General features: G+C 39.1%; 1 protein-coding gene across 6 annotated transcripts; it reads right to left on the bottom strand.

Moving 5' to 3' along the window:
- Positions 1–46,257: 46,257 nt before the first annotated feature.
- On the bottom strand, positions 46,258–66,644 carry LOC123963065 (core histone macro-H2A.1). 6 transcript variants are annotated; one of them, XM_046039588.1, is made up of 9 exons: positions 66,479–66,644; positions 64,655–64,855; positions 64,085–64,191; positions 63,643–63,834; positions 62,735–62,842; positions 59,087–59,186; positions 54,868–54,957; positions 49,576–49,750; positions 46,258–47,832 (listed from the first exon to the last, which is right to left on the bottom strand). In XM_046039588.1, exons 2-9 carry the CDS (start codon positions 64,824–64,826, stop codon positions 47,667–47,669), a joined length of 1,110 nt encoding a protein of 369 aa, XP_045895544.1. In that variant the 5' UTR covers positions 64,827–64,855; positions 66,479–66,644; the 3' UTR covers positions 46,258–47,666. The 6 variants fall into 6 exon arrangements, with proteins under 6 accessions (XP_045895544.1, XP_045895545.1, XP_045895546.1 ...); XM_046039589.1 differs by lacking the exon at positions 59,087–59,186 and adding an exon at positions 57,343–57,433; XM_046039590.1 differs by lacking the exons at positions 46,258–47,832; positions 49,576–49,750 and adding an exon at positions 57,343–57,433 and having other exon boundaries at positions 54,897–54,957.
- Positions 66,645–72,089: the final 5,445 nt, after the last annotated feature.

The raw sequence follows: 72,089 nt of genomic DNA, 5'->3' as shown, positions 1-72,089 counted from the left end.
GATATGACTGCTGAGATCCCTCTCATCCAGTCCTCAATGGCCTGTGCAAGTGCTTTTCATCAGGTCTCAAGTGCTCTTCATACTGAGTATCGTTGATAACATGAAGCCTGCACACAAACACACGGGAATATCAGCGTGTGAATGTGTTGTTTCCTTCAGGGTTTGGCATATTTGTATTTACTAAATATCAGCGATTCACCTGCCACAGTGATGGATTATGTTCAGTTTGTAAAAGTCTCCCATTATATTTTATTTTCCTTGCATGTTTTATTTTTTCTTTTAGGCGCTAAATTAGGTTTGAGAACATTTATTTGATGTCTCCCAGAGTGTCTTCTACCATTGAATAGGTGTGAGTCAGCCTGCCTTTAAGACAATTCAATTATTCTAGGTTTATGTATATTTGTTTTTTAATGTACATGATGGTCTACATGCTGTTTGTGAGTCACAAAAAAAACTTTTAACTTTGTGGCTTTTGAATTCAGTTCCCCCCATGTTAGTACACTGAACTTTAATACACTGCATGATAAATAACATGTTTATTAACTTATACAGTACATGTGCTTATAGTCTTCATGTTGGACCCACAGGTTGAAGTAACACTAAAATGTGCACAGAATAAGTGATTTTTAACAAATATTGTTTAATATTTCTCACTTTTTTTCTATCCTATCAAATGTTTCTAGTCAGTTTCCTCACACTTCTAAGAGCATTTTCCCCTTTCTTCCACCTTTATGGATTTTTGTCTCAGAGGTTAAAAGGCAGCTGAAATATCTTTACACAGATTCTAGACTGGAAGAAGACTATGGGAAGCCTTGTGCTTTGAAGTCTTTTTGAAGTTTGAAGTTTTTTTGTTGCGTGTAAGCTTACATAGATTTTTTTCACCCTTTAATAACATCAACTGGCTACATTTTGTTTTATCATCTGCAGGGCAAAAGGGCAAAACATTATTATCTGAATATCATATTGCCCCCCTCCAAATAAATATTTTATACTTTAAAATAATTTAAAAGCAGCATGTTTGCACATCATGAAGCAAAATCAAAACTATTTTTGAACTATTATTTTTTCACATTTTTCCTTTTCCATACACTTAATGAAATCAAGAGTTGCTTCACCACACCAAATTCAAAAGATAAACAGAAACAAAACATACTACACACACACACACACACACACATTTTACATGTCTATTACATGTGAAACAACATTTGCACATACATGCATATGCGGTTTTTGGACAGTTCACATGTGAAATACATCACACAGAGCATGTTTGTTCTATAAGATAAACAACATTTAACAGTTAACAGCTAAATCTACTGTAAATCTACACTATAAATGTTTTTGATGTAGTTAGAGGTTTTTAACAGCTGTAATGTTTGTGAATACAGCAGTAGGCCTATATTTTATTAATTATGACAACATTTCAACCATTTAAAATATGCAGAGAATACACAAATATACCTGTAACTTACATGGTCATAAAAGACAGACATACAGATTGGGCCTCTAAGGGTGATTTTTTTGCTGTGGGCATGAAAAAAAACTTGAATCAGTGAAGAAGTTGATGTCTACTCTGTACCTCTGTTAGTCATGCAGAGGCCTCCTGTCCTGCCTCCAGCTCTGGTAGACACAGAGGCACTTTCTCAGGGCTGCAGCTCAGCTCTGCTGTTCCGTGATAATGATAAGGCCTTAAATCCCTGTGTAGATTTGACCTTTGTCCCCCACCTCTATTTTTAAACTGTCTTGTGCGTTCAAGAGTTGCGATCTGGCCGATGCTGGGAGGATTAGGTGTATGTTTGGGCAGAGGTGACTTCAGGAGCCCCCCTCTGTTTGGTTTGGCAACCCCGCAACCACCACACAGCTGCCGGCAAAACCCTGCTTGATCTACCAGATACCCAAAATCATTATGTGGTGTTTGTTATGGAGGGGGTGAAAAGTGAGGAGAAAAGAAAAGAAAAGAAAAAAGAAAGGTTTACTTTTGTTTGAGGAGGACTTTGAGGGTTTGAAGTTCGGTCAATCGGACATGCTACAGACGTCCTTTCAAACTTGACTGAGATGTTTACCTTCATCTTCCCCTTTTAAACGGCTATCAGCAGCCTATTGACTGAGATCATGCTAAACTGCATCACATATTTAAACAATATTAGTGTTAAAGAATTATCAGAGCTATGCAGCATGCAAAATGGTATGAAAATTCCTTTACACTTTTATCATAGGACACCTAGAGAGTAACTGCCACCCTATGGAAATATTTGGGAAAACCAGTTTGCATACTGCCCCTGGTCAGAAAAGTGTTTTGTATTTAAATACGTTCATGTGCATTTTATTCAAATAGGCAGCAGTAGAAGACGTTTTCAGATGCTTCGCTTATTAAGTAACATTCACAAACGTGTACCACATTGTCCAAATACTCCTTTGGAAATAAAAATCCTACATTGAAAATTGTACACAAGTAAACCAAAATAATGTACTTAAATTTCAAAAGTAAACTCTTTCTGTAAAATGGCCTATTTCGAAGTACTTTATTATTTATTTATTAGATTATCATTACTGATGCATTATAGTGTAAGGAGCATTTCTATGTTGTGGCTGGAGACGGAGCTAATTCATCCTACTTTATAAAAGGTAGTTTAATAATCTGTATCAATACATGTAGACAACTAGTATCTATGGCTGTCAAATAAATGTAGTGGAGTAAAAAATACCTCTAAACTGGACTTAAATACATTTAGTTACTTTCCATCACTGAGATTTGGGCTCAAAGGAGATGGAGGTGGTGTTCAATCAAATCAGAGCTGGTTTTGTTCAAACTTCAAAATATTTGAACATGAAAGGTTTCCAACATCTTATCTGTGAAGAAACTACAAAGAATAAAGACTCTGTAAAAGAGTGAATACAGGCTTAGTTTTTAATTCTAAACTCACAAATGTGCAGAGCCCAGCTCTGATTCAAACGCCCTTTTTCTCAGCTACCCCAAGCTGTCTGCTGCATTTGAACAGTTGAGCAGTCCGTCATTCTTACGAAGACAAAGTCGTCCCTCGTCTGACAGTTAATGGGTTTGGCTCACTGATTAATTGTGATAAATGGGAGCTCATTCATAACCCATTGTGCAGTTAGCCCTGTGTGCTGTCAGTGGTGCTGGATGCAAAAGCAGCAGAGACAGAGTCTAGTCAGTGCTTTTAAAGCAGACAGAGGCAAACTACTGCCCCCTATTGGCCTGAGGCTCTCACTGAGATAACAGCACGGAATGAAAGATGTATTTTTGCAGCAGGTTTCCAAAGACTAAAATTTAGTACTTGATGGTGACATGTTCAGGACAGATAAACAGGAAGACACACACCGAAAACACAAACGCACACAAAGCCGTGAATTACAAATTATATTTATTATATATTATAAGATATTTATCTCCTGTGTCAATTCTTGTGGTAATATGAAAAACACATGAAAAATGTAGCTGCGAGCAGCGATCAGGGGGTTTAAGCCCATATGGGAATGTTAATAATTTAAGGCTGTCAGGGGTCAAGAGCTACATGGGAATGTTGGGAATGTTGAGAGCAGAGTCTTTGGCAATCACAGACATAATGATATGGAAACCATCCACACAGGAGAGGTTGTTTTTATTATTAATATGTTTATCCAGTTTTATATCAATGTTGTTGTTGTGATGGGTTCACCGCTACTCTCCTGTTTTAGGAGTAAATCCGGTATGTGATGTATGTTTCAGCAGGAGGGCTTTGTGTGCACGACATGTTTGTCCAGGAGTGTATAAATCTACTGTGAGTTATTGTAAGACACACCCAAGCATACAGACCAGTAGTACACCAAGATACTCAAGTCTGTAGATTCAAACATGCCATGTTTTATTATGTCATTATTAATGCCAAAGTATTTACTGTAAAACATTTTAAAAGAACACCATTTCAAAGTCCTTGAAACTTTTTCATGATTCTTACTTCTAGTACTTTCCTTTTCTTACAAAACACTGGTCTATTTGAGGATAAAACCATCTGTTTCCGCTGCTAAATTTCAGATAGCAGTTTTTTTCTATCAGGAGAAGATGGCCAATTTCTCTGGGCTCTATGTGTTAATGTGGCTGCACGGTACATTTGTGAATATGTTTGGTGTTGATTGGTTAAACAGTGAAAACAAAAGAAATTTGCTGTTTCGCCAAATTAAAAGTCCATCACAGAGTTGGACAGACACAGATGTCAGATTTGGACAGAAATGAACTGCTACCTCATACTGACCAGGAACCTGCCGTTGTTTTCTGTTCTGTCAAAAAGTGTGTAGAATTTAAACTCAGCAAATTAACTCCACTGCTACTAGTCAAAAAGTGATAACCAGCATTAACTGTCAGCATGAAACGCGTTTCTTCACTTGCCAGACAATGACATCATGTGTCAATCAAACGGCATGAGCTCTTCTTCCTTTTATCTCACAGGCTGATGAAGTTTGAAAGTAGTGGCAAGCCCACAGAGAAATTATCATCAGACTTTGATGTTCCCCTCAGCTATAGAGGTCATTTAAGCGTCTTTCAGCTCATTCAGTTTTGGTTTTCTGACCCACAGCTTCACTGTTTGGTTCACTCTCACCGCTCTCATTGTGTTGTTTGTGGCCCTCAGCTCTAAAATGACAACTGCAAGCTAGCTGGTTGACATAGTTGAGGATTTAACAACTAAAGAGACAGACATTTCCCTCAGGAATTGGTGGAGACCAAAAACAGAGCTAAAAGGAGAGTGATCATCATACTTAAACATTCGCCAGGTGTTATTGCAGGTTTAATATGCCACGCCATCACCCATTAACTTCATCTGAAACATGTTGGGGTGATGAATTCAGTAATGCATTTCCTGTTTCAGTGCAAAAGACTCACAAGTCCTAGTTTGCTTTTGTTCAAGTTAGACCTTTGGCAAATACACGCAGTCGGCCAATAGAAACACTGACACGTTGACACACCCCCAAAGGAATACAAGTATTTTTTTAATACACTAGTCCATATTTATTAAAGACCTAATTTTAAAGTGCTTGTATTTTCTTTTTTCTTATCCATAGACAAGGGCACATTTTTTCCTAAATCCTCCAATGCCCTTCAAGAGCACAAGTGGGTGGTAGGGGACACCAAAGACGCTCATGTTCTTCTTTTTAAACAGAAGATGCTACCAGTCTACAAACAGCAGCATCTTTCTCATAAACTTTTTACCCTCTGTGATCTGAATGCTCAAGTTTGTATTGTTACGCACACTGGAACTGTGACATCACATCCTTTGTTCAGGGCTGAGTGTGGGGAAATGAAGTTGGATGAAAGGCTACTGTGTTCCTATAAACAGGAAACATAATAGACATCACTTTCTTTGTGTTGGGGAGTTTTCCCAGGAAGAACCAGCTGGACTCTGATAGTTTACAAAAGCAAATGTACAAATTCTCTCAAAATCATAACACTAGTTTATTTGTAATTGATTGAGCAAAAAAAGAGCATTTTATTTATATGAACAGATTGTGATACCATACTTCCTCTCCTGTTTTTCTTTTATACTTTGATTCTTTCTGTGTCATGTCTTTCACTCTCTCAGGCCCACATTGTTTCTACCATGCTCTGTCAGTCTCTCTCTCTCTCTCTCTCTCTCTCACACACACACACACACACACACACACACACACACACAGACACACATACACACACACACTGCACTGTGCAGCTCAACAAGATCTGAGGCCAGATACTTGATTTACACCGGCGGGGTCAAAGAGAATGCATTAGGGCCTTTTGCAGGAGAGGTGCAGGGAACGGCCAAGAGTTATAAAGTGGTCGGATGGATGCTGACACATGGCCCTTCATAACAATCAGTAGAAGAGTTAGATGCACTGGCCCTGACCCCCTCCTCACTAACACCATGATCTATACACTCCAGCCCCCGGCTCCTATTCACCACAAAAACACCAACTCCCATGTCCCATGTCTGCAGAAAATCTGTCTAAAAGCTCCTCTTTTTATTCTCCCCTTTTTCTTCATGTTGAGTTTTTTTTTCACACTTTTGCAAGCTGACAGTATTTTATCTTCTGTTTAATTCTTAAATTGTTATGAATAAGTGTCACCTTACGCCATGATGTACTGTACATATCCAAAAACTTGTCTCTTTTGTACATACCATAACCCAGTTGTTAAGAAATGGAGCAGAGGCCATGTTACTCCCATTTTAATGTGTTATCTTTTGGGGTTTTATGTCTCCCATAACAGCTCTTTATCTTTGTTTGAGCTGATTGCAGTGAAAGCCTCCCCTGTTGTATTTAACACACTCGATCTGCAACAGCACTTGGTTTAAGCATTAAGAAGTCCAGTTGTTAAATATTTAGAATTGAATGCTTGTTTTATCATATTTTTTATACGTGAGTGCCTTTCTGCTGTTATAAAAAAGTGTCCAGAATTCAACTTTTTTTGGTTTTGTCTTTTTTTTCAGTTTTTTTAAAACATCATGTGTGAAAGTATTTTTATTTTATTTTAAGCTTATTAAAACATACCTATATATATAGTATAAGTATTGCCTGCTGAATGAAAATGTTTTCATTATAGAAGCTAATGGAAACTTATACATTTGGACAAGACCTTACATTCTAAGAAAACCTAATATTTTTAATCTATACATTTTTTGTAGATAGATACATCAAGCCAAACCTCAGCTAACAGTTTTTCATTACAAAATGGATTTATGATAGTTTGCAGTGAAATCCTACAAAGTGTTTTAAATCAAAACATGGATTTAAGGTGAGAAAAATGTACTACTCAGGTATGCTGCTCTGCTAGGCAGAGTATGAAGAAAGGAGTAACACAGTGGTACAGAGATGTAAAGATATAAACACTCAGAACTTAAAGTTCCCCTCTCTTGTTATCTCCCGCTATTTATCTCCATCTTTGTCTCCCCCTTCCTTTAAAACCACGGTCCAATTAAAGTCAACTCATTTCAGTTAAGCTTGTTAGGTAGGGTATTTTGATCAAAATCATTTTGCCGGGGCTTCTCATGATGGCATGACGTTAATAAATGAATACAATATGTTATTAAACCACTTAAATGATATTTCTGTCCTACTTTTATAATTTTGGTTATCATTTTACCATCAATTATGATAAAATTGTTCTCACCAAGTGAATGAATGTGGGAACAAGGTGTCCAGTCCAGTGGGGAAAGAAACACAAGCAGTCAGACAGGTTGTGAACAGACCGACGCAGATTGTCCAGATTATCTAAACACTTTATTTGGAGGTAAAACTGAAAGTGAGCGCACCCAGAATGTTGTTGATAATTCATTGTCGTCCTTCACTGTACAGAAAAAAACTCTGTGTGCATAAGTACAGTAAATGTAATAAGTCAAAGTATGACAAGGAAGTCACTCTGTAAACTGTGCTGGATGTTTACAATGTAACATTTTATTGTTTGTTTTTGGTTCGGAATAAGTTACCTGGAGGGTTTGTTAACAACCTGTCTGTTGAAAGAGAAATACACGAAAGGGTCCATTTTCAGTTTCCACATAAAACAGTAGAAATGACTGAAAGTTTGCCAAGAAAAAAAGTCTAAAAAGATTTTAAACTTGACTGAAGACTGAAGGAAACGTTTGTGTATCGAGAAAGGCAAAATGCGACAAAGTGCAATGGAAATGGACAGATCATGTTTTCTACATTGTTTCTGTTTATTCTGTTTGACTGCTGTTCTTTTAATAAGGTCATTTTGTTGCACCATCTTCTTCTGCAATGGTTTAATGGCACCCAATTGAAGAATTCGCACCATCAGCTGTTTATCTTGATGGGCCCAACTCCTAATAATTAGTGTAGTGGAAAGGAAATCACTTTAATAAGAATTTTCTTTTGCAGATTTACTGGAAAGTCGGTTCAAATCTGCAGTAAATTTGGGTGAGTTGGGTGAGTAACTTGATTATTAATTCAATAAAGGAAAGACGGCAAATTATGGATATTGCTATATATAAAAGTTTAAATAATATAAACAATAACAGAAAATGAGAAGTTGGTCTACATGAATATTGTCCTGCTCTATGATAGCCACATATTGTCCTGCCAGACCTCTCTTCCTCCCTCTCAGGCCTCTCTCAATGTTTACATCACTTTTTATAACTCCAGGATGACAGACACAGACCTACTACAGCCAAAGCACTGCACTACACACAAAGACACACACACACTTGTGTCTGGACAGTTTCAGGCAACACTTCAAAGTGCAGGATCCCCTTTTTTACAAGCCATATTAGGCTCACATCAAAGCTCATTCTGCACTTCAGACCAGAGTTTTCTGGTCAAATGAACATCTCTACCTCACAGTGTGGTGATGAAGCACCACAACACAGTGAGTCACGTCGGACCTGAAACCAGAATAGCTGCATAGACATATTACAACATGGACTCAGATCAGGGCACCAAGGCTTTGTACCTTTGTACCTTTGTACTCTTTAGTACCGGCTGCATGTAATGTCAGTGATACAGATAATTTAGTCCTACTTTTGTGTTTGTTCTGGATGCGACATCTGAAACTGAGTTTTTCTGAAGAGGTTTAATTAGTTCCGTATTAGCTTGAATGTAATTTCCAGCTTCACAGAGTAAAACTGAATATACTTTGGCAGTTTTTGACTTGCAACTAGGATTTGGCAGCAGTGGTGGTTTTTAATATCAGAAAGAATCTGAACTACATCACATTTGTTTGTTTTAATAATAACTATACTAAACAATCTAACTCTATCAAATCTATCTCAACTCAGTCTTAAATAAACTCGCATGTCGAGACCAGCCTGTGCATAAGCACAATTTATATTTTTACATTTAAACTAACCTTTTCAAGATGCAGAAAACAGTAATGCTCTGTCTTCTTGTTAATTTCAAATCTCTGTGTTACTGGACTTATTTTCTCTGTTTACTCAGGGTGTCAAAAAACAGTGAGGTAAATTTTGAGGCAATCATTATTTTCTCATCCTCCCGTCGATAATCTCTTGATGAAAAGCACTTCAAAGCGTCACGCAGAGCCCTGCTTAGCCATTGTTGCCTTAGTGTGTTTCAAGCCTGGATTCTCATGCAGCGCAGAGTCCTGGTGAAACACTGGATGTGTCATTAGAGAGAATGGCGTTGTCAGAGCGTTGAGAAACCCCATACATCAAGCCTCTGCAACTGTAGTCATGGCAGCAACCAAATAAATAATGAGGGTCATTACGCAGAATCATGTTGACAAAGAGCAACTATCTGTCTTTTTGACAACAGCCAAGTCCTTCGATAAACACAGCAGCACCCACGGCTGCTCACAGAGACTGTAGCCTTTGTTGGAAAACCAATTTTCCCCTCCTCAGCATTAGTTCCATTACAGGAACGTGTACACAAGACAGTCGATCATGACTTTAAGTGTTGTAAATGGCTGCATGGTAAAGCCACTGTGCACAAGTTGATTATGTTTTATGTACCAGCATTTTCTCCCAACTCTGTTGTTGCAAGTGGAAATACATACAACTTACTGTAAAGGTACAATGTGTAAGATTTGGCCAGAAGGCTGATTCACTGTTTTTTTTATGTACTAACCATATCATCATACTAACCAGCTAGCCCCAGCCCATACTGCCTCGTAATACCACTTTGTTCCCTGAGAGGCGATAGTCCGATAGAATAACTCAGGCCTCTCTTTGAAGATTCAGCTGGGAGATGTGTGCAAAGGGCAAGTTTGCTACGTTTCACAAGCTGTCTTAGCTTTTTTTAGTCCAATAAATAAACAAAATAAACTCTCAAAATGTCAAGAAAGGAAATACTCTTACGCATATGTTCCTTATCAAACTGAAAATAATTAACCGTACACCTTCTGAATTCAAGTTTCTCTCTTTCACTGAACCAACTGTCTTGTTTCCTCATCATAAAACACTTCATTCAAACTTGACAGAAATTCTCTAAAACTCACTAAAACCGATGTGATTAGTCTTTCTACTGTTCCAGCAACTTTGGTATAAACCCTTAATTCACAGCGTGAGATCTGAGACCTTTCCCCACAGCTAGATGAACTAACTAGCTAAAGGCAGTTAGTAGCAATTATGATCTGATATGTGCAGCCCATTTAATGACGGACTACATATGTAATATGTTGCCACCTATTTTTTGGGAGTAAGAATTCGACAGGTGGAGTGTAGTCTCAATTCTTTTCACCCCTTAACTTGGTATATAACCTTTTATTTCTGCCTTTTCTCTTTAAGCCGGTTGAAAATGGCTGTAATCATCACTATACCTGCTGAATCATGGATCAATCTGAAACAGGGTTTTTTTTGGACAAAGGTGTGACTAATTTCACCACCACTTGGCATGAATTGACAGTAAACTTTGACCACAGTAGAAAATGTCTGACAACATTTTTTTCGTGCGTTTCACTCACCACTCCTCATCCTGCCAAACAGACATGTAGGCCACCTATTCATCTGCATTTGTAACTCTTTGTTTCAGACCCAGCTTGTTTTTCCAATGAGCCGCATTTTAAACGGAAACTCCCTTCTGAGAAGTTGACTTTGTGCAACTGTACCACCCGTCTTGATGAAAAACTGCCATAATTTACTCGTTCCTCTCCATCACAGGGCTGTTGTCATCAGTTGCCAGCACCCCTCACCTACTGTACCTCACACCTCTCTATATGTGTTGTTGCTCTCTCAGGTCACAAAGTTGAAATCAGGCTACATTGCGTCTACAAAAGATACAACTCTGTATACTGCTTGTTTCATAATACAGATAATGCTCCCATGCAACATAACTCACATCATCTGCTCAGACTGTGATCTAATTAAAAACTCTGCCCTGAATATCTAAGGTTATCAGGAGTGTAAAGTAGTGCATTTATTCAAATTCTGTACTTAAGTTACTTTGCAAATTAGGATTTTATTTGCAAAACATATGATCAGCCTATAAAATATGGTGCATTGATTAAACTATCCAATAACAACAACAACAACAACACAATAATATTAAAAATGAGCTCTACCTCAACTGGTGTAAAAGGAAAATGCTGCTAATGCATCAGTAATTATATTGAAATAATATAATGATAAAGCATCTTAAAGGACCATTTTTTTTACTTTTAAAACTACATATCCTGCTTTAATATGGGCTCTTACTTGTAGCTGAGTAGATTTGCTGCTTTTACTTGTCATGTATGTGTACCTTTTATTATTGAGGGAAAATTGACCATTTTCTGAAATGCAGAGACTCTATGCCATGTTTAAAAAGCAGAAAGCCTCATTTACTATATTATTCTACATGATATGGTGGCAGTTTCCCTTTAAAATTGCTTTGCTGTTGCAGCAGAATCTGGGCAATGCCCCTTTAAAGAAAGGTCATATGTTAGTCGATCACATAAACTTGTAAAAACCCAGTAAGCTTTAGCAGCAAGAAAGCGGTCTTCGGTGATTTGGTTTGGTTTAACATAATGTGTTGAATTAATTAAAAGTTTATAGCTCTCAATTTGGCCCCAAACTGTATCGTTACTGTAGGGAGCAATTAAACAAACAGCACTTATCCAGAGGTGTACTGTTAGCTGTCAAAGTTATGACCAAGGAGGAGCAGAGTCGCTGGCTAAGAGTGAAAAAACCAACACAAAAGCCTCACACCTCGGTATCCTTCAGGGCAAAAACACATCAAGTGAAGTTGATGAATACAACACAAAAGTATTTCTCTGCTAACAATGCTGGTTTGTATTAAAATAGATCCATGGAGACATTTTTACAGGCGAAATTAAATAAATATCCAGATGACGACAGCTTGGCCTTTAAGAGCTGTGCGCATTGAACAGACAACTAACATTTCTGATGTATTTCGGGCAGGGAACACAAACTATCCCCATTTCCACGTTTAAATGCTTGGCTGTGTTTTTAGTTATTCATTCTTTTTTTTTGTATGCAGAATGAGTCACTTCAAGGCGTTTTCACTGCAGAGTAAACCGGGCAGAAACTCCCATTCATCAAACAGTGTGTTGTCTTTGCTCACAAGTAGGGATGCAGAGGGGGGAAAAAAGGCTGGTGAGTTATTTTAGCAGTGTTTGGGCTTCCCTCCAAGCTTTCATACCATCCCTGGGCCGTCCTATCTCCCACACAGAGGCCCAGGGCGGCAAGGGACGGCAGAATCCCTGCAGGATTAACACAAAGTCCTCTAATGGAGCCTGAGGTGGAGAGACCCTGCACACAGCAACAAAATTTAAAGATCACCACTTGAGCTTTAGGTACTTAGGCTATATACTCATCTAGTCTGGCTCCTGGTGTTCAGCAGCGTGGTCAGTGTTTGTGTATTTTGATGGTTAAATGGTGATTGTCAAAAATGGAAATTGGCATTGTGAGTTGACATTCTTTGTAATTATATAATTCAGTGTTTTCTAAAGTATGTGGCTGCTTATAATATAAATCAGGAGTCTGTTTCTGCTAATTTCTAATTAGCCTTAATCCCAGTTTAATCCTGAATTAACCACTTCTGCGCCTGGTTTCTAAACTGTTTATGGACTGCTGCTACAATTTATTTTCAAGTCAAGCACAGAATCAGCACCTCTTTCTGCTTGTGGACTTTTCGTTTCAAAATTCTTGCATGTCATAAATATCAAAGTGCTCATTAACCAACTTTCTAAAACCACATCACTCCTGGCAAACTATGAGGAAATGGTCATCTGCTGCTGTTTGAACAGGGATTCATATCTCCTCCAAAGAGAGAGGGGACAAAGAGGTAAAGAGAGATGGGCCACCGAGGCCAAATCCTCCAAGATTCATTCACCCAAACTACCTCTAAGTCATTGGGCATTAACAAGGATCTAATGGGCTAATTGCCATTAGTAATGGTTGTTATCAGTGAGGTTTAGGCAGGCTATCGCCCAGTGTGAAGTTTGTGTATGTGTGTTTGTGTGAGGGTCCTCGCCCTAAGGAGAGGCTCTTGGGTAATCCTGTGTTGACCAGAGGGCTTCGTGGTCCATTACAGGTCACGCTCTAGACGGAGGGTAAACAAATTCCTAACTAACGAGGGATGAGGAGGGAGGAGGTCAACCTTCACACCCTCCTCCTCCTCCAGAAGACACGACCACGCTTGTGTCGTGGAGGCAAATCCAGATGTAACAAAGTATTACTGTTTTTACATTGGTTGTTGAATTTTGGGTCAACTTGAGTCTAGTCTTTTCAAATTTTATATTGCATCTGGTTACAGCTGATACACTTACATAAGCATTGGATAATAAACCTATGAGGACCTGATGTGGCATCAAATATTCAGAATTGTGTAGAAAATGTTAACAGAATGAAACATATGCTAAATATATGATTGTAGATCAGCCAAAAGTTATCAATTCAGGTTGCCTGGTCATGGTTGGTGTAAGTTTACCATCCTAACTCAAATGTGTATGTCATTTTATAATTATAATATAATTATATTATTTGTTTTTTGAAACATGATGTAGGTGTTTGTTGTGTTTGTTTTGTTGGAAGTCGTCACCAGGAATCTTCCATCTTTTCCAATTCTACGTTAATGACCACAATGGAAACAGGTCTTAGAATGTATTGTGTTATCTGTGTGTGATTTAATTAATAAACAAACATAACACTACCTACTTGCTCAGTTATAGCAGATGAATACTGAAACAATTTACACTTATATTACAGACTAAATAATTATGCAAATGTCAGAATATTATATTGATAACAACACTCGAGTATGGGGCCTTTACGCAGCTGCTCTTCCAGCCTCTTCGTTGTATGACACTCACCAATCACATATGGTAGCTGGCGCTAAGCAGAAATATAAAGACCACTTTCTCAAACAGCTCTGGAGTCGTGCACAGACCTGTGAGAGCTGACTGTGCTGTTTTAGGCCACATTTACACAGGATCAGAGAGTACATTTAACTATTTGTAGAGCAGATGCACATGAAGGATCTCAAAAGTGGGATGAAGCCGAATCAGTGTGTTTTTTTGGATCTGTGTCGCTAAAGAGTTAAAACTCTGATCGTTTGTTTCTACAAGCTGAGCAATCACTTTAACTTGTTTAGAGATGTTCAGTTAAGTTAAAGACACACATTTACACTAAACTGTCATTTTTAGGTACTTCCCGGCTGAACACTGAGATTGTCCTGTGATGCAATCACCACCTGAAGCAAAGAATAAAAAGGATTTGTAAAATACACAGACAACTCAGTTTAGCAAGATGTTAAAAAGTCATTATTTACCAAGAAATCTATAATCAGGCTTAGACATAATGGTCTTACTTTTACTGTAGTAGTCAGCAAATATCAGCTCCTTCTTTTGATGTTCAGTCCTGGCCTGCAACTAATGATTATTTTCATTACCCATTGTTTTCTCAATCATTTGATCTTCCAGAGCTTCCAGAGCCTAGCATGACATCTTAAACGGTTTCATTGTGTCCAACCAACTTCCAAACCCCAAAATATTCAGTTTATTATTATTATAGAATACTAAGAAAACCAGAACATTTTCTTATTATTATTATTACTTTCACCTCCACGTGAGTCATACTTTAATTACCTTCATGTCTGTATAGTAATTTTGTCATTGTCTTCACTTCTATATGTGCAGATTCTACATCAACAACTATCAAATGCATTTAAGGCTTTTCACACTGAAAATAACCGAAAGGTATTTTTTAATATCAGAAATGGAGTTAAAGTCAAATTTTTTGTTTTAACATCACAAATTGGAGACGTCTGTCCCCTCAGTCGCAACCAAAGGCATCCGTGGGTGACTTTATTGAAACCTTTTAGCGTGAATTCCAAATGCTTTTAAGCCAGCTCTGTACACGAGTTGACACTTCCTCTCATCCTACACTCCACCCCTGGTTTACACAAGCAGCCGCTGGCAGTGGATTGTTTCCTCCATGTTAACATGCAGATCAGATAAGGACAACATTCCCACCCTCACTAAGACTCTGGAAAACACAAATCTATCCACTCAGACTGTCACAGTAGTGGGAAGCCACAGCGTTACACAACATCAGCTTGTCTTCATCTTATGATGTGTCATTGTGACATGGCAGTCAACAATGCTTCTGTAAGCAGACATGATGCTTTTTTGTGAATGTCGGTTTCAAATAAGCAAATAAGCTTGTTAATGATCACATTATCTTCAAAATTATACTCAACTGACATTCTATGTTAGTATATTTCCATCCATCCATCTTCATCCACATATCTGGGGTCGGGTCGCGGGATGTTAGTATATTTTTTCATTTCAAATACTTATTTTGTTTTCTGGTCACTTCTTCATCCACCGAAAGTGACAAATTGACCCTGATTTTCAGTGACCATAAGATTTCAATTCAGATTGAATGAGCATTTTCCGCTCTACTTTAATATGTTCAGTTCTCTGACATCACATTAAAGGATTTTTGGGTACTGTTCAAGTCTTTCAGTTACTTTGCGCTGCTGTTTGGAACTGCCTGTTTTGCCTCCTGCAGCTTTTATTAGTTTGAGTTTAGATGTTGTTCTCCTTGCAAATCAGGGCTCAATAAATTGGATGACCTGGGTTGTCAGATCGTATTTACCCCACTTGTATTTTAAATGTAAGTAAATAATGAATGAATGAATTAAAATGACCTAATTGCATTGGAAGTATAAACAAATTTGTTCTAAGGCAAATAAGTGTTTGGATGTAAGAAAAAAAATCCTCTTTTTCAACAGCAAGACCTGAAGAAAAATTTGCTCAGGCTCAAGTGTTAACAAAAATCTGATGTACAACTGAAAATAATTATCTGCCAGGTAATTAGCTGCTCAGCTAGCTCACTCTCATCACAGAGAATCACAGTTCTGTATTACCCTCTCCAAGTATTCAACTGTGTAATGCTGATTGAACATGTCAACAACAATCACATGGATTGATCTGAAATTTGGCACAGAAATCCACGGCTTCCTCGGGATGATTTGTATTAACTTTGGGGATCCCTTCACTTTCCATCATGTTCATTTTTTAATTTTTAGTTTGTGACCAAATACCTGCAGCACTAATGACTGTCAGCCACAGTTTTACTTTGTGTTTAGTGCTAATTTGCAGCTCTCTGCTAACATGCTAAACTAAGATGGTAACTATGGTAAACATTATTCCTATTAAACAACAGCAGATTAGCACAGTCATTGTGAGCATGTTAGTATGCTGATGTTAGCATTTAGCTCAGTGTAGCAGTGTGCCTAAGTCTGGACTACAGTACAGATCTGCTAGCATAGACTTCTTCACTTAATGGCTATAATGTATCCCATTAAATAAGTGTGCTTTGTCATTATATTAACACAAAAATATTTTAAGTTGTTAAAGTGTTCATGCTGATAAACTACAAACAAGAAAAAGCTTGTGGAAAGCTTACCTGAAATTTTGGCATTAAACTGTAAAATGTTAGGAAATTATTCATCAGTGAAACATATCTGAGGGTAACCCTAAAACGTCAACATTGATAAACTCATTATAAATGTTTATGTTTATGTGTATTTTGAGCCACTAGCTTGAAAAGACATGAGAAAACATAACTCACAGTGACATTATCTCTTGGACAGTGAAAGGAGTAACTCACGGACTATTAAACACACAGATCACAGATCAAATCAAAAGTCTGACAAAGTGGCCTCTGGCTTATCTGACTCATTAAAAAATCCTATTTTATTTACACATTTGCACAATGTAGACACACACATTCTCACACACACATTACAACATCCCCTTTGTCATTTCAGAACAATGACACATAACTTCAGCTCCTGTGTTCAAGTTTGCAGACAGTGCAGCAGCCGGACGCCCTGGAGCAGTGTCTCCCCCTGACGCCACACATGTCATACTAACATCACCCACGTCAGCTTCATTTTAACACCTTGGGGAGGAAATGGGCGGAAAAGCAGCAGTCCAGTTGACAGACAGGCTCCTCTGACCTGACTTTCACCGCTAACCTTCCTGTAGAGGCTGTGATACACCAGCAAAATATTGAGACAATGTAAACGCTGCCCACGGGGATTTGTTAACATGACGTATGTACTCTCGCTGTAGGCAATGATATAGGCTACTGGTATTACAAAACACCATGTCAACAGATTGACCTCTTAATTTAAGGACAAACCGCTATCAATGTTTTTGAGAAATGTATATAAACATTTGTTCAGCTGGGCAAGACAAGAGTTTTTAAATTGATAATGTGTGACATGTTGCATTGTATTGTTAAGGTTTGTCAATGTAAATTTTATGTAATTTGTCAGTCAAAATGACATTTGTTTAGCTGGTTTGAGCTTTTCAAATTTGAGGATTTGTTGCTGTGTTTTCATGAAATGAATTGAATATATTTTGGTTTGCACTTTTGGTTGGACAAAAACAGCAAATTGAGAATGTTTGATAGGCTATACAATTAGTCAATGAATTGAAACATGGCAGGCAAATATATTTTCTTATAAACTTTTACAGTAATTGACAATACATAAATATGTAACAGCGTATGATTCTGATTTTATGTATAAAAAGGCCAGCATACAATCTAGCCTCTTAGAAATAAATTTATGTAATTACTGACTAAATTATGTTCACTGTCAACATATTTTTGTGTGCACAAAATGCTACCTTAATGCACACTAGTCATATGGAGGTGATGAGATGTTAGGCATTGAAAATGTTTCCATTTTTAGCAGGTTGCAGAGAGCACTTGAGCCAAGCCTCTGTGCTCTCTGCAGGAAGAGTGTGGGATTGTTGGTTTAGAAAATGCAGGGTTTGTTGTATCTTACATGACAAGCAAACACACTGAACTTCATCACTGCCCAAACACGAGAGCAGGTTGCACGCTGCTCTGTGACGAAAGAATACATCATCTGCCAACAGGGAGCCACACACACTCACACACATGCTAATTTTTGCCCTTAATCTGTACATGAACTCCTTACTACTCCCTATATGAACAAATATCTCCAAATAGACACTTTTTTAAAATGTGATTAATTATTAAATACCTCCTTCCTTGACATGTAGGTCATTAAATTGATCAATAACCAGTGCATGTAACCTCTCCGCTGACACAAACACAGCTAGTCAGTAATGATCACCACGAATTTCCCCCTGATTTGACAGCCCAGGTGTTTGTTGTGATGGTTTTCACTCTGATAAGCACACAGCCTTGGGATCCGGCCGCTGCAGTTCCTGTCGCAACACAACGCCTGGAGGTAACCATTCACCAAGAGTCAACAACACCAAAGACCCCTCGACAAACACAACGCACACAGGTATGCATATAAAACTACACGCTGGAATGTCCTCAGAGAGCAAATGAATGCAGGTCGATCCTGAGTGAGAGATGGATGAAGTAAAAGAGGAAATTTAAAATGTTTAAGCTAAAACAGCAGCGTTTAATAAATAATGTTTAAACTGACCTTGTTAGGACTGTTGGCAGAACCCTTTCTAAATTGCATTTTAGGTTATTGCTTAAGGCATATGTTTAAAAAGGTTTATATGTTGTCATTGATGGAATATTTTTAATTCATTAAAATGTATGAAGATTTATTGCAGACTTGTGGACTTATTACACATTACTTATTACTTTTTACAGTATTTGGGTTTTGAGGGGTTCAAATTAGTGAAATTAAACTGGAAGAGATGTGTTTTTTGCCCAGCTGTGGCATCAAGTGGTTTCAATCTTTAAATCTATATTTTTCCACTATTTCCATTTGAAATGTTTTATTTCCTGCTTTTTACTTTCAAGAATCTGCATTTTTTTTTGCACGGTGAGTCTTGTTATCCAGGGATGTTACAAATGTGTATTTGTCAAATCTGTTAGAATTAGCATTATCATTGATAATTGTTTTTAGTGTTTTGAGTACATTTTGGGGTTTTTTTGCAGCAAATGAGGAAGGTATCATTATTTGCGGTTCATTGTGTCATCAAAAGAGATACAAGAGCCTATAAAGGAAAATCTTTTCTAGTTTGTCATATCAGCCAACCCAAATAATGCTGTTAGTTGGTGTGTACATGATATTTGTGACAATTAAACTACATGCATGCGGTTGTTTAACCGTATGCAGAGGAAGTGGATGTACAATTCTGTAAAATGAGCACACTCTCTCCGACAGACAAGTCAGTGGTGTCATGCCATCTGTTTACCCACCTAATGCCACAGCAAACAGTGTGAAAGTGAGGACAAAGCCTTCGTCTCCTCCAAACAGCACATTCAGCCCTGTTAGATTTCAGTAAGGCCCTTGTTAACCAAATATCACACACACACATAACTGTACATAGACACTCAAACACAGCACTGTGCGTCACAGCACAGATTCCATCACTGCATTTCAAATTTGCAAAAAATTTGACATGTGTTGTAGACAACGCCATGTGTTGTTAATAAGAAGTTAATACACACTCAGATAGATTCCCTGGATTCTTTCCTCCTGTGTGTGTGTGTGCTAACCAAGTGTCAGTGATTAGCCCAGTGTAATCAAATGGTGAAGTTACCACAGTTTGTCTTTAAAGCATCCATCTCCTCTCTCTCGCTTTCTCTGTGGGTCCATCAGCGGCCGAGTGGGATGAAACAAATCTCATAAATACTATCATTGAGGAAGGGAATGTACCTTAACAAGGTAACTCTAGAGGCTGCCTCAGCACAGCCAATGTGGACCAGCTGTGCAGACTAATCTGTTACCTTACAGGGGATTTGGGGCGACCATGTCAAGTTTAATTCAGCATTAATTACAAATGAGTGCAATTTCCCAACAAGATGGGTCTGGTGTGTGATTAGGGGGACCCTGATTTGGATTCACTGACTCAAAGGCTCCTCTAGTTCTCCTTCTCTCTATGGCCCTCACACTCTCTCTTTCTGTTGGTCTTTTGTCGATCTCTGGTTACGTTGGGTATGCTTAGGTCTCATTATTTAGATTTTTTATTTTTGAAAGCTAAAATCTGGAAATCTATTAGTGTTTAGATAATTGAAAACAAAATGGACTTTAAATATTATTAAAAATACTACTTGAAAAGGTTTAAGTTTAACAATTTACTATACTTTTAGCCATGGTAGAAGATGGAAATCTTTGGTCCAGACTGAAATACACAGATCAGGCACAACATTATGACCACTGACTGGTGAAGTGAATAACACTAATTATCTCCTTACCATGGCACCTGTCAGTGGGTGGGATATTTTAGGCACCAAGTGGACATTTTGTCCTCAAAGTTGATGTGATAGAATCACGAAAAATGGGCAAGCGTAAGGATTTGGGCGACAAGGGCCAAATTGTGATGGCTATACGACTGGGTCAGAGCAAAACAGCCTGCAGTGGTTAGAACCCATCAAAAGTGGTCCAAGGAAGGAAGAGCTGTGGACCAGCGACAGGTTCATGGACGCCCAAGGCTCACTGATGCATCTGGGGAGCAAAGGCTGGACCGTGTGGTCCGATACAACAGACGAGTTACTGTAGGTCAAATTTTTGGCAACCGTTGATGCTGGTTGAAGATGCCAGAACACACTTCCATGCTTGAACAAGTGTATCTCAACAATTATGAATTGGATCGGCACTAAATGTTTGACATACACACAAGGTCCCCAAATGATGAATCCTACTGATTTTGGTGGTCCCTTAATGCAACCGGCAGGTTGACATTTGTGGTTTTGAGTGAAATATCTCAACAACTATTGAACAGGTTGACATGATATTGGTACACACATTCATGTTCCCTAAGGATGAATTCTATTAACTGTGGTGATCCACTGACTTTCATCCATCTACTGCCATCATCAGGTTGAAATTGTTAAATGAATCATCTAAACACTTGCTAACAAACAAATGTTAAATAAACGCAAACTAAGGTGAACATTATACCTACTTAAATCAGCATGTTAGCAGTCATGTTAGCACTTAGGTCAAAGCACTGATGTGGGAAGGGGGAATGCCCTTAGCATCATTGTTCAATGCTAAAGGTATGCCTATTATAAATAACAAAAAGGTCAGTGTAAGGGGGTGGGTCAGAAACTGAACTTTCACCCAGGAGACTGGTGTTCTTGCCCTGTATGTAAAACAAGAAGACAACATTATTTTATGTAACTATAAGCTCTATAGTAGCTCTAAATAACTTTGTTTACAATGAGCACCATCATGCTGCAGCTTTTACATCATTGCTGGATTCATGGCTAAAATAAATACTGAAAAAGACAAGCCTTAATTAAGGTTGTTATTTTACCTTACTGCTCACAGCAATTTTATAAAATTAAAACAGTAATTTCCTTCAAGCTAATTTGCTAAAACATATCAAATTTTGGACTACTTTGTGACTTCACCTCAAAGGTAATCTCTGTTTACACATTGACCAATAGCAAAGTTCACCATGTTTGAACTGGAGGTATACTGTGCAGATTTACTTCATTGCCTTGATCGATGATTTTAGTCAGGTTGAAGCTGATGTGGTACAATAGTTAAAAGGGGATAGTTAATGCTGCTTCTTGGGATGATAGAATAAAAAATATAATTCTTGTTTATTTTGTGTAACTTCATTTATAACAAGTTGTTGCTTTTGATATTTAGATATTCCATTTATTGCTAAATTGCTAAATACTTTTTTTTCTTATCTTTAAAATGTCTTCAAAAATCCTAAAAGTTATGTTGCAAAAAGAGGGGGAGAGGTTACCTAGTAATCAGCGTTGTCTTATATTGAATCCACTATTCGTCACTGTGGTCTGGGCTGTGTTATGATAGCGCTGTGCCACAGAGATATCAGGTATCCACTCAATAATACATACACCAACATGCAGAGCACCACACACATGCACACACAGCAGATATTGTCTGATAGTCTGAGCTTCATTGAGCTCTTATCAGCATGTTCTTCTCAGCTGAAGTGTTTGTTTCAAAAACAGCACTTGACCCAGACCTCTGCTGTATATTGTATGTGTCTTTTTCCATATGTGTGTCTTAAGTAGAGAAGTGTGTGTATTGTATGTGTTTGTATATAGTTGTGTGTGTCTGTGTGCATACTGTAAACATTTCCAACTGATTTCATGTATACATATAAGTGTGTGTGGTCAGGGCCAGAGCCACTTGACAGAATCTGTTTGAACTACAGTAAGTTGTGGACAGAGGAAGCATTATGTGTGTGCGTGTGTGTGTGTGTGTGTGTGTGTGTGTGTGTGTGTGTGTCTGTGTGCCTTGTAGAGAGATTTATGAGCTTTCATAGTTATGTGAAAGAAAGATTGTGGTACCGTTTTCACTAAATCCTTTACACTGTGTTTCTGCAGAAGCTGTGAGACGATCTCTGTCAGGATTTTCCTCGGCAGTAGCTGCTGTTCTGTCCACTGTGGAGACCTGCTGATGATCTGGAACACCTTCAGCGATTAGCAGCTGATTTCTGACACCTGTTGGAAACACTTAATAACCCTCTCTGGTCACACACACTCGCTGCAAATTGACCACCTCATCACTCCATAAGAACAGAAAGACGTGGTAATACCATACAAGATTTTGAGTAGTTACTAAGGAGCAAGTGAGGAACGAATAAGAATCGACCTCATAATTAATGAATCAATAAGTATTTAGTGCATAACTCAAATGGAGGACTATGTAGTAGATTACTACAGAACTGACTGGGAGATACTATACTAATGAATCATCAGGTAATAGTTACTTCACAAATACCAGCGATCACTATCTTCATAGGTTGTTCATGATTAACTCTGAATCAGCTGCTGAGCGGAACAATGTTTGCATTTGTAATCTATCTTTTGCTGCTTTTTCATGAGCAGACAATAAGCCTTACCCCGCAAAAACAACAAGAACAACAATTTTCTCACAGTATGCATATATATCCACTTTTAAGCAGCCCTAAAGCTGCAACATGTATTGAATAAAAGACAGAATATGTGACTTTAAACCCTAAAAAGAATTTGCTAATTGTTTGCAGTTAGCTAGTTAAATGAAATGATTGCTCTGGTATATCCATAAACCATATTCTATTAAGATGAACTGACCTGACATGAGATGTAGAGGGAGGACAGGAGGGAAACAAGAAGAGGATAGATGCATAGATGGAGGGCTAGAGGAAGGAGAGTATGGAGGCTAGGCAGAGGGAGGAAGGCAATGTTGTTTTATCTTGACTGGCTCTGAGTGGTTGCCCCCTCAGTCAAATATACACATCTGACCCTGACACTTTCATCTCCGCTCAGAGAAATAGATGGAGCCACGCTGCTGGCGGAGGATATACAGTGAAAAACAAGCTGTCTCACCTAAAACAGGCAGAGATGGCCGGCTGACACGAGAGGGGGGAAATGGGAGGGTGTCATAGTGTAAACATAACTCAATCCTCTGAGGCCATGATGTGTTTCTTTGTGTGGAGGGAAGTCAAGTTGGGTATGGCGTGTTGAGTGGGAGCTGCAAAGAGAGTTTAACGTGGTTGTCTTTGAATCACTGGACAGAAAACGGCACTAAAATTAGCAGCGGTTACATTTTTATTGCCGAGATGAAAAATGTACCCGGTGGAGTTTTCCTGTAAACAAACAAAAGTTATGTATACATTCAGTGTTACTCACCAAAACGCATTGTGTGTATCCTTGAGGTCTAAAAAATGTGTTGAATACATTTCCTTCTTCATAAAAAAATTGAAAAGCCAATTTTAAATCTTGTATTATTTCCATAATGTATACTAGCTGCTTGTTCCCTTTCTTCGGGAATTGCTGCATTTCTTGGCACATTACGGTGACCTGTAGGCCCCACATACACTACTCCATTTTAGTTTAAAAAGGGAGAATTAAAACGAATACACTCTCCGTCCACACCAGCGTTTTAGTTGCGTATCATAGTTGATCTCCGTCTATACTAAAACGACTGAAAACACACATCTAGTGGCCTTTCATGTACACTGGGCATGCATGTGCTGGTGTAAACATGAAGCAGATGGTCTTTTCCGTAGTTACAGAAGATTTGGTGAAGGAATAAAGTAATGCAGATGAAGAACCACACCAGATTTAATTTTGCATGGACCAATAACGAGCTGGGACTGTTACTGAATGAAACAATGGAGTTAAAAGTGGCTGTTGCGGCGGACTGAGATTCGTCGCAAAGTAAATACGGTGAAGTGTAGGCTATAAGTGTTATTTACACAGTACAAAATATTTTAATAAAAATAGACTCTCAAAAACTCTGTCACTCTATCTTCACTAAAATGCTATCCGGAGTTTCAAAATGATAAACAGGGTAGGCAGCGTTTTCAAACTTCTCCGTTTTAGGTCTTCTTTTCGCCGTTTTAGCCCGGACGGGAGATGCAAACGTAGCAAACGTTCTCAGTTTTAAAACCAAAATGCAGTAGTGTGAATGGGGCCTGTAGTCAGTTTAATAGTGTGAAACCATCAGCAGGAATGTGTATCTCGTCACCTACACATGCATGAGACAAACCAAACGGGAACCTGCTCATAAATAAACTTCTCCATAGTGCTACTAGAGGTCAAAAACTCCACAGGATACCTTGGTACCTTGTTGCTGCACTACCAACTTCCACTAGTGGGTTAGATTTCGTGCATAGTGAGGAGTTGAACTGGAAGGGACTGGCCAAACACTGCTACTACGGTTGAAATCCCAGTTTCCCAAGATATCTCGCCAGAATCGGGTGCAATTTTCTGGGTAAGATGCCTGCGGCTTCCCAGGAGTTTAGCATGTTTAAGCTTGTTTGTCTGGGTACGTCTGTGTTCTCACATGGTAAAGAAAATTATATGCCCTAAAAGAAGGAGGCCTTCTCCAACAATACCAACTTTTGTAGATTATTCAACCCTGTCTCCTAGTAATTCCATTTGATTTCCCAATTATGTTGTGGTGGAAAACATAATTGCTAGATAGATTATGTTCAGAAGCAACGTTTTTTTAAATTAACGAACCACTATAGTTACCGCACTGGATTTGCAGGGAGGGTGGATGTGGACCAGCATAAGAAGAAGCAATATTAAAATATTTACTGTTGCAAATTAGTTATATATCAATGTCATTTATACAAGACAGGGTTTCGTTGTTACAATAATATCACTGGATTAACTTTTCACCCTCATTGTTTATTCCAATTACATTTCATGCTCAGTGACAGTTTACAGTTCAGCTGTATCGCAAAATACTGTTTAGATTAAGTGAACAAAGTGAGAGCGGACTCTGTTAACATAAAGTATGCAAGCAGGGTTGAACAAATGGCTTATTCAGATATGCAGACCTCAATCCCAGATCAGAGCAGAAAGGCTGAATGCAGAGAGGTGTGCAACAGGTGGAGCATAACGTGCATAGATAGTCTGTTGCAACTGTGCGTTGAAGAACAATGCTCCCATTACTCAAACCACCAAAATAACAGGCCTAAATGACTACGTGCGATGGAATAATAACCTCAGGACATCACTATGAAGATGGTTATAGTCCCCCTATAACCACTCAAACACGTAATAAAGATTATCAAAATATTAAATCATAACATTTGAGAGTTAGAATAAACACAATACATTTATTATTAATTTTCCACAGTTCTGTGATTAAAATCAAACTTAATTTATGACAAGAAATCCCAGCAAAAGAGTGATTTTGTTTGTATGTATGCTGAAATAATGTTGAAAACCTGCAAACCCTGAAACCTGCCAACCTGGAATTGTCTTCCAAGAGGTAGGATATGTCTGTCTGCAGCCCTCCAAAGGTCAACAGAAGGCCCAAATTTGAAGAAAATAGGAAGATATTTCTATAAATAGATTTAAAAACATTTCAAGAATCTGCAGAGATGTGTTGCAGCTCTACAACAGCAGCTACCAGACTACAGCTGACATACTGTATGAAGTTAGTGGCAAAACAGCCACCAGGAGCGAAAAAATAGCTTCATGTCATCCTGTTAAAAATTGGAACAGGTGGACATGTGAATCATCACTTGAAGACATGTTAATTAGCGTGTAACAGTGGTTCTCAGAGTGGGGTCCGGGCACCCCCAGGGGTCCTTGAGAGGGTTCCAGGGGGTCCCCATCTAAAAGGGGAATCATTTATTTTCACTATAATTTCATCCATTAGTAACAATGAGAGAATGTATGACTATGTATAAACCCAATATCCTATCAGATGGTCGATCTTCGGACAAAATCTTTTCAAATTGGGGTCCGTGGTCTAATTTCTGTCAGTTAAGGGGCTCTTGATGTGAAAAAGTTTGAGAACCACTTGCGTATAATACTGGTAGTGACAAGACTGTAATAAACACAAACACTTCATTGCTGACAGTGAAACAACAGTCAAAGCTAATAAACCGGTTTTAAAGTAACACTGGCTGTCTATTCATCAAATGTTTAAAAAATTAAAACTTAAAGTTAAAAAGTTAAAATATAAATTCTCCGTATAGTGTTTCAGAGCCTTTCTCTGCTATGTCTATGATTTGGCTTTGATTTGATCTTTGATTTGGTCTCCAGGCAGGCCTGTTTTGTGACAACACAATAACATCCCCAGTCTTGTTTAGATTACACTTGGCAACAAATAAACAAATCATGAACGCGCAGTTAGTGTCTGGATCTTATCATTGATGCAGGTGAACCATTAGGCCTTGTTACTGATCCTGATCAAGCTGTTTTCTGGCTGATCCAGGAGATTACAGTCCCTGCTGTATACTGATTTACTGGGTTCATTGTCTGCCTCTGTCTTCATAAGCACAGACAGGTGGCTGCGTAAAAACTGCAAATTGACTAAATGGTTGCAAGGCAAATCTGAGGGGGTCATGAAAGAATTAATATGATAAGAATAAAGATAAACAACATTTTTACTTCAAAAATGTTATAACTTTTCTGACTTTTCTCTTTTCTCTCTGCTTTTTTTGAGGACTCAATGAAACAATCTAAGAAGGGAACATCACTATCACAATTTACAGACATGCAACTTGGTGAGAGTGACACACTGATCGCCATCTACTGCAGGTAATACACTGACTATGGATACCTAATACAGCCACTTCAAAAATCCAGAACTATCCCTTTAATTGCATGTTTTATCAAGGAAAACACTGCACCACTTAAGCCCCCATTCCTAAGCGAAATGTGGATTTTTATCCATTTTCTTTTTCTGATTGTACAGTAGGCTGTGGCTCAGAGCTTTTGGTTACAGACTAATGATCTTCCTCAGCAACATCTTTAGACAGAGTCTCAGAAACACAGCCTGGAAGAGAGAGACCCCCCCAGACAAATGACACACATGTTACATGGCTAAGATGGAAAGTTATTTCACCATGTCAGACTGTCATACCATCCGTTCCATTCCTGCCCTCCTCCCATCATCCCTCAGTATCATGTTGTGGAATGAGCCAGTACGTGGACCGTGAAGATGATCTGAGGTCTGTCAGGCTTGTTGGGGAAAAAATGCTCCACGAGGTCTAGACATCGCTGACATTCTCTTCTCACCACATGTTTCTGCTCATCAACATTGTTAGTCTTCGATCAATTTGATTTTCTTTTTTCTCTTGACGACACATTCCACTGCACTGATTGCTTTTCAAGAGCGTGTGCAAAGTGGTTGCTGCTTTGAAGTGGCAAAATCAATTGTATTAACTTCCTGGCAGGGTACATCTGCTCGACATGGCACCACTCATTCCTCCACCACTAGAACATACTTTTCCCAGTGACACATTCCTCCGCCCTGGTTATGTTTTAGATGCTTTTCATGTAGACACTGGCAGCAACTTTGCAGCTTTGTAAAAAACAAAGACATGATCAGTAACAGGGCGCTCACATTATTTTTTATAAATTACAAACCAGCTGTGAAAGCTTGTGATTTAATGGTTTCTAACACACTGAAATTGTTGGAGTTGTAATATTCTGTGTAACCACCCCACTGTGTATACATCTATTACAGAGCTTGCATAATATGAACGTAGGCTATTGTATACTGAAGAAGCTTGGATCAATGCCTAAAGCCAAAAAGGCTCCTCTGGTAGTGTAGTAGCCGTGTGGTTCTCAGCCTGTCAGTGGGTCGGTTCACCACTTTGGTTCAGACTCAAATATCTCAACTATTGAGGATTGCCATCACATCAGGGACAGACATTCATTGTTCCCAGATTTATGAAGGCTAGCAGCATTGGTACCTCCTGACATTTCCTCTAGCGTGAGGTTCCCATTTGTTGTTTTAAATGAATTGTTTTAACAACTCTCAGATGGATTGCCGTGAAATGTGATACAAATGTTCATGTTTCCCTCAAAATGAATTGTAAAACTCTTCATAATGCGCCATCATCAGGTCACAATCTTAATTTGTCCAGTATTTTGGTTTGTGCCTAAACATATTCCCATCAGCCTCAGTTGTACTTTATATTTAGTGCTAATTAACAAATGTTAGTATCCCAACACCCTAAACTATCATCATGTTAGCATTGTCAATGTGAGCCTTTGCAGCTCAAAGCACAGCTGTGCCAAAGCACAGCCTCATAGAGCACTCATGTTTCCCTTGTTTCACAGTGGTCAGCCGCCCTCTCCCAGCATCCTGTCAAACCAGTGTTTTCATAATCGAATTACAACTCTCCCTAAACCTAATCCACAGTGTATGCATTTAGTTAGTGTGAAACTCTTAAAACATCTTTTCAGAAAGTTAAGTTAAGAAACACTTAATGTTCAACCTCAGTGGGCAGAGATGGACACTAGTACTGCTATGGCCACTAATGTGGTATCATAATAAGCCACATTCATGTTAATTTACAATGATATGAATCATTCGAAATGCTGGAGCCACTCAATGTTTGGAACTCAATAAATGATTGATGAATGATGTAAACGATGAATCAATGATCACAATACTTGTTTGTCAAAAAAAAACTGAGTAATCATTTTAGCACAATATAAAACCTTTGATTATGAAGCTATTGTTGTGATGTGTGCAATAGTTGCAGTTAGAAGTTCTGGTTCAACGACAACTGCACCTCCGCTACAATCAATTATTTCTTCTGCTGCAGTAATAACGTTATTAACTACCACAACTGCAACTATTACTGCTTCCACCTCCAACGCCAATAATACATCAGGCTAGTATTGGAGTCACAACATGAGCTCCTGTCTGATGGTAGATGTCTGTTATTTGTATGTTTGTTCTAATGAATGAGTGTTTGTGTTGTCCGGCTGCTAACAGGGGCGACGGCCAGCAGCTCTCTGGTTTCAGATTGATTCAGCTGCATGTTTCTGAGGATTAGAGCCAGTAGCCAGCCAGTCTAGACTGGTCTCCAGTTACACTGGATGCACACAATGACTGGGACGCAGACAGAGGGGACACCATGGACAATATGCTTAATGGGTGGGGGTGGTAGAGATCAATATGTGTGCTTCTTTAGTTGTGTTTGAGTGTACAGTATATGTTGTCTTTCTGTGTATGTATTAAATGGTTCATCAGTTAGCTAATTGAAGGTTGATGATGGATTAACAAGCACAAAATTAACTTGTTCCAGCTTCTTGCATAGGATTTGTTGTTTTTCTCAGTTTTTTTAGCTGTAAATTTAATGTTTTGTGTTTTTGAACTGTTCGTAGGAAACCTTACCTAGTACCTGGCTCAGATGTAGCGCTTTTATCCAAGATGGTTTACAATTTGCCTCTCATTCAAACCAATCTGCCATGGATACCATGCTGACCGGTAGCTGTTCATTATTTTTCTGTTCTTTCTTATAATTGGGCCATATTAATATATATTAAAATTTCTGATATTATTTTGGATTTTATATGATAATTGATTAAATTTGTGCTAAACAGATAATCTCAGCATGTTACCTAGTTACCTAGTCTGTGGGAACATGTTTTGGGCATTTTTAAATTTTGTTATGACATTTTACAGACTAAAGCTCAGCTGTGAGTACTACCCTAATTCTTAATTCTTTCTTTCTCTTCTGGTCTCTCTTGAAAAAGAGATCTCAACACAACTGCCTGATTAAATAACGTTTTTCAAGGTCTTTTCATTGTTTTGCTCCACATTTTATACATCCTTCAACAAATATACTGAATGTATTGTATTTTTTATATTTACACTTTCAATCATCAAATGAACTAATTTCCTCCTGGACCACCAAGTTTTCCTAAAAGTAATCATCTTAATGGGAATCAGTGAGGGGGCCTCCTGATCCCTAGCTGCCACTCCACAGAATTACAACGCTTCCATTAACTCTAATGAAGTCTTCTCTAATAGTCATTATTTTCTTTTTAAAACGCTGTTCTTTGGTAGAGAATAGAAAGCAAGAGCAGAAAGAGGCAGATACATGCAGACAGAGGAGAGACAGACTCAAAGAAAGACCAGAGGCAGGCATTTATAGAAAGACAGAACTACACAGTAAGATTTTGCAAGTGCACCCCCTTCAGTATCTGTTAACCCGGCAGCAAAAGGCTCAGATCCCCTCTGTAAGCTCCTAATTGTGTGTCATTGTTCTGCTGGACTTTGAACTCAGAGGAGTAATAGATGACACCCAGGCCTGCTGTCTGAGCTCTGCACACATTCTGTGGACTGTGTGCATGTGTGTGTGTTGGACGGGTTGAAGCCTCGAGTTCTGTCTTCCTGAAGGTATAAAGGGAAAAGGCTTAAAGCGTCAAGACCCTGACACCCCAAACACACAAAGACGTACATGTGTGGCTTGAGCAAGCACAAAAAAAGATGATGCGACGCAGACACACAGACTGAACCTTGTGTTAAAATACACACACACTTATACACACAGGCATATGTTTACATATGCATCTAGAAACACAATTTCCACCCACAAGACCAATGTCTGTCTGATTCACCCTCTCTCAGCTTCCATCCCAGCCTGAAGACCACCGGGCTGGCTCCTCCTGTCCATCTTCTTAGACATAATCTGTCTTCGGTGGTGTGTTCTTACCTCAGTCTGCTGTGTGTCTGTCTGACTGGGCTGAGATATCTGTGTGACACATGTATGCATCAAGAACCAGGGATGTTGAGGAAGTGTTGATCATTTTTTGAGGTGCTGACGGTTGAGAACACTAATTTCATTGAGTCTGATAAATGTAGGCATTTACCAGACATGGAGGAACCTCTGACAGACACTATCAAGTTACATCATGGGAATCGTAGGATCCACTAGAGACTAAAAGTCAGGATAGCTCAGCCTCTGCTAAGTGGCTGGAGTAGAACAATGCTTCATATTTTATATGGACTTTCCTAAAGCAATGTATAGAGTCATACAAAATAATTAAAATTATGGCCAAACCATGGAACTGCAACTTCCGGGTCCATCATGTGATGCACATTAGCCCCAAGAGATGTTTTCTAATAGAGTTTAATTGTGAAAGAAGCAGCTGTAAAATGGTCGATATATTTTTTACAGCATTACAATCCCCGCAAAATGACTCATTTCACTCTCAGAATGTGTGATTAGTCTGAAAACATTTGTAGAGTCTAGAGAAGCCACACAATGAAATCATTTTACCCCATTCAAGTTAGCAGAGGGCTAAAACGAAAGTTAATTTGGTTTCATGTGCCACTGAGCAGCTGAGCCCCACCTCCAAAGCTGTGTTCTCTTTACACATGCATGTATGTTGCCCCCAATGCGCAGGATTTGAAGTCAGAAAAATGTGGGTTACATCAGTGTCTCCATCCTCTCTCCTCTGCTCCCTGTCTGTGTTATCGATGTATGAAGAGCTGCAGGTCTGTGTGTCAGTTTTACGAGCGCGGGGTTGAGCTACCATGCAGCTACAATATTTAGCTCTTAAAGTGTTTAGAAATATTAAGTTGCGCAAAATTAAAACACTCTTGTACATTTTGAGGTACTTGCACTAGTACTTAGAGGTGTTCTAATCAATATTTTTATTTTAAAAACGAATGAAAGACTGTGTAATGTGAAAGGGTTGCTGCTTGTGGTGACATCTAGCTGCTGGAATAGCAGATCTTTTTAAAGGAGGGCATAACAGAGCTAAAAAGAGAGTAAACATTGGTGGCCAAAAGACGACTCCAATTGAATTCTAATGTTGCTCCGTATCTTCTGCGTGTGCAAATAAGCCACTGCTAACAAATTTGCCATAACAGTTTAACAAGGTGTTAATATGTGAGCATTGTCAACTGCCTCCAAGATGCCAAGTCAGTTAACACAGGTTTAATAAATGTACTTTATTAACTTTGACTTCTATAAAAAACTCATGCACTGTTGTTACCAAACATTGTACAATATATGACAGCTTGTATAACAATGGATGAAGAATTTTTAATATTTTGCAATAGAATACAAACATGTTTATTGACATAAATACAACATTAGATATTTCTTTAGCATGGGTTATTTCTCTCCATCCCACCATCCTCTCTGCTGGTGTGTGTCATTGTGGCAGTTTGTGTGAGGCCTGACACATCTCAGGATGTCTGAGGATCAATGAGCTGACAGGTCACAACTTATGTGGCATCAGGGCAAAGGCGGGCTGAGATGTCATGTTTCCAGGAGACCAGTGACGCAACATGTAAAAGTCTTCTTTACTCAGAGAGTTGGTATTATTTTTACACACGGGAGTGTAAATCCAGAAGAAGCATAGTTTGGCCCCCATTAGGCTTTTTTTCTTTGTGTCAACATCATCCGTCTGCATTATAGTCAAGTGATATGTGGAGAAAATCCTCTGAGATGTCTTGGTAACCGTTTGTTGTTCCTGTAAACAGGTCACTGACTGTACCTTTGTTGAGCAAAGCATGGATTTGTAAGAATACTTAAATTATAATGATGTACAAGAGGCATGTTACTTAATTAGATCAACTCTGTTATCACCAAAAAGGAAGTAAAGGAGGAGTTCCTACTGGTACCTTTGGCTAACTTAGGGATGATCTCATAAGCTAGCATGTCTACACTATAATTGCATTTCCCATCAGTCCGTTACTTGGGATATTAATATGTAGGTGCCAAATTTAACAGCTTTGGATCCAGATGAAGCCCATTACAGTTCTGGTTCTCTCTCATTTGGTCCATGTGGAGATAAATCCGAAACTGCTTTCATGCCAGTTATATTTTTTCCATGGTGCTCATGCCGTTTTGTGGCTTTAACAATGGTGTAAGGCCATAAACACTGAGCACAGGCTGAGATGATCACACATCACCCGCTGTTTGATCACAATCTGTTGTTGTTTGTTGTTGTAAAACAGGTGTTTTTTTAAAAGTAAGATAATGATGCAAACCCCAGTGATGTAACACCGGTGGAATATTTTCACCTTTAAGTATGCACACCTGACTGGATTTTAACCCTCCGGCATTAGCCACTCTGGAAATCTGCTGCTTGGTGGATTCTAAACCTCATCTGCCAATTTCATCACTTTACCTGCCACACAAACCACAAGATAACTGATTACACGTTGAAAGAAACAGTAGGCACGTTAATTTAAATGTAACCACTGCCCTTGTTTTTTCCCCTGAGGAATAAATGTCTTCATCTCTTACCACTCTTCCTGTTTTTAAACCCTATTAAAAGAAAGGTTTAATAATTACAAAAAAATACTTACAAAGATTGTTTATAGCATGTGCAACTCCAATCAAATCAAAAGTTATATTTACATGGCATTGTTCAAATCTTATCCAGAGGAAAACATCTGGTTGTTTTTTACTTTTTAAATTTCTTCTTCACTTCAGCTCCCCCAGCTTGTGTCAGCAGTGAGCTGGAATGGATCCCTGTTGTTTTATACTGTATGGTGTATTGGTCAAAGCCAATGGGACTTTATGGACTTTATGGACCATAGATCCAAAACTGAAAGCTGCAACAAGCAGCTAAAAGCTGCAGATAGGCATTACTTCTAGTAATCAATCATTTATTTAACATCTGGCTCAGATGTAGCGCTTTTATCCAAGATGGTTTACAATTTGCCTCTCATTCAAACCAATCTGCCATGGATACCATGCTGACCGGTAGCTGTTCATTATTTTTCTGTTCTTTCTTATAATTGGGCCATATTATTATATTTAAAAATTTCTGATATTATTTTGGATTTTATATGATAATTGATTAAATTTGTGCTAAACAGATAATCTCAGCATGTTATCTCGCTAATCATAACCACCACCATTTCACTAATGGATCTCTATGATGCAGACATGGTTTCCAGGAGACCGGTGATGCAACTGCAAAGCCTCTGTACTGTCGTCCACATTTATCTCCATCTCTACATCTGTTGCCATCTGACTCCTGGCCTCTGATGTTTCAGGAAATCAGCTGGCTGCGGATGGTGGCGTTGGAGGGGCTGCGTGGCTCAGACCAGCCCGAGAGGATTTAGGGACACACCCAGCGTTTGACGTTAACACCAGCCTAACACCAACCAAATGCTGATAGATCTGCAAATGGTCTCCAGCTTTTTGACCATATTCTACTTGGAAGAGGTAAAGCTTTAATACTGTTTGTCTTCTTTCATAAAAAAATATTTCAAGGGGTGGGAACCGGGCTGAATAAATACTAAAAACATGTGTCTTATGAAAGTGAAATTTAATATGAAAACAAACACTATTTCTGTAATATATTTAATTCATGTTTTATTCATCAACACATTCAGATCAAGTAATATTTCAGGCACATGTGAATTAACATATTGAAGAATGAATTATAATTCATATATTTTGGGTAAGAACCCCTATCCTGGAAAAGGCCATCCAGTGTATTGTCTAGTGTATTTACTATGTTGTGAGGTTTATGCTCCTTTCTGACTGAACGACTAATTAATCTGTGCAAGTTTGTGGAAACAACTTTGTAGGTGCAATTAGTCTTCAGGTGTGTAAGTAAACTATGTGCCAATGATGTTTTGTATATTTCGCCAAACCACATTTAGAAGGAATTATAATTCACCTCTAAGAAATTTTTAAACAGTTTGTCATTGTTGTCAGTGTTTCATTCAGTGGTCACACCCTGTTACACACCCTGCTGTTAACTGGAATGAGCAACACACAGTCGGACACAGAGAACACGCACTCTCCTCCCCATGTTTGAAGTGTGCAGGCTTCCACACGTATATACATGAATACAGACAGAGAGATAGACACACATATCGACAACAACATTCACACAAATACGTGGCGTCACGGTGCCAAAGCTCGCCCTGAGGTGCACCCTCATCCTATCCTCCAACCTTATTCTTCCCCCTTCTCCCCCTTTCCCTCATCGTAGGTGGGGGGCACCTTGGCGTCACCTGTCTCCTTCTAAAGGTGTCAGTGAAGTGAGAGCCCTCTCATTCCTGTAAAGAAGGTTGGGATCCCAATTACCCGGAGGCTCACCCCTCCTATCCCACCACCCCATCACCACCAATCCTGCTCTCCCCACAAGGGGTGTCACAGAAATGAAGAAACATACTGACAAGGAACCAAGAGTCCTCTTTTGTAACACGATAATGGAAACAGATGTGCCTTTTTCTTGTGGCTCATCCTTTTTTATTCAATCCCTAGTACTTCTTTTTTGCTCTCCTACACTTTTCATTTCTTCTCTTCTCTCGCTCATTCTGGCCCTCCCTCCTTGCCAGACCTCCATGCTTTGATACCCTTCATTTAGCGTGTCAGTAGCGATGACACATGTACCCATTCATCCGCCCCTGCCGACATTGTTAGAAGTGTATTCCAAATCATGCAGGAACAAGCACGGCCTTTTGCTTCCCATTGAACATTTTCTGCTTAATAAACCCTCCAGACATTCAACCAACTGAATATTTTGCCTTTTCTAAAGGATTCCTTCTTGGAGATCCCTCATACAAAGCAGGCAGAGAGTATAATTTGCGTGGTGTGTTTCCAGCAAGATCCCATCCTGTCAGGGGTGAAGGGTCTTTTATCTCTAGTGGTGTCTTGAGTGGCTCTCATGTCTGGTTCAGAGCATGCAGGGGCTCCAAAGCCGAGCGACAGAGTAACGTCAGCATGAGTGGCAGCAGGGTAGACAGCAACGGCTCGGACAAATCCTCCTCTATCTGGCCCAGAATCCTCTGGGGCTACTTGGTAAGCTGCAGTGAATCACCTTGAGCTTAATGATTTGCAGATATACAGAGAGAAGGGGGCTGGAACCTCCAGGGCCGGAGTTTATCTCCCGGGCCTGACCCTTTGATCTGGCCCTCAGATTAACCCTGCAGACAAAGAGACAGAGCCTGCGTGTGTATGTATATATCTTGTGTGTGAATATGAGTGTGTCTGGAGATGTTTGAGCCTTCAATAACCTCAGTCTAACCCTAAGACTGTGGCAAGACCAATAAAAGCAATTTACAACTGTCCAGTGATGCATTACCTGACCTGTTATCCTGTTCCCATGAGGAAAAATTCAGTGCCCAGTATTGTTGTTCATTTAAACACTTAATATGTAATTCAGCAGTATTGTTTCAAAATGACACCTCCACATCTTATTTTGGTTAATTACTGGCAGGGCCTAAGAATGTTGATGTCCAGAGCAATATACTGCGTCTAAGCAACTACTGGATGATTTAAACCCTTTTTCAGATAACGATATGATTCATGACATGGCAGCTATATTCATAATGACATAAAACAAATACATTTATGTTTAAGACAATGAACTGTGGCCCAAAAGTGCACATTACATTGGATAAAATTCTTAACAAATTTAAAGACAAAAAGCTCAATAACTAATTTTGAAGAGTAACTTAACAGCAGGCTAAAAAGCAGTGTTCTGCTGCCCTCTCTGGTTGAACATTTCAAGCCTTTCACCTCTATTGAGTGCCTGTAGCCACAACCAACAGTGATGTCACGATGTCCCGGAGTACACCAATACATCACTGCAGCAAGCGGAGAAGTTAAACCACTGGAGGTCAGCAAAAACAAGCTATCTAAGGGCTGTTACATCACCCTTTAAAAGAGTAATGTAAGAGTAATTCATTTGGACAACAACATTTTGTAAGATGATGATAATATGATTGAGTCAATGGAATTTCACTTTAAGTTTGGAAATCTGGATTTCCATGAATTCTGCTGATGATTTTCACAGTATTTAGAATAAATCTCCATGTTTTGGTGACTCCCTGACCATTCCTGTTGCACCATCATCAGACCAAAATTTCCAACTGTGTTGGGCAAACTACCATTAAATTTACTGATTTACTGAGTCACATTCATGCTGCCCAGCAGAGGAACTCTTTCCATTTTAGACTTATTGGGCTTTATGCAAGAACAACTTGTACAAACAGATTTGTTCTTAAGTGGTTTGTACAAGTAATTAAAGAGAACTTGCCACATTTGAATGCCTCCCGTCAGGCCACTGAAAGAGAGTGATAACGTGTAGATATATTGGCAGAGACAGATGAATGCTGGTTGACGCAGTTTAGATCACCGTGGACTGTGCTGCTGCAAATGTGAAACTTGTTAGAGCCAAGGGGGTTAGCCAGAGATCGGACAGCGAAGCCGACCAAAGCCTGCATGGAGGGATCCATGTAGGCCCCAAAATGACGTCAAAACCCTGTGACACCCCGTCCATCGTACATGAGAGATGTAACTGTATTGCTTAGATTATAAGCTCTCGGCAATCAAAAAAATCTTTTCAGCCATCAGTGACGCTGCATTGGTGTTTGGCAGGTGAGCCTCATAGGTGGGCTGACTAAACAGAGACGATCCGAGTCAGACAAACACACTGAGACATGACACTTTTTGTTGGTGTCAGAATTATGGTGTTTCTGCCGTTGCTTTACGTCATTAAACCACGGTTATGCTGCGCGATCATGCACAGTAAATGCTGGTGCAAACAGGAAGTAGCCCTGTAGTAGTATTTTACTGGTCCAAAACTGGCTTCACTGCTCTCCATTCAAATCAGCGGGGTGGCTTCGTCCAGTAATATATTGTCTATAGTTAGAGCCCCAAATCCTTAATTCCGTTGCTGACACTTTTAAAACTGATAGACTTTCCTTTTTGGATCTCTAAAAGCAGGACTTAAATGTTCAAACTTGTTTTTCTTTTTACTCTTCGATGTCATGTCATCATGAATTAACGCTTCCTGGCATATTTGGCATAATATGGTATTATTGGGGCATCATTTTTTGCTAATTTACAATTCTCATGAACGCATGCTCATTCATCATCATTCATCATGTTTATGCGTGCCATATCTGAAGTTTCAAGCGATTAATTGAATCTGACACGGCACACTCGTACGAGCCCGTATGAAGAGAAAATTAAGATAAGAATTTGAAAATGTTCTTGCACGTCCATTAAGTTTTCCACAACCACCAAAATCAACTTTGCACCCAAGATATCCATGATCAGATGGGCAGATGGCTATGAAATTTGATTTATGCTTCCAAAGAGGCAAAATTAACACTAATAAGGCTCCACAAATAGGATACATGTCAGTATGTTTGTTACAACAGTCATGTTGGAGTTTTATGGTGTAATTGGACATATTGGTCAGACTGTTGGTCTTGTTAAAATGCAGTTGATTACTCAAGTCTTTGGTTGCAAAATCCTTGAGTGTTTAAAACCTTTTCAAAAACCTGCCACAATTTCAAAACCAGCTGGGTGTCAAGAAAAAGGCATTTGTTCATTACCACATGAAAAAGTTGTGCACATAAGGTTTTCCTGTATGTGACCCCAGATCTGCATTACATCTCAGTGGGACAGTCATTAGTATAACCTGCTCATACAAGTGCTAAAACGGAAAGGTTAAGCTAATTTGCCAGGCAGTCCCTGATGAGAAACATCAATTAGGACGCCAGATTTGTCTTAAGTGTATTAACATTTAAAATAGTGTTAAAGTTCATGGTCTTAAGATTGTTATCAAATAGGAATGTTAAGTAAAATTTATTTTATCATAATCAACTGCCTATGGGCATATTAGGACATTGCCAGCCTCTTTTCACATCTATTGAATGGGAACCTTATGTTTTATCAGAAGTGTCAGTGTAGTTTAAAAACATTTCATTGTCCCCATAAAGAACATCGCAAGGAAGTACAGGAAAAACAGAAAGATACTAAAATGAGATATACAAGGTCAGCATTCTTTGCACTTTACTAAAACCCGAAGGCCGACCAAACAGGTTTTGCTTTATTCCACTGTAATGAAATTCTGTTCCAGTTTGACTGCTCACCAACATGTGGATGAAGACATTGCAGCGACCACCCACTACTGCTCATATATCACACAGGAGCAGCACACACAGGACGTGTTTGTCTGCTGGTGACAGATGAATAAAAGAAAGATAGATCGATCATGCCCACAGAGTGATGTTAGACTGACATTAGATGACTCATTTAAATTCATAATTGAACATGTCTGGCTTGGGCTATATTGTGAATTCCCCTCCTGAAAGCCCAAATATGCAAGTTATTATGCAAGTTTTTGATACACCCTTCTTACCACACAGAAGAGCTGTATTACAGGACAGCCTCACAGTCCAGCCAAAAATTCACTGAAGATGGTTGCTGATGGGAATTCACACAGGAAGTGGTTTATCAAGTTCAAGGTTTAGGAATCTTCTTTTCATGTGAAAAATCATTTCTCTTTTGGTAAACTCTTTTCGTGAGCCTCGTACTGACATTATATTACATGATTTCTTGATATTAAAGCTGCAATAAGGAGCTCTGTTAAATTTGTGTCCTCAGTAATAGGAATTAATTAAAATTGTTATCACATCCAGCAACGATCACATAGATTTTGATGAAAAATTGCTGTTTTTCAGCAAGACCAGATACTGATGGGCTTGTGCAATTCATTTCTTGTTTCTTCTTCTTTTTTATTAAATGAAGAATATTTTAACAGTATATTAACACAAAGCATATTATTATGCTATAGAATATTAAAGGGATACTCCAGTGATTTGGTATTGCACTTTCACAAAGTTGGGATGCTTGTGAAGAGAAAAAAAATCAACAAAGAATTGTATAAGTCAAAGGAGCAGACGTTTAAGGTATCCTGACTTTTGAAACACGGGATCCTACTGTACATTTCCCACAATGCAACTCAACAGCATTTTTGTTAGACTTCCCCTGAACTACAAACTAAATTCTAAATTATAATGTAATATAATGAATGTAATGTGTAAAATCAGTGGCATGTCTGCTTTAAAAGATTTAAGAGAGCCTTTAAATGTGTATTGTGATATTTTGTATTGTGAGTTTTTGGACGTGTTAGATGTTTGCAGAATATTTCCTGACCTTTTATTAATTCTGCCATGGATCTCTCTATTGTTTTAATGTATCTATACGGGACTTCCTTTTGCTTTCTGTATCGATTCATCCGTGTAATGTTTTATTTATAGATATTAGTCTGTATTTGGCCCTTTGAAGCTACGATCCTGAACTGCTTTTTCTAATGTTCTTGAATGACAAAGCACAGGTATCCACTACTTGATGCCATTATAAGCTCAGGGATTCCCTTTTGTCAAACAAGATGAAGGTCTAGTGATTGTATGACTTACGTGCACCTTATCATTGTGTCATGATCTTCTCAAAAGTAAGACATTAACTAAACTCATTACTGAATCTAAAGTCCTTAGAACTCATATTCTTTCTCAGGCTGTTTGGTCTCATTTGCGGTGCTACAAAAGTAGCATTTTGCAGCTTTAAAACATGTACTTAACAACAGGGATGTGTTCTTGTTTCATCACCCCTCAAAATCCAAACACAGACAACAGTGACTCACAGTTCAGTAGTCTAAACGCATATTACAGGCTTGTCATTGCTCCTCGGCCATAAGACTGGTGGCTCTTCTAAATCCCCTCACACTGCGATGGGGCATTGGGGATCAGGACTGAACATTCTGAATCTCAGAGTCTTGAGCCACCAGGCGACACATCCCCATCCCCTTCCTCTCTTTTTTCTTTCCATAAGAGCCTCTTCTTCTTCTCTGACTCCTCACAGTGACTGACAGCTGTACTGAGGCTTCATTATGGCCAAACAAAAGCCACATTTTAAACCATATTCACCATGTTTTACCGGGTGGGTGGGAGCGACGGAGGGGAAAAATTGGGGGGGTTGTGGAAGAGGAGAGCAGGAAGGGAGGGAAAAGCTCCCCAGATGAAAATCCTAAATCAGCATGCCCTGCCGCTGCAGCTGAGGCCTAGGAGGGGATTGCCTTTAATTTATTCTCCTAAGCCTGGGAATCAGGCCATCAAAAGGAACCAAACTATCAGGTTTCCTGCACTAAATGGCACAACAGTGTGATGTGGCCAGCCTGGGACTTAACCCTTTCGAGGTGGCAGGCGAGCGTCAGAGGCAGCGGCCTTTCTTGTCCGCACCAATTTATCTCCTGACACTCTGAAGCTGCAGGCATAGTGGCACTCAGGCTCAGTATGGACTTGTGGACTAACGGTGACACAGTGGGGACAGGTGGCACTCCCTCCCACTGTTTGGTACTTTTGGATATCCCTCTTTTAGCCTTGTTTAATGGTTGTGGATCATGGGATTAAGGGGCACAAGCTCATGGTAGGCCATAAGAGTACAGCCTAGCTTTCTGTTTAGTAACCTGCTAAAATGCAAGACCTGTCTTTCTAGGAAATATGTTCACAATTGATGATTCTGTAGCACATTCTTTACATCCAGTGCCAACGGTACCAATGCAGGAAGTAATGTACTCTTTATGTAGTGAGGCAAAAAACAATCAGGTCAGAATGTTGGATGGGAATTAAAAGTATCCCTTGGAATTACGTCTTTATTGAACAATTACCCACCTCACAATTTACCTTCAGTCAGTGCCAGAAGTAGTGAGGTCGAAAGTAACAGTGTGAAGTTTCTGCAATTAACATTCACTTTTTTAATTAACCATAACAATCCAAACCTTCCCCTAGCTTTAACCCAATGTTATAGGATTGACCGTGACATCTTCCTGGCGACAGCTAACAGAGCCCTGCCCACTTCAAACCAGTGAGAAGAGCAAAGTCAGGAAACAAACAGAGATCTCTCATGTGAATTAACCAAAATTGTTCACACGACTTTGGCAGAGAATAGTGTGTGTTCATGTAAGGCTCCGTTGCTTGACTTTAAAAAGACTGGCATTGAGCACAAAAAATTTTTTTGAACGTGATTGTGGTTTTGCAAAATGCAGGCGATTATGGGACAAGAACTGCAAACGCATTCACCTTTAAAAATACAGCCTACACATTCTCATAGTCTGAGACTACATTTGTTGTTGCAGTGTGTATTCATCCCTACATATTGTGGAACCTTTTTAATGTTATCAAGATGCTTCAAATCAGGTCCTGAGGAAAAGAGAGATAACTGTTCTTTTTTACTAAAACTACAGCTGCTTCTGGAAACCCAAGGTAAAGTGCTGTAGAGTTAGTTTTGATTGAGGCTAGGTTGGCCCATGATGCCATGTTGGCAGGCAGCTGTGGACAAGAAACATGTGAAATATGAGAGAGAGGAGGTGGGGAAAAAAACATCTTAGCCATTAGAGTTTACATTTTTTCTCTGTTTAAGCATTTGACACAATCTGAACTGTCCTCATTTGGTTAATCTTGGCCATAAATGACTCATTCAAGTTGAGTCCACTCTAATTTGAGCCTCAAAATAAACGATTTGAGTCACACGAGGTCAGATCCAATATATTTATTTTTTTTGCTCATGTGTAAATCCATCTCTTGAATTCTTGGAAATTATCGAGCTTCTGGTTGCGACTTGGTCCTCGACCACATGAAATCCAGCTCTGACCAAAAACAACCAAAGGCTACTGTTTAACCATCGGCGAGAAGCACAAAACGCCAACCACGCTTACAAATATACTTCACAGAGGCTTTATTTCCTGCTCGACTTGAAAACCAGTTTCACCGCAGAGGGGTTTAGGAGGTTTTTATTAACTTATTCTAACATAAGGAGTAGTTTGGTGCACTGGTTTCCCAAAGTGAGGTCCAGGGACAATCAGGGGTCATCGTGAAGGTTAAAGCATACATAAGCTGTGTCCCAGTTCCACAGTTTACAGAATAAAGGCATTTGTAATATCATACAATACACAGCAACGTATTTCCATGATGTAAATGCATGGTCTCTTTAAGGTTTTTTTGAGTGTTATAATTGAGAATCTCCTCCAAAAATGTCAATCAAATAGCCAATTTTTTTATGCCAGTTTTCTGAAATACTGAAAGTAATAAAGTTTCAAAATAACTTAGCTTGTTGGCCTTTTCAATGAGCTAAATGCCAACACTTAACGGTGGAAGAGTAAATGTATGAAATCAGTAACAGTTGAAAGCAGACTGTTGTTGTTATCAGGCTCCAGTCAGGACTCACAACCATAAAGAACATAATATTACTTTCTTCTTATGAGCACAGTGGAAAGCAGGGCAGATCTCTGATGACCAGCTCCTTACCCCTCATCTCCTCTCCTCCTTGATCTTTCCCCACTGTTTGCTTTACTTTATTTTGTGTTTTCTCTCCCCCTCCCCCTGTAATTTTTTCGTGCAAAGAATAAAATTTCATCTGCGCGGGCTCTGGGAAAGGCGGCCCTCAGATTGGCCCTTGCCCGTACAGATGCTTTGAATTTACGGGGCTTTTCTGCCTGTAAGGAAAAGCAGGGAGGGATGGAGGGATGGATGGTGGAGTGAAGGGAAAGAGATGGGAAGGGTTGAAGGGGGGTGAAACCTGCCTGTATTTCCTGTGGATTAGGCATCAGATGGGCGCCCTCAGAGGAGGTCTCAGGTCCCGGCCTCCCTGGATGGCTGGGAAACTGACCCCCATCTGACTCCATGGTCCTGTTTGTGCCCTGCCAGCATGTAGCCCCAGGACAGGATCGAGGCCTGGGCTCTGTCCCACAACCCGGCCGGCTCACTGCCGCCTATATGGTGGGTTGAACCTGGTACATTTGTACCTTTATATATCCATACATTAAACCCTACATGTATTCTTTAAAGGATAACTCCAGTCTAGTACAAATTCGGTCTGTTTGTTACAGTTTTGGTCATCATTTCTATTGATAATTATGATATTTTTATCACAAAGCTAATAACTGAGATCTGGGAACATCGCAGCAACACTAAAAGAAGTCCAACATGGAAAGAAACGCGATTGGACAGGCTGTGAAAAAAGCTGTGGGTTAGCTAAACCTTTTTGCAAGAGGAGAAAAAAACTACGGGACTTAGCATTACATTATGACATTTCAGGTGTGCTCACTTTTGGTTTTACCTCCAAGTAAGGTGGCTTGTCCATTGATCATCTGACTTTCTTGTAACCATGTTCCCAGAACTCCACATGAACTGTCATGGGTTCAGTGTTATCATAACACAGAGAATTACTAACCAAAACTATGAAAATGAGAATTATGTTAAATGTTAAATTAACCAGGATGAAGCTTATAACCCTACCTATAAAGGACCAATCTGTGATCTGAATGTAAAGTAAACTGCCACCCCAACACCAAAATTCAAAATACAGGTTTGGAACATGCTATCACTGTGATGCTGGTTTAAACAGTGACTTTATTAGACAATATCTCAGGTATTGATATTTTCAGATGTCTATGGTTTGCTCATTAACGTGTCAACGCAGTAGAAAAACAAGCTCATATTTTCACATATGATTGGGAAATGACTCAAATATACATGGTGCAAAACACACACAGATTTGGCCCTTAAAGCATAATACCTGTCATCTGCCTGTATCTGTGGCTAAACAACTGCAACACACAAATAACCAAAGAAAGCCATTTGATGGGAAGAAGACACATCAGCAGTACTTTTAAACAAGTAGGCAACTAAAACTAAGTGGCTATAATTAATAATTTTAAATTACAAATAGATCACATGACTTATTGGTTATCAAACAGGTCACTTGTTGTGGCAAAACCAGAGAGGACCATTACAGTTTCCCCGTAGCTCTACCAAGCTTAGCATCCTTCAGCTCGTTGTTGTCACAAGAGGCAGTAGTTTACAACTAAAAAACTCAAATAAACCCACTGTTACTTACCCAGCACCAATGACAGACAGACAAAGTTAGCGGCTAGCTGGTGAACACAGCTCAGCATTTAGCAGCTGAAGAGGCATTTCCCTCAGGAATTGGTGGAGACCAACAACAAAGGTAAAAGCAGAGTGACACAGCTACACAAAAAAAGCTAATGCTGCTCTGTGTCTGCTGGACGAACCATTTCAACTTGAAATATGATAATTTGCCAGTGAGTTTAAAAGAAGCCAGCACTGACATTATTTGCATGACCACATGAGCCCACTATGTCAGGGCACAAACATTTTTCCAGCTTACAGCAGCACACTAATAGGAAACACGAAATTCTTTGCCATTTCCAGAAAGAGAAATGGAATCTTACAACCGGGTAGCCCACATAGTAGGTTTTCACACTTTTTTAATTGAATTTCATTTTAACAGCCCGATATACTCAGGGGGTGTGTACAATCTGTGCAGCATAGGACACCCTCTGTTCTTAGACCCTTGATTTGAATGAAGAAAAACCCTTATTAAAAAGGAAAAATGGAATAAACCTTAGGAAATGCAACATATATGTCTTGTTTACAGCATAGACCAACATAATAAAATTACAGTATAGGCAATCAATGTCACTAACTCATGACTTTCAAAACTGATATGTTGCTTAGGTTGGTTCAAGTCTGGAGACAACTAGTTGAAAGTGGTGGACGACAGTGAAAACCTCTGCTGGCAAAGCTCCACTGCCAGATTTTGGTTGTGTGGTAGAAATTTCTATCTTTGCTGTGTCATTGCTGTCAGAGATCTTGCTTCCAGCAATTATTTTCTGGTCTAATAATAAGACATTCTGAGATAGCTGGAGTGTGCCTTGTTTGCTTTCTTGTGTTCCATCTTTGTGCCATTGAAAATGGGATACGGTGTAGGGAGGCGGTATGCAAAACAAATTATAAAACAGGAAATTGTTAGTAACATCGATGGGGAAGTAAAGTTGAGCAACAATGGCATACTCATCGAAAACAATAGTGTAAAATGAGCCTCTGTGCTCAGCTTTACCCAGCCCTAAAGTTGTGACCCTAAAATTGACAGCTCATCAAATTAACCTCACACTGATAATCTTCCTCTTCTCTCATTGTGAGACTATTTGGTGCAATACAAAAACACACACGCTTGCTGAGCTGCAGGTTGAGCTGGGGATCCTGACACTTTGAATGTGGCATTCAGTCAAATCAAATAAATGTAGCATGTCTTCCTTCTGCCATTTGTTCTGCAACACTATGAATTCTGCTCACTTTTATACAGTGAAGATTGATTTATTATTACATTCAACACACACACACACACACACACACACACACACGTTTCCATGATGGACAATGAAGTTTTCTCTTGTAATTAAACTAAACACACTCTCACACACACTTTTTTAAATTTTATGAGGTCCACAGTTCCTGGCAGAATCCTCAAGGTCGGCATGACACACGAAATGCTCGCATGATTTAAATAGGAACAAAATGTTGTTTTTAAAGGTATTTTATTACCGGAGTGTGTACAGACCTTTTGTAGAATCATCAATTGTAGCAATTCTTTAGAAAGCATTTTTTTCATAAGAAAGTTAGGCTTTTGAAAAGTCCAAATGCAGCAGAGCAGTCGGGTTCCTCATATATATATATATATACGTCCGTCAGTCCCAATTCAAATCCAACTCAAATCGACCAGCGTCTGTGTGAAGAGGCCTGCTGCTGGACAGAAAATGGCTGAGATGAAAAATCCAATTCTTGATTAGAGGAAGCCATCTAGTGGCGGCTGAATGAAAGAGCAAACCAAAACAACAGCAGAGAGCCTCCATCTCCAGCAAGAATGAGAAGTTGTTTTATGGCTTAACAAAGACAAAACACACACAAGGGAAAATCAAAAAACTCTATTTTTTTCTTCAAAATCAGCTGTGCCTTTAAGAATCAGTGTGAAAATTAAAATAGAAAATAAAAATCTATGTTAGAGTCTAATACTTTACTATAACATTTCACAAATACTCCATCTATATAAACACTGATAGGAACACACAATATAAACCATTTGTGCCCTGCAAAAACCTCCAACTTCCAATGCTACCATTTACTGTATTTATTTTTACTGTAATTGACAACCAAGAGGTGTTCATTTTACAGTACCACTGGTACCAGGATGAGAAAATAATATACGGGGCATTTACATGACAATAAAATTATTTTTTTGGATCCATTGTTTGGAGAAATTTAAGGTCTCTGCAGCACACAAAGAAACCCACTTTTTGCAACACACAACACAAAAACTCATTCCATAACTCTGTTATATTAGTCTCCTGAAGACCAAAGTAGAACAAACAGAAATTTACTTTATCCTTTACCTTTCATTATACAGTACTATTAACAACTGAGATGTTCCAAAACATGATACTGAAAATTGATACTGAAAAAAAAGTCCCACTGAATCAAATCTTGAGCTTTTAACATCAAAAGAAAGAGAATAGCTGTTTTTACTATCTTTACTGCCATTACATGCATTAACCCGTATTCAGCGGACTTCTCTGGAAGCCTGGTAATTGAGGTGTAGCTATCTCTCATAACATATTTTATACCATGAAAAGTACATTTTAAAGTGGATTTTTTCCACTTGTTAAATCTGTTCTGTGTGGCACTGTTTCGAATGAAAAGACCGCAGAATGAACAGTGCACTTATACATTTTAACGCCAGAGGTGACAAGTAAATAAGAAATTAAAAACAATATAGGAAAAATACAAATGATGCAAAAACAAGTTCCCGGCCTATAGAAAGATTCTTCTTTTCTTCATATTAAACAAATCACGAGTAAACACCTTCCTATTTCCTTGCAGGAAAAAAACAGAGTGGGGAAAAAGGGAGAAGGAGGCGAGTGCTCCAAACTCCTTTAGCTCGTCTCCAGTTTGGCCATTTCCTGCACATAGATCCCAATGCTCTCGCTGTCAAACAGGACAAAGTAGACGGTCTTGATGGTGGAAGACATGGTGGCCACAAAGTAGCTGGAGATGGCCTTAAGGATCAGCTGGGCCGCTGTCTGCTTCGGGAAACCATTCCTGAAGGACAAGAACACACACACACACTTGGTAAAATCTGGTCAAACGCTGGAGAGCCTTGTCATTTTCTATTTTCTTGACCTTGACTGTGGTATTCATTATGTTAGAGGGCAGTGTACACACAAATATAGTTATTTACTGGACAGTATTATACATAGTTTGAATATGGAGGACGAGCCAAGTTAACTTGGATTGTTTAAAATAAACAGTGTGAGACTTCTTGATAGCATGAGGATTCAGTCACTCGTAAAATTGGTAAAATTTTAAATACTCAAATAACCTCCAACTGACTTCTTCTTTTCCCTTTTCAGCACAGGCTCAATTCTAAGTTAACCAAATTCTCAGGACCTCTGCCCAGGATTATTCCTTCAGGAGTCTTTCAGGAGTGTGAACTTCGCACATCAATCTAAAGTTGTTTGTCTGAGGCTGAACCTGACTTCACCTGACCCCCTATCATTCAGTGGTTTTCAATCTGTGGACCAAACAAACGTCCGGCAGATAAATCTGAGGGGTCACTAAATGATTAACAGGATGGGAAATAAGAAAACAAGACAAAGAGTTTACCACCATGCAACTTAGCAACAGTGGTGCTTTGAGCTAAATGCTAACATGTTCACAATGAATGGTGATATTGAGCAGATATAATGCTAACAGTGTTCACCATCTTAGTTTAGTGTGGTAGCATGCTAACATTATCTAATTAGCACTAAACACAATATCACTGAATTTTATTAGTTTTGCAGGTTTTTGGTCATAAACCAAAGTATAAACATTTTGACCTGATTTGTCAAGTCAGGATGAAAAGTCAGGATCACCAAAGATATTACAATTCGTTCTGAGAGACAATGAATATCTGTACAAAATTTCATAGCAATCCATCCGACCACCGACCCACCAACCGACCCCAGAGAAACTCTAAGCTATGGTGGCTATATTTCTAGAAATTTTAAGTTTAGTTTATTTTTAGTTTAGGAAACCTTTCTCTAAATCTTAGCCTTCTTTTTTGCAAAAAGGAGGGCCTTCTTAGGCCTCGAAAAATATTGAAATGGAACAATCTGAGAAGGGAACATCACTCTTTGGTTGAACTGCTGAAATTCATAGACGTAAAGTATGAAACCTGAGATGAGGGTTCACAAGTAGACATTTCCTAATTTTAAAAAGGGTCTAAAGGTCTAATAGGTTGAGAACTACTGGTCTAACTCTCATGCTGCTTTCTCACTGTCTTACTGTTCCAGTACATGGCCTGTTTCTTTTATGTAAATCTTTCCAGATACAAGTGGAGGTGTTTACCACTGTTGACATGGAAACCATGTCAACTCCTGGTTTGACTTACACAGAGGAGTGAGGAAAAATGTAGGAGCGGGTAGAGACACATGAGCACAACAGTTTTTTGCTGGATCACCTTCTTCGGGTGAACACAGGTACAGTTTCTTGTTCTGGAACCAGGTTTGCAAAAAGAGTTCAAATTACCCCACTTTTTTGTCAAACAACTTCCAGTTTTAGACTAAACCAAAGCCTGGTTAAAAACGCCCTCATGCTAATATACAGCACACAGGATGTATTGCAGGCTTGTTGTTAATGGGGAAACACTGCATACTGTCTGTTAAGTGAAGATAATATTGCGTTTTCTTACAGCATCCTGCTTTTACAAGCATCAGTAAAAGTCAGGAGAAATACCTCAAAATAACAGACTGCATGATGCATCTTTGGCAGGTGCGCTTCTTTCCATGTGTGTTTTCTTACCTTCCGCTACCAATGGAGGGGAAAGCCACAGACTTGAGTTTCTTTTCGTCGGCCAGAGCCAGGCAGTTCTTCACCGTCTTGTCCAGCATCTCCTCGCACTTGTCGGAGCCCCAGCCTGGACTGTTACAGTGGATGACGTACTTGGCAGGCAGACCAAAGCCGGCAGTCAACACAGCTGAGGGATGGACAGACAAAAGGATGAAGAGCAGTTAGTAAGATGAGAAGGAAAGAGGAGAGGAAACAAAGATGGGGACAAAGCAGAGGAAGAGAGGGAGTAAAAAGGACTTCAGGTAGGAAAGTTTGGTAAGAAGTGAGGATGATAAAAGTAATAGCATTCCTCTTGGAAATAAAATGTTTCTGTTTCACAAACGTGTCCCTTGTTTGCACATTCATTATAATATTAAGAATTCTTTGAGAATCTCTGAGGAATCAAATTTGGGCTGTAATAAATGAATTATTAATTATTTTAATTGCAAATAAGTCTTGAATATTTTTTCAATATACCAATTATTAGGTCTATAAAATGGCAAAATTGTGAAAAATGTCTACCACAATTTCCCGTGATCCACTGCTTGTTTTGTTTTTTAATTTTTAAAAGGTTAATTGTTAAACTTTTATTTAACAAGGAAGAAGCCCACTGAGATCTAATTTTTGTTTTCAAGGGAGACCTGGCCAAGAAAGGCAGCAAAACAGCATTTAAAAGTTACACTGACACACATGACAATACAATACATTAAAACATCTTCCAAGACACCTAATTACACTGCAAGTATCCAGCTTATAGGTAAAATCAGCACTCTTCCTTAAGGACATCTTCAACCAGGGACTTGAACTCCGTGGTAGCCTGCTAGACCGTGTTTTGCAACTACTGACCACAAAGTTAATCAGGCTATAAAAGGTAACTCTGTAATTTGCACAGGATTGCCTTATAAGTAAAAACATTCAAATGTAACCGCCTACGTTAAGCTAGAGAAGGCCATGCGGTCCACCGACAAGGGCTTGCTCTCTGTCCCCCACAGCAGACTCTGGACTTTTGGGGACAGAGCCTTCAGCGTCACAGCCCCCACCCTCTGGAACTCCATCCCCACACAGATCCGAAATGCTCCCTCTCTTGATTTATGAAGGCATTCAATCTTGAATGACCTTTTTGTTCTGTCTGTCTATAGTTATGTGTAAAACGTCCTTGGGTCCTGTGAAAGGCGCTTTAAAAATAAGTTATTATTAGTTTTATTACTAGTATTATTAGTTTTATTACTCTTTTTTCGTATTATTACTAGTTTTCCTAGCAGAGATGATGGTGCTTGTCACGTACAACAGATCCCCATGGTCAATCACAGATATACAGATGGCTTGAACAAGTTTCTTCCTAGCTTCAGAGGGGAAACCTAATTTTGGCCTACCAAGCAAACTGTTACAAATAGTCCACAATCTAAATGTATTTACTTCCCAATGACGTAAAGCAGAGAAAAGCACCAAATCATCGCGACTCAAAAAGCCTGAACTAGTGAATGTTTGACTAATCAATCAATCAACTAATCTTTCAGCCCTAAGCAGAGTTGAAACAAGAGTCACTGTTACCAAGCTATAACATATCAAATATTCTAAAACCTCAGTAAACAAAAAGAGACAAGAAACTGGATGACATTCATCTGTAAGGCCAAAAACTGACACTAAAAACATAATGAAACAAAATGAAAGAACAATGTCTGTAATCACACACCCACTTGCATTATTTAGTTAAATCAGTACAAAACAAATCTGTGCTAGTTTTGTTTAGTCAGACAGTGAATGAACTTCTGACATGCTGCTGGATTTCCTCATGCGTCCATCGTCTACAGCCAAAGTCAGCTTCATTAACCAGTTTGTCAAAAGTCAAAACCTGATGTTCAGTTTGGAGGCCAAGTTGCTAAAATAACACTTTGCTTTGTGGAAAATGTATGTAGCAAATCTCTAAGAGCTTAAAATGGTTTGAACAGGGCATTACAGTGAGGTGGGCCAGAGAAATCACTTCTCCAGACAGCTGGAAAGGAAAAAAGAAAAAAGGAGAAGTGGAGCAGGAAACAGAGAGAAGAAGAGAGAACAGAGGAATCTGTTCTCTGGAGTTGAAACATTTGGTCTTCCCTCAAACCAGCAGCTGTAGACAGAATAACTCAGCCAAAGCCCCTGACTCTGAAGTGAGAAAGCCTCCAGTCAGATTTTATTAGCCCACAGCGAACGTGTGACTGCACTGGAGTCAAAGCTGAGGAGGAGCTAATTTCCAGATGGCACCATGGAAGATGGAGAGACTTCACACAGCGGAGAGAAAGCCAGTCACGCTGCATGTGTGATCTGGTCGGGAGGAAAAGTGTGTGGATGATGATGATGATGATGATAACGAGTTTCATGACTACCCACAAAGTTAGACTTGTTTTATGGTTTGGGAAGGAGGAACAGTGTGTGGTGGTGTTTGCGCACTGCACATCTGGAGATCACTTGTCAATTAAAGTATGCGGACAGCACTGCAACATTTCCGTTGATGTAGTTTTCAGCTTCTGTGGGTGGCGTTATTTTTTGTCAATTTAGCCACGTGGCTAACTTATTTTTTCAATCCAAAAGGACTAAACAAAAAAGGCTCTGCTGCTGCCAGACATCTCCATCACATTACCAACCAGGTGTCATTCTATATTTTACTTGTTGTGAATAAATTACAATATCTTAATATTTTCTGACAGGTCTGTGGCATTCAGCCTAAAACCTAGTTGGGCTTTACTACTGGAGATGTAAATCTTTAAAAATCGTTCACTAATATATAGCTGAAATTATTATTTCCTAAAATAGATGGGCACTGTAGTTTTTAGCAAACATCACTCAAACCGGAGAAAAAAGTACATTTGTGGCAGACTATGTTCAGTGCTTAGGTGCTCTGGTGAGATAGACAGTATGAGCATTTAAATAAAAATAAAAATTTCTACTTATAATCCATCGACAGATGTACATTTACTATATTACACAAAGACAGTTATCTCATGGAAAGAAACTCCGGACGGTGTGTGTGTTCCTTTTAATGAAGGAGCATTCATCTGTGCATCAGTGTGTTTTTAATTAATTACAGATTGTCACCAGATGTATAATTTACCAACGGCAACTGTAAAAGCGTTGTGAACCATGATTCTGTTCTATCAATTAGCAGAGGTGTTGCTAAAAGAAGATGTTTGAAGAAAAGCATTTCTGGACTATTGGTGCAAATTTTTGTTTCCTTGACCTAATGCTAACCTCAACTTTTTCACTGCATGTTTATCACAATACTGCAGTCCTATACCAGAAGAAGGGCAATACACACAGTTATCATTCCCCTTCCTGAAAACTGCTTGAATTACCATGGGAGCGTTTCATTTAGCTTACAGGAGGTAAAATCACAGCAATATAACTGCAAAGAGCTGCTCTTTAACTTATTTAGCTCCCGTTGTCATCTAACACTTTTATTTAACCATGTATGCAGCACAGCAGATCACTCTTATGAATGAACAAATGCATTAAAAATAATGATCAAGATGTCAACCTGTTTTCTGAATATTAAAAATAATTTTTTCAACTTCTCAAATAACTTTGTGAACAACTCTGGTCCCCGCCTGGTTTGTTTGCAAAATCCAGATGAGCAAATACTTTCTGTAAGTATTTTAAACATCCTGATTAACTTATTTGACAGCTGCTCTAAACCAGGTCTGGTCAGGATGACCGTTTGGCCGATTCAGATCCCCAGAATCCCTAACAGGCTCTGTTGGCTCTGCGTTCAGTCACCTGGTAATCTATTTACGAGCTCCACACAGAGACCGGTATTATGATGCTGAGCTAACTTGGCAGAATGAGAGAGAGAGCAGTGGTGAAGGTGGGGAGTGTTTGAGAAAGTGAGTGTGAGTGATGAATAATGAGAAAGAGACAGATGGAGAAAGAATAAGAGAGGGACAGAAAGAGAAAGTGGAGACAAATGGACTGAAAGATAAAATAATCTGTAAGGGCTCAAACAATACGGCTCTCTGAAGACTGGTGCCTGTAGTTTTTGACTAAAGTTGCCAAGAACAGATATTACGTGCCAGTACCTAAATGTCTTTCAATATTTCCCTGACAAAAAAACTGTTTCTACAAAAAGATAAATGATAAAAGAAACTCTGGCAACATTTAGCCTTTTAGGGAAGAATTACTTACTCAAAGTGTGTGTGTGTTCGTGTGACTAATCCTTGTTGCAATGTCCCGACATCATTTGAGTGTGGAAGCAGAGGCCAAAAGGACCAAGCCCTGTTTGGCTTGCATGTTAGTGTGAGAACAGAGATTTACGGGTCACACTGACATCACTGTCATAGGAGCAGGGTGGTGCTTGAGTAGATCAATATGCACTTTCTAACCCCCTGAATGGTGACAATGGAAGAAAGACAGGCAGAGTGCAAAATAAACATAAATTAGAGCAGCACAAATGCAAAACAGAATGATAATGGAAGAGATGAGTGCTGCATTTCTCTTTGCGATGTGAAATGGGGTTTACGTTCACACTTGTTATGTTTTTCTCACGTGGATTTGGACGTTTAATAGTTTCAGCAAAGCGAGGGCATCATCAAGCAGAATGGCAGAAAGTGTCTCTGATCACAAAATCTACAGACAACATTGGTTGAGGTAGCTTCTAAGCTTGTCATAAAACTTATAGCTTAAGGACAGCCTATATTATTACTAAATTTTAGCTGTTACAATACAGGGTGAAAGGCAAAGTCACCCAACACAGAAGTCTTACCCATGCTCTACCCTTTGTTTTTCTAAAAGTTTTCTGAGTTTGCCTTGCTTCACTATTTAAAAAGTTCACAATCAGTTTAGATCTTAAATCCTAGCCAACTATCTGTAACTGACGGCAGGCAGTCCAAAATCTGACCTGTCAATATGTCCAAAACATGACCTACAAACCTGTTTATGCCTATCATTTAAATGATGAGCACAGCACACAATGTCACCGAGATTTAATTTGGAAAATAATTCAAGCCTATTGGTGAATTGACAAAATCTATAACTACATAAATATTTGCTTGTCGAATATTGGCTGGTAAATTAATGGAGATTTTCTGTTTGAATTTTGTAACTTCTAATTCAAAGCCTCGACAGCAGAGGTCAATTTAATAATGAAATGAGTCCGAGCCCAAATTTGTCAAAACCTTCAGGCTCCTCTGGCGAAATGACAAACCATGATTTATTTTTAAAATCCCTTTAGCATCCACAAGGTAAGCTACAGGAACTATTCGACAAATCCTGACATTATCTGCTCTGTGCACTTACCGCCCGCGACCTCCAGGGGGCCGTTTTTCTTCTTCAGCTCCTGCAGCGCTTCAGTGAACTCCTTCCCTCCCTTCTTTTCCAGAGCAGAGCCTGTAAGTGGAAGAGAGGATTGGAGTGATTACATCCTCGCATACTGCTCGCACGCACACACGCACGCACGCGCGCGCACACACACACACACACACACACACACACACACGCAGCAGGAAAAAGGAAAGGCGATGTCATGCAGACATACAGGCAAGCAGGCAGAAATGGAAACAGACAGACGGGAGAAGTATGCAGGCAGACAACGATGCCGTCAATCATTTCACCAGGCTTCTCTCAGAGACTCTGAGCTCACACCTCTCCGTTACTTTATTTGTGAGACTCAGGAAAAGTCTCAAAATGTAATTTCAAAGCTTCCATTTTCCAAATGACTCATTCTGAGTCAGTTGAACTAATAAAGCCCCAGTCTCTAATTACTTCCCTCTGTCCTCACATACTGGCCTGTTTGCAGTGGGCTGAGGGTATTTTCTTTCACTTGCAAATTAGAGAGTTAAGAGTTTGACCAAAAGAAAGGCTAGCAGCATGCTACAGATAAACATTTAAAAACTCTTTATCTTGTTTCCACACACAATTACAAGTAAAACACTCCAGGCAGAAATTTATGTTCAACTCTGAACATATGTCTAGACATTATAAGATCATTGGGAAAGCATCTTTCTACTTATTATGATGGCTAAAGGAAGTCATTCCACATCGATCACACTATTTCAGATTTACTCAAGAGCTGAAGAGAGAAGCCACAAAGGAAACCATAGAGGAGACAGGTGATTTAAGTCAACCAGAGGCAGAGAAATGAATGTGCTGGCTGCAATTACATTAAAAACAGGCAGGAGAGAAAAATACATTAGGGTTAATTTCAGCCTTTTAAAGAAAAGTTAGAGATTTTTTAACAGCCAATACGAGCAAGCAGATAAAAAGTCAAATTCTCTATAGCTGAGCCGCCTGTTGTATAGTCACTAATAATTAAATAGTTAAACATTCATTCGATGTTCTTTCAGCTGAACTGACAGCACAGTCCAGGGGACAGAGGTTACCAGATATGAAGTGAGTCCCAGACTGCCCACATTTCAGTCAAGTGGAACAATGCAACAAGCAGCAGCAGCAGCATGCCTTCATTAGTACACAGAAGTACAGTATATAGTCGTGTACACATTGCAAGATGCACTCAACTGCTCTGTGATTTCTGTTAGCACTGCATCTTCTACATGACTAACAATGCTTGGATATTTGATGACTATTAAGGGTAACATATTGAAGTACTGTCTACACAGTATGTTTTCTTCATTAGCTGTAAAGGTGAAGCACTTTACAGCAACATCAGTGGTTGGAGCAACACATGGGCCACCCATGTCAAAGGACTAAATCCCTGATTTTACACATTTTGCATGTGAAAATAAACTTGCAAAGACTTGACAGGTGCTTGAAACAGTGCAGTCAGTTTAATGTTTTTGGCAAAAGTCAGATCAGGATTGTGTAATAGTTAATGCAGGGGTCTGTCTCACGAAGCAGGATTACTAAATTATCAGGCGTTAGGACTGAAAACAGCCCTGCACTGCATTGGTGAGGGAGTGTTTGTTTCAGGTACCAGTGAGACAATGAAATACGAGCCAGTAGGGCTGGTTTAAGTAGTAGACCCATGAGTCTGAATGCCTCTCAGACACAAGAACACTGTTTAGGAGTTTATAGTACCATGACACGGGATTTAACAAGTTATCAGAGCAGCAATTTTTCTTTTGTCATGCCGATCACAAGTAAACAGTAGTACTACTGTGTTCATGTCACAAAATTATCCGACTGGAATGTGTGCTTCTATGTATTTGAGTGGCCATCGCATCATCATACCAATTGATGTCGGGTGGCACTGCAACTTTTCTGCCTGATAACCCTGCACTTTTCTTTTTTGGTGCATAAAAATGCAGGAATCTCTTGACATATGGGAAAAGAGAGTCAGCTGCCAACCAACAGCCGTTTTTAATGCATTAAGCTGCCAAATTCTAATTAGCCTTTTCAGTGTCCATACTGACTTTGTCTTCGGGGTTAGGTTTATTGACAGCATAGCGTGTGATGGCAATGCTCCTTGGCAGCTGACTTTCAAATCTTGGAAACTGAAGTTTCCCCACAAGCACTTTGCAAGTTGCATACATAAAACAGTCCCTGCTTGCACATTTCAAGCCTCTGCAAGTTATCCTCTGCTCATAATACAATAATAGTTCTTTCAGTCAATGTTTCACCCAATTACATACACATAGAGCATTTAGAGTAATAACAGCAGAGAGTTGGGTTGTGGGTTAAAAAGGTTATCTTAAATAACCTACAACAGAAAAACTGTGCTGCTGCTGTGATGTTTGTCCACAGACTGCAGCGCAGACTATCTGGAATATGAAGAAGAGAGCAGACAGGCACTCGCGGTCTCAATGGTTCCTTTACCTACTTCACCACCTGTATAGAGGGAGGAGCTCGTCGGGTGAACGACAGCGTCGCTCTCCACGATGGAAATGTCGGCTTGGACAACTTGTAACTACAGACGACAACAACGACAAACAGGCAAACAACATGGTGGTAAAAACACAGTGAGTGATCAGGAGCAACATGATGGGACAAAAAAAAGGATGAAAGAGAAGAACAGGAAGAAAAGAGACAGAGAGGTGAGCGCGCTGCTTATTGGCTGAGGGCATCACAAGAAACAAGGAAGCAACGGAGGACATGGTGGGTCACATTATGTCATCGGGAAGCAGGAGCGAACAGTTAGTCAGATATACTTAAAGAAACATTAATACAGTAAATTACTCTCAAGTTGTGTAGCTGACACTCAATACACAAGATTGCATGCTAGGGTGTATTATAAAATATTAAAATGTTTTGTTTTGCGAACACTTTTTGAATCAGTTTTCTGACTAACTGTGTCGTCCTGATTCCTTGGCTCATTAAAATGAGCAGAGAATTTTATGAGCACACTCCAGGCCACCTGCCTTACAGTCAGGCTGCAGTGAGTAAGCAACTAACAGAGGTCAGTTTTTATTCAGTGATCTAGTTCAGTCCAATAATTGACCTGAAATTACAGATCTTGTTAAGCATCATAAAAGGTCTGGCAGCCATCTGAAAGGAGGACAACCTGGAATGAACCTCAACACATCTACACGATGGGAAGAGCACGAAGTTGGATCACTGCTCTGAGGAGCTTTGCCAAAATCCTTGAATGTCTCCACAGAAATTCACATATTGCTACTGCGAATAGCATTTTATATTCTATTTCTGATTTTCTATTGATCTGCGAGAGAAAAATAAGTCGTTCTGCTTTTCATTTCAAGTTATAGCGCAAGGTCAGTTTTTTGAAGCAAAGAGGATCGAAGTTAAGATCTTCGCGAAGTTTTCCAACTGTGAGCAACATCATCAAAAAAATCCTTATGTTTTCTGAGAGCTGTAGGAGGAGAGTGGGCATTCCTGGCACAACTTCACCCACTTCCAAGGTGCACAAGTCTGAAGAGGTCAAAATCTCCAGCAACACTGGTAGTATAAAAGTACAACTTTGTCAGACCACCCCGATTCGGCCTTCATTTCCTGAGAGCTGACCGACCAGGAGTCATCAACAAGCACTTCTGCTGAGGAAAGTCGGCTACAGCTGAAGCTTACCAGGTCGATAGATGTAAACACCAAACATATTGCACACTTCCTTCTTTTGCAGCCACTGTTTTTGTTTTTCTTCATTTCCCAAGTAATTCCCAAATTTTTCTGAGCTCAGAAATGAGTCAATAAAACAAAAAATGCTGTATTTGTGCTGCGGACAGTATTATTAAAATCTGACTTTCATCTGGATTTTTACATTATTGATTTGTTTTCATCAGATCTTCAACTGTTTTTCAATAATCAATATAAACAGTGATCAATTAGTAATTTTTTAATCACGAGTTATAGTTAAGCCATACATATTTAATCAATGTCTTACACGTCTGTCCTAAATTATCGTAAAATCAGTTGCCCACAGTGTAAATGAAAAGACCTGGGCTAAGAAGGTCCTTCTGTCTGAAACCTAATTTATAGAGTTCAAAGTTCACTGACAATTTTATTTTATTTTATTTAAGAGATGGAGACTGTGTCGTGTTGTTGAACATTCAAGGATTTGTAACCCCAAAACAAACTGGGACTAGAGAGGACAGGGCTGAGGGAGGCTCACCTAGATCATCTTTAAGTTCAAGTTCAGCATTTGTGGGGTTGATGACCCCCTCCACGTCAAAGCCAGCCAAGTTACTGACCTCGCTGTGGATAAGGTTCAGCTGCGGAACGGGAGCGAGGTAGAAGCATGCAGAGGGAGAGCAAAAAGGAAGAGGGGAGGAAGCAAAGCCATTAAAACCAGATTCACACCGCTGCTTTAAGGGATATCTTGACTTTTTGATGATTTATAGAACATGATATTAAACGTTTTTGCACTATAGCTGAAAGCACACAATGAGTAAATCCTCTGACTATTTGTGCGCAGTGTACAATTTAATTTGTCTGAATGTGGACCGACAGCCTAGATGCTCTGTGTGCAGTCATATGTACAGAAGTACACAAGAAACAGAACATAATGTAATCATCTCACAAACACTGCTACAAAAGGTTACACTGCTAACTGCTTATATCAAGTTGAAAGCCAATAGTCAGCATTAAATCAGACCTCTGGATAACCACTTTCAGATGTTTTCAGCTTTCAAAGCAAAATGTAACAACTTAAAGAGTTCAAAAGGAGGACAGCAGGTCTGCAGGTGCACTAATGAATAATTAAAAATGCCAATGGAAACAGCTCGTTAACAATCATTAATGTTATTACTTTACACCAGTGCTTTTCCTACTGTCACATGTCAAAATGTCTTCTGTGAAAAAAGCTAACCTAATGTTACCCATCTACCTTTGTAGCTGTGTTTGTAGTTATCATTAAGATTGTGGGAGATGTCATTTTGTCTACATCTTAAATGTCCCTTTAGTCCTTGTTCCTGTAAAATGTCAGTTAGTATAGTTACTTTGTACTGAAGATTTGTTGGAAAGGCAGCACAACCAAGAATTCCAGTATATTAATATTTATTGTACAATGTGAACTTTTTGTGTGTTAAAAGGTCAGCTGTACATAATTTCAGTTTCAAAGCTAGCAATTTTACCATGAAGGAATATTCTACATCAAAAGGCCAAGGTATCCTTCTAAATGTAAAGAAATGCCAATGCATATGCCACATCCTGTTAGCAACTCATTACTTATCTGTTATCTAAACACATTTCACCTCAAAAGGATTTAAACTTAGGACTTCATAATAAAAAAAGCCCCCAAAGTAGTCCCAAAACCAGAGCAGTGAGAGTGAAAGCAGTGACAACAGAGCAGCAGTTTAGAGTGTGTGATTGAGACTGAACATTTGGGCAGGAAAAGTGCAGTTACAATAATTAAGTCTATAAAACAGAAACAGACTAGCTTTCCTATTCATGGGTTCATTATCCTAATCAGTGGGAGATTAACTGCATTCATCTGATGAATTATCATCCACTGATTTCAACAGCTGCTCTAATCTGTGGTCAGCTACACAATCCAGCACCGACCCATTTTGCTGATGAAGAGAGTCTGACGACAGCAGACAAGTACTGCTGCTACTGAGTGTTTACGCTGAATTTCAAATTTATACATACATATTGGAATGTGCATTAACATTGCCATAACCATGTGTTTAAACTTTAGTATTTCAGCATTTAGAAACAGGCTAAAAAAGATTCTTAAGAGAGCAATTCATTCATGGTGAAATCAAGCAAAACAGAGGAAATCTGTTAATTGCTACTTATTACTAAAGGAAACACAAGCAAAGAGTTTGTCTTTATGCTTTAAAAATAAAATCTGTCACCAAATACAGGCACAATCACAATGTGTGTGTGCTATTACATCAGGTCAGGTTAATTAGTCAGTGTTAAATAATATATTAGTATTAGCATATGCATGGCAGAACAAAGCATGCAGTGCCATTAGCAGCAATCAAAGTCACAACTGAGCTGAAACATTGAGCTCTGGAAGTAAATTACCCACATTTGTTCTTCCACAGATAGGGCATTTAATTTTTTGCGTTAGATTTTAACAGTGCAACAGAGGTTTTATGACTCAGTAGACTGTAAAACAACTACAAATCACATTCCTGTAGACACCGCCAGTCAATCTTATCTGTTGATACGGAATTGTGTTTAATCTTGCATTGTACTGCCCTACCCACAAGCTTTAGTGAAAGGCAAAAAACCAAACACAGAAGACACTGTTGACTATTGACATTGAGTCTGTGCTATAAACACAGCACACATAATATTGTTTTTTTAGCACAAAACGTGTGCGCAGGAGCCAAAATTATTATAAATCAGCAATTAGTATAATTTATTATCACTGTTTAAAGATAGGGAACAGGGGATCAGTGACACTTCTTGCATCATTCTTGAGTCATTCATTCTCTTACGCACAATGTCGTTCCCTTGCCTTTAATGTTTTTCAAACTCAAATCTATTTTTATAAGCTTCTGATCTTGATGATCTTGTGATCTTTAAACTTAAAAAGAAGAAAAAAAAATAAAAAAAACTTTGACAGGGCTTAGATAAGACTTTCAGGCAAATTTACTTCCATGTTTCAGTTCAACAAACAAAAAAAAGGTTAAAAAGACATTTTTATGCTCAGCAGGACCAAAGCAAGGGGAGCTAACAGATCTTGCAGATCTGAGAGACAGTAGACAAACAGTTAACACAGCATTCATGGTTGCTACTATAACGTTAATACTTAGTGCACTACTCTGTTGTGTAGCACTATATGAAGTCCTTATATGAAGTCTGGTGAATTATAACAGACCTGGTCAGTTATATCAGGGAAGTAAAAATAAAAGACTGAGCACAAACAGATGAATATTTTAAAAGGAGGCAGGTCTAGGAGTTTATTGCCTTTAGTCTGTAGGAGTGCTTTTAATAAAAGATCCTGTGGGTGAGCACCACAACATATGTTTCGTTTTATAGTTGTCCTGAGCACTGATCTGATTAATCTGGTTGCTAATCAAGAATGAGATGTTTTGTTTGTTTTTTCGAAAGAAAGGATCCTCCATGACTGAAACACATAAAAATGGTTTCTTATTGTGTATACACAGTATGTATCTATGTATATCGTCATGTATTTGTAACTTTTTTTTTTATTAGCCTTAATTTAGCCTGGCATGAGGCCAATTTATACTTCTGTGTTGAGTCTATGCAGGCTGTGTGCTGTGTTGGTGAGTGCGTCGCTCTGCAATTACACTACTAAAACGCTAGTTGGCCGTGGGGTTTCTATGTTGCACTGTGTTCAGTTTCTTCTTCTTCGTTGGTAGGGCTACTAAAAACAATGGCGTTTGAAAGCGAGCGGATCATGTTAGCGCTGGCGCTGATCGATGTTGAACAGCAGTTACTTTTAGTGGAATTACTAAAACGCAGAAACGGGAGAAGGCGTCGGACGAGATGTATGTACAACACTTGAACTTGGTTGAGGCAGAAGAAGGACAAGCCGGAAATGCGTTGGATGAAATGCGATGCTACCAAGCCGAACAATCACAGTTCTTGCCGTCTGCATCGCTGCGACATGTAGATAAATTTTTGGGGAGGTGCCTGTCAGTCTACGGTGTAGGGTACACGGCTGCACGTAAACTACGGCGTACCTCAGGCGTAGATTTGATGCAAAAGTATAAATTGGCCTTTAGGTATCTGTTCATCCCAAACTATCATTCAATACAGAGAGACTCAACTGTAGTTTATTATATATTTAGCTTAGGCCTGTGTGGGGTTAGTATACTTCTACAGACAGACAACTGACCTTTTGACCCAGGAAGAGGCTCTTGGTGGAGAGCACGGTGAAGCTGTCAACTGGAGATCCCTCTGTGGTGCTATCTGCCGACGCTGCCTTGCTCACCTCACCCTGCTTCTGTTGAGGACACAGAATACATGTTGACAGAATGTGACACTTTGTTCTTCTCTTGGCCTCACGGTGGGGACGTAAGAGGTCAGGGTTACAGTATCACTGCTGTTGAAGAGGTTTCACTATAACATCTCATCTCAGTGCTGTGCACTTGATTTTTCTCGGTTGTGGATGTTTAAGGTAAGTGTCATTACATTTTTCTTTCTCCCCACTGCTACAAAACATGTAAACCATTTACCCTGCAACATACTGTATATTTACAGTTTATATACATTTTACTTTGAAAAAACCCTGCATTTCAATTAAATTATTTGCTGTTCGTGCCCGAGTTTGAATTAATTGTTCTCCATTATCCAAACGACTCAAACTACAGGACTGAATACTCAGAAGATAAAATATCCTGCTCCAGACATAACTGGTGGTAACCTGTTTTAGTATGACATGTCTATGAAACTTTGCTCGATTGAAAGGCAATGCTTGGCATTTTCCTATTTCCAACTACTGTGTAGGCAATTTAAAATAAAACAGCCCCTTCAGTGTTTCACCTCAGGACATTAGGTAAGTTTTATATAATACACAAATGTTTGTTTTGATTTTAATTTGAACATGGCACACTTACATATCAAATAACGTACCAAACAGCCAACAGCGCTAAGTGGTTAAACAAGAACAATTAAATGTTTCTTGTGCTCTTTAGCAGACAAACAAATACCTAATCACAGGTGGTCTGTGATGAAAAATTCTCCACTTTTGACTACAAACACATTCAGCATTGATCACTATCACCACTCTTCACCAAGCAATACCTTAGCCTTCCCTCCGGCCTTTTTCCCACTCAGTTTCTTGGTCGCTGTTTTCTTGACAGGTTTGGGTTTCTTCTCGGGGGCGGGTGAGACTGGTGTCTCCAGTTTTCCCTTTGCTCCTCTCTTCTTAGCCAGCAGCTCTGGGTGGATGTTGGGCAGGACTCCACCTGCTGCGATAGTCACCCCTTTCAGCAACTGAGGCGGGAAGACAAAGTTAAAAACTGGAGTTCACACGGTGCCACACTGCCTGGAGAGTAAATCTAAAAATGTGTTGTATGCATTGGAAAATAGCTGACAATGATTATATTATTAATATTTAAAAAATGTAAATGGGCTGCAGAATCAAGACAGTAAAAATCAGATAACTTCAACATAAATGTGACATAAAATCAAGTTTTAATGTCTGATATAGTTTGGGTTTTTCCAGATATGTACAGCAGCTGACCTGGTTCAACTCCTCATCGTTGGCAATGGCCAGCAGGATGTGTCGTGGTGTGACACGACCCTTCTTGTTGTCTCTGGCTGCATTACCGGCCAACTCCAAGATCTCCGCTACATGGGTAAAAATATATATATTAGAGGAGTTTGTCAATAAATGTTGTAGAATAAGAATGGTCACTTTCATGTTATCCTTTTATTCTATATAATTTGTATACAGTGCAAATTAATTAGTATACACTGATCCAAATGTCACCGGTCAACTTTTTTAGGTGATTTAGGTGAGTATATGTAAAGCTTTAAAGTGCTTCCTCATCAGGATTCACAAGCTGTAATTTCTCTAAGCTGGAGCTGATGTGAGCAATTTTGTAGGAAAATTTCTTAATTTATGGTTGCCTCTTTTGGCTGCATCACTTTCTGACAGCCTGAGTTCAGAGACAATATCACTGAATACAAAGATTTTCTAAATATTAAGTCAACAGTGAAACATCTGTAATAAGTAGATATGTTATCCTCTGTATTCAAATATGTATTTTTAACAATTTATCTTTCTCTCCTCGCCAAAAATAAATCTCACCAGTAAGATACTCGAGGACAGCAGCCAGGTAGACGGGTGCTCCCACCCCGATACGATATTTGGGCAGGCCCCTCTTGATGTAGCGCAGCATGCGTCCCACAGGGAAGATGACCCCGGCCTTGGTGGACCGGGATGTCTTGGTCAACTTCTTCTTTCCTCCTCGGCTGGACATGGTGCTGAGAGCGCTACCAGTGTCAAGCTCTGCAAGGACACAGATTTTCACATGTGTGACTGTGGCTGAGGCTACAAACTAGAAAGATACAGACACGCCCAAGTTACCTGGGCACAGGAAGGGATGAATCAAAATAAAAGAATGAAATAATTAAACTGTCTGATAGAAGCAGTAGTCTCTAAATCCTATTTCGACTAATCACTCCTCTTACTGGGGCTGGCTAGGTCTTATTTAATGATTTAATCAATGCCGACACTGAAAACATTCTAAAACTCTACTTTCATGATGTCTTTCTTTACTTACTGAAAACAGTGACAGGTTATATTCTTGTCAGCAAGACATTAATGGATGAATCTGTTTTCTAAATACTTTTACAACAAACTAAATGCTGTTCCTGAATAAGGTACCAATATATTAAACTTAAAGGTTTGATGCCTTCTGACCCCTTAAAATTGATCAAAACAAAAGCTTATACAATCCCAAATAGGTTTCGCATCCCAACACCCAACACCAACTAATACAATTTATTGTTATTATGCATTCAGGGACAAGCCATTTGACACAAGTCAAATTATTAATTGCCAGCGGTTAGTTCTCTGCTTTCATCCCCTGAATAACTACAAGTCCCCTGGGATGCATCTATAAGCATTTGTCAAAGTTTAACATTTTACTTTACCAGTCTTTAGTATTTTATAAATTTATATTAATTACCCAAGATCCAAATAATGCTTTTGGGTGTTTTGTTTAGCTCACTCTCAGGCCAACAAGCAGTCTAAATGTCACACTAGCTGTAGGAAAAGATGGATAATCAAAAGATCTGCTGTCTGATCACTGCTGCAAACGGTTATTCTATTAAGATGATATGCTATTAGCATCCTAACATCCTGGTTCAATTATTCCATGTAAATATGCATCAGGTCATGATTTTTTTTAGGTTAATCTCTAATAAAAACTCTAATATCCCTAGTGATTCCCCTAGATAATATCATGACGTGAAAATGATTGTGATTGTCATTTCTTATTTTACCAGATGCAGACACCAATTAGCCCTCTGTTATTGATAATCAATTAGCCCCACCAAAGGCCAGGCTGTTCCCTAAAATCTGCTGTAATGCATGGATTTCACACGACACATCATATAATATCAAACATAACGCTCAAATGTGGCAATTACAACGTTATTGACCAGCAGATACAACATATGCGGTATTTCTCCGCTCCGGTCAGGTGAAGGTAGGTGGGTTTAACCGCCACACCGGGCATTTCTTTCTGCTGGCCACTGACAAGACAACGATTTCCGCATGCCAACAGCCCGCCGGATGTCTCGTACAGGTAATTTATTTAATCCACACACCGGGAAGCTAAACTAACAGCTAAACCCGAGCTGTCAGACGACCTGAGGACATTTTCCCCGTTCAGGTCAGCGAGCTTTCGGGTGGAAATAACCCCGGCAGAGCGGCGCGGCAACAGCCCGCTCCTCCGTCCCTCCCCTCCCTGCCTGTCAGCTCCAGCAGCTCGGTCTCCGCTCTCGGCCTCCACGCCAGAAAAGCACGAAATGGCAACGTTAACAGCTCAGTTCGGTGAGCCGAGACCGGCTCGCCCGACAGCAAGCGACCCGAGATGGCGGTGCGCAAACCCGGTGGATTACTTACAAAACAGGGCACGGCGAAAAATGTCTCCGGTTCTCTTGGAACAAGCCTGGGCAACGTCCTCCTGGACTCCCACAATCCACAGCGAGCTGAAATATCGGAGCGAGCCAGCGCTGCCCGCTGAGCGATGAAACTGCTGGAGAGCAGAGAGCAAAAAGGCTGAGGCTGAATGTGCTGCTGATGTGATCTTTAACCCTTTATACCTTTTAGTGCTAAAAAAAAAAACACGTGGTTTGACCTGACTGTGCTGCCTGTTTCCCGAGCAGATCGATGCTAACTCTCACATTTAAGCTTTCCTGCAGCCATATTTATAAATAGCGTATTTAATGTGGGCTACATCAAACTCTTTGGCCACACCAGGGGTGTCACTCATTCTGGGCACCTTGTATAATTTCCCCCTGCCCGCCACCTCCAAACAAATTTGATTAACTTTCCACCAAGGTGCATTTTACAACATCAGAATCAGCTTTATTGGCCAGTTATGTGTACAGTTATGTGACTCTGGTATTAAATTGCTCTCAATGTAGCCTACTTAAGTGCAATTTATACTTCTGCATCAAATCGACTGTGTAGCCTCTGCGTAGCCCCGTACCCTACGCCGTACCCTACGCCGTACCCTACGCTGTAGCCTGACATGCACCTCCTCAAAAATGTAACCACTCATCGAGGCAACGCGGACTGTAACAACTGTGATTGGTCGGCTGGGTAGCCTGGCAGTGCCTCCAAGCCAACAGGAAGTGTACCGTGCTTTGAAGTAAATTTTACTAGTGGCCAAACCAGCGGCTGTAACACGGTGGATCAATATATTTGTCCGTCACAACCCGAGTGAAATGACTCGTTTCACTATCAGAATGTGATCGGAATTTAAAAGTCTGTAACAGTATACAGTATGTATGTATACAATTTTCCCCCATTCAAGTTAGGGGAGGGCTAAAGCGGAAGTTCGACTGCTCGGCCGGCAAAAGTCAACACAGGGGACTCTGTAGCGCTAGTTGGCGGTGTAATTGCAGAACGACGGAGACACCAACACACAAGTGCATGGCTATGTGCATAGCCTACGGTGTTCAACGCCACTCCTGTTCTGGCATGCTGGCTGTGACTTTTCACACAGACATCTTCCGGTGTAGGTAGCCTATGAGATGTGCTCGGGTAGTCAGATCTGCTCGGGGTCCTGTGTCTGCATACCTTTCACACAGCATAGCGAGCCGGCATATTGGCGTAATAATCCTGGAAATTAAGGCAGTGTGAAAGCGCCTAAAGATAGGTTAAAAAACTATTATGCACACTATAAACTATTATGTACACATAAGTAGTATTACATGGTATGTGTGAGTGTTGCTAGCTAAAGCTAACGTACAGTTATTACCGTGGCTGTTTGAAAATTAGCTTCACTTTCTGCCTGAACACAGCTCAAGAGTCTACATCCATGTGGCACAACGGTTCTTTGAGCTAAATGATAATATCAGCATGTAACATGCTCACAGTGACAATGCTATAATGTTTATCACGTTCACCATCATAGGTGAGCATATTAGCTTGCTATCATTTGTATTAGCACTAAATGTCCTTAGTTTTGCAGGTATTTAGGAATAAACCAAAATTTTGGACCCATTTAAATTTTCACCTGATGATGGTGCTAGAGGAAAAGTCCAAAGATTACACTTCATCCTGAGTAAATGTTTGTACCAAATTTGATGAGCACCATGGATATCTGTACAAGATTTCATGGAAAAACATTTAAGGCTCGATGAGATATTTCATTCTGGACCAAAATGGTGTACATTGCCATCAAGCCATGCGTAAATGTGCCATGTTACACTCCATATAGGCAAGTTTATAAATATTGTGAATTTTAGCTCTAATATAACAAAAAAAACTATAGAAACAGGAGGAAAATGAGATAATGTGAATTTTCAGAAAGTAGGTGCAGCCCCTATCATGAAACAGGTAACCTTTGAATACTGACCAACCTTTTTTTTTGACCAACACACACAATACACATGTGCACAGGTAGGGAGTGAAATTAGCACCTGCCACTCCCAAATACAGGGTAAATGTTTGATGTGGCAGGTTAAAGTTTCATGTCAGATGCCTCCAAGGCAGATCGCATATATATATATATATATATAATGTGTGTGTGTGTATATGTGTGTGTATATATATATATATATATATATATATATATATATATATAATGTGTGTGTATGTGTGTATATATATATATATTTTTTTTTATATTTCTTTTTAAGCAATTCTTTAAAAAAGTCAGGCATTAAGGCTACATGATATGTCTTAAATTACATATTACATATTTCTACTATCAGGTGCCAGTGACTCAATGTTTACAATTCTTAAGTGGTCTATGTAGATTTAAGGTGTGGCAGACAAAAAACTGAGTGGCTGGTAGAAATATTAAGTAACCTGCCACAGTTAGTGCAGTGGGCAGCGCATTGTTTGCTGGATAGTTTGATCATTGTGGAGACAGTCTGAGCTTATGTCTGTTGTTGATTTAATAATTATACGGAGAGAAAAGGTGAAGGTGGTACACTTTTTTTTGGCATGAAGTAGATTATAGTGCATTGTGATTGAATTGTATCTCACCTGGGTAAACCTTTTCAGTTTGATATTTAAGACCTGTATATGACCTTGTTGTTTGCACTTTGCAGTCTTTGGTCTGTCTATGATAAAGTGTCTGCAAAATCGTCTACCACTGTTTTCTAGTTGGTGTCCTGTGGCAACCAGTATTAAGATGTATTACTGCCACCTACTGGACAGGAGTGTGGATCACAGTTAGTTACCTTTTAATCTAAATCAATAAATAAATTATCTTTCTTTCTTTATCTATTTATCAACCCAGTTTCTGCCAAGTAATCAAATACATTAACTCCCTGACCCAAGATTAAATAAATTCACAAACTCATTTCTTCAAATCAACACTTTCTGAGTTGCCCCTTTATCTCTTTCTGCAGAGTATTTTTGGCACTGACACACTACGTGCTCAACTGACTCCTCTGTTTGCCAAGAGTCACAAGATGGATGCTTGGAAAAGCACAGGTGTTACTAACAATATTAACGATGTCTCTGTTCTATTCAAGTGGCCCAGTAAGCCATGAGAGTGAGCCAGCATGCACAATACTGAAACTGAAGCAGCTAAATGGAATAAAGCCATCATTATTCTATTATTTTCCTGGGGTTTTCCCACTGTGACATGTCAAAATGTATTCAGTGGAAAAGGTCTATTATCAATAAATCCACTAGGGATGTGTGAGTGTGCGTGGGCAATGCCAAAAGCCAAAAAGGAGTTTTTACTACTAAAATATATACCGTGCCATTGAAAGTATAAAAAACACATAAAAGAGAGCTGTACTCTTTTGCATTTTCTGATGACAGTTTATTGATAATTATACAAATATATAACATTATCAACCTTATTCTCTTCCAAGTAAATTAATTAAAAATAGAAACTGCAATGTAGTTCCTGATGTCAGGTTTAACTCTAAGCAAGGTCAAATAACTCACCTCCTCCTTGTACATAATCTTTTATTTTTACTTAATTTCATGATCATATAGAAATGAAGATGACGTACATCTCGCTTACTATAACTGAACACAAATGTGAGTGCATTTTAGTCCTGAAACTCCACACTCAAGCATCCAAATTACAAAATGGGTCATGACATATATCTAAATCCAAACACAGTCATCAGTGTGTCAGTGAAGGAAACCACATGTGACAGGTGTGTGCCAAAAGCCCTTCAGCTCACTGATGCAGTGGCAGCAGTTTCACACCAGAGGTCAGACCTGAGCTGTGCAGTTAAACCATATAGACTGCATAAAAACACCTCTTTATGCAGGAGGTAAAATCTTCATTTGCAGCCTGTGGTACAGACTACACAGTGTGTGTGTGTGTGTGTGTGTGTGTGTGTGTAGAAACATGCAGATGACACTAATGAAACTGTGATCAATTCATCTCATGAAATGCAGAATAAATCAATCACATCTGTATATAAAATGTATTTTGTGTACATATAACTCACTTATTTTTTCTATTGCTATTATGGCTTGTATTTTTTCTACAATATTTTTATTTGTATATGTATTTTTTATTTGTTGTGTTGTGTTGTATCTGGAGCTGCTGTAACAAGTGAATTTCCCCAGTGTGCAATCAATAAATATTCTGGAGCTAAAGTTTACGTGGAAAAGATACATTCAAGTATCACATGATACATACCTATGCAAATTAGATGTTCTTCTAGTCTTAAGTTTTATAGAGAAAATTAAAGTTATCCTAATTATACACCTGCCATTTCATCAGCTTTACTTGTACATATAATTGGTATTTTTTGGGGAAAAAATATTGTCATAAAAGCAAAGTCAAATGCTTTGTTTTTAACATACACAGAGTACATAGACTAGTTTGCTGTCATTGCCTCATACAGAAAATGAAAAAACAAAACATAACTATATATATATATATAGAGAGAGAGAGAGAGAGAGAGAGAGAGAACAAACTAAGAACAAAAATAAGAATCATTAATATAAAAGAAGCATACGATTACAGAACTACAGAACTGCACAGTAAAGTAAATGTGAAACCACAGTCATGCAGAATGAGCCCTCATCACCTGACATATTTGACGTGTGTGCTGTAAATTTCATAACTTCTGCTCACATGGAGTGAGTTATCAGAGTTGACATTTCTGGCACCCCCCCTCCTACTATTACAGAGTTAGGCCTAAATAAAGCAGTGTCCTTTCAGGAATAATCTGTCACAGCAGACTATAGTGGCTACAGACAAGAGGTACAACATTAATGTAATCTTTAGCTTGTATGACAAAGGGTAAAATCTGCACACTTACACCATGCCACAAAAGTTTAATAATGAGCATGTTTTAATCTTATATGGATCTTCGTCATGTCAGAATGTCTGAAAAATGAAAACCACACCCACATTTATACAAGATGCACACCAACAGGCTGACAAGCTCTATGATTGCAGGTGTGGTAAACCATCCAAATTGCCCAAGGTGATGAACATCCCAAAAAAAAATTAGCAATTCAATAGGCTACTTAGAAAAAAAATACATAGAGAAAAGCAGTAATTCAAAAGCCATACTTTAAAATTTCAAAAATATATCTTATATTAACGTTAGTTTTACCTTCTCACATATCATAATCTACATCACCTACAGTCAAAAATATCTTGTATTAGGGAAAGGAAAAAGAGAAGAAACCTTAAACTCATTTACAGAAATTAAGTCTTGACCCCTGTTCATAAAAAATGTGTGTCTGGGTGAGTGAAAACAATAAGCTTGTATATTAATATAAAAGCTTTTTCATGTGGATTAAGAGGGTATTTAAATCACCTCCTTGGAGATGTGGGTTTCCTAAGAGAGCCGTTAGGTGCTTTGCCTCTTGAAATGCACTGGGTTGTGCTGGATCTGGGTCTGGATGCAGCTGGTATGACATAACGGAAACAGTCTTTGGCAATATAGAAGAACTTCGTGCAGCATGTGTCATAAAGGACGAGGTTATCCAGGTGTTAAGTGATTAAATGATAGCTGAAGGAGGTGTGTGTGTGTGCACGCTGTGTATACTAATAGCTGCAATGGAT

The sequence above is a fragment of the Micropterus dolomieu genome, linkage group LG23 (genome assembly GCF_021292245.1).
Source record: "Micropterus dolomieu isolate WLL.071019.BEF.003 ecotype Adirondacks linkage group LG23, ASM2129224v1, whole genome shotgun sequence".
Classification (NCBI taxonomy): Eukaryota; Metazoa; Chordata; class Actinopteri; order Centrarchiformes; family Centrarchidae; genus Micropterus; species Micropterus dolomieu.
The sequence above is the reverse complement of the archived record's forward strand: the minus strand, read 5'-3'. Positions and strand labels throughout refer to the sequence as shown.

Bases quoted from the DNA above. Each gene is read 5' to 3' on its own strand.
- LOC123963065 (XM_046039588.1), bottom strand. From the start codon at position 64,826: ATGTCCAGCCGAGGAGGAAAGAAGAAGTTGACCAAGACATCCCGGTCC. The intron at 64,192-64,654 runs GTGAGATTTATT...TTACCCATGTAG, and splicing joins TGTCCTCGAGTATCTTACTG to CGGAGATCTTGGAGTTGGCC. The intron at 63,835-64,084 runs GTCAGCTGCTGT...TTCCCGCCTCAG, and splicing joins ACGATGAGGAGTTGAACCAG to TTGCTGAAAGGGGTGACTAT.